Here is a 71,637-nt window from a genome sequence, read left to right as displayed (position 1 = left end):
TCCCTTCACTGGCCTCTGCCCCATCAACTGGCAGCACCTCGAACGACTTCATCGGTCTGGTGTGCGTATCCGCCTCGGCGTTCAGCGGGCGTCGGACATCGCACATCGCATCGTCGGGCGTCGGGCATCGAGGAAACTTTACTAGAAGCACAAGAATGGTCAGTACGCATTCACGCCGAGAATTGCCTTTATGCAGTGCGGGACTGGCTCCGCCTCACTCAATCAGCCACACCGGTCATGAATCACCTCAAAGTCTGCTTCAACATGAATATCGGAAAACTGTGCAAGTTCTACCTCAGTAAAAATTCCAAATGGCACCCCTCCTCTGATTCTGTTAAATCACTTTCACCGCCCTTGAGAGATTCCTTCCCTACTACAGAAACCACCATAGCGGCACTCAAGGAAAAAAGCACGCGCCAGCGGTCGTCTGACGCCACAAGGCCATTCACTACATCTGCTACTGTCTCATCTATAACGACGGCTCGGTATTCCCAGGCTCGGCCTTTACCGCCTACTTCGTTCCTTCTATCAATCTGCACTGGTCCTCAAGACTTGGCTCCCACGCCACCTCCTCTACTTCTGCCGAAACTACGTGCCATCCTACACGCCTCCATCGCTTCTTCTCTTCATAAGCTCAGTCAGGTGGTCGTACTCACCGGTACCTCGGCTGCACTTCACAAGCTATCGGATGTTGGTAGCCAATCTGTACTGGCGAAGATCACCCGGCGTGCGTTAGAGCTTGCCCAGTAACAAGGAGTAACCACCACCCTACAACGAATCCCTCGCACGTTGGCCTCCCAGGAAATGAAAGCGCTGATAAAGTTGCCAAGGCAGCTCACTCTCTCCCCTCGAACGCTTCCCTATAGACCTGTTGCTCTGGGCCAGGTGGCGCAAGTGAGCAGCAACATCAGCGCCCCAAATTATGCAACAGTCCTTAGTTTAGCAGACGACGCGGCGCTTTCAAATACACGGTCCCTAGTTGTTCGCAGTTTTCAAGAAGCACCGCCTTTTCTGTGCATTTCCTACATGTTTTGTAGCTTTCCTTGGCACCATACCATTTGAAACACCATGCAAAACCCGCTGATGAAACTCCTTACTGTTTGGATCCGTGGCCGCTTGGGCCAGAAATGGCGCTGTGCAAACTTCAGTGCAACAGCCCTATCCCGCAAGACTGCCGCCAGCACACTGCCAGATCCCTCACGTAGCCATCTAGTCCAACCCCCATATGTGCAATATCCCACGCTCGGCCCCCCTCTATTGTCGCGTGCCTGCAGCAGAACCACTGCCACGGTCCTTCACCGGATCCGCCTTGACGTACAGCTGGCTTCAGCGTTTCAGACTTACACAGTCACCCCTATGCCGCCACTGCTGTACAGGGTGTTTCCTTTTATCTGCAACAAATTGTCGTAAAAAGGGGAGTTGCCTTAGAGCGGTTTTACTGTTGGCATTCGATTACTCGCCGGGGCTGCTACTAGGAATCCAATTTATTCCTCAGTTGGGAGACTAATTAACAGAGGTATTTTAATCAACTTTTTAATTACCACGGCAGGAAACAAAATGTAGCTATAGAACAATTTATTTCAGACTCTACGGATACCAAAACTGGCGTCCCCCAGGGTAGCACCCCTAGGGCCACTATTATTTAATGTGTATTTAAATAACATAGTCCATACTTGTAAATATGCTAAATTGGTTATTTATGCAGATGACACCACTCTGTTGTTCTCTGGCCAAAATGCTGACTCCCTTATAACTATGGCAAACGAGGATCTGTACAATCAATACCAATGGATGGCAAACAATTCACTTAAAATTAACGCAAGTAAAACCAAGGTAATTCTATTTAGGCCGAAAAATAAGCAGGTCTCCTTAAGTATGTCGCTCACAATAGGTGACGATAACATATAATTTGTTAATAGTCAAAAGTTACTCCGTGTTTATTTTCAGAGCAACATCTAAAATATCTAAATCTGTGGGAGTCCTCTGCAGAAATCGCTATATATTACCTACTAAGATAAAGTTAAAAAAAGGTCTATAATGCTTTATTTCATTCGTACTTAAATTATTGCACCCTAATTTGGGGGACGACGACATATGGTAATTTACACTCTCTATTAAGATTACAGAAAAAGAGCCTTAGGAGCGTAGCTAAACTATCGTTTCTACATGTAGACCATGTAGACAGTCTCTTCACCAAGTTTAATATCATACCTGCTCCGAAGTTATACGATTATCGACTACTTACAACGTATAAAAATGCTGTGAAAACTCATAACAGCACTTTTCTTAACTTATTAAAGCTTACAGCCCCCTCCTCCAGTGCTAACACACGCCACAAGGGCACCTAAAACTATCCTCTCAAGCGCCTGTAATTTTGAATAAATTCCATATCGATGCAAAAACTTCCAACAAACAAATTCGTCAAATGTTACTTGTTTAAGTGTGTCTATTATGTTAACTACTGTTCCATTTGCGTTAGTCATTAGCGTTGACAGAATGAATTTGATAAGTGACATAGTGAACATTGCCTTGTGTGTGTTTTCCCGGTGTATTTTTCATTGACAACTCTCACGGTCAGAGTGGGAACCCAGAGCCTTGTCGAGCTGCTTCTTGCAGTTTTTTGCAGTCGACCTCCCACATTGTACTTGCTGCAATGTGAACTAAAGTTTCAATTCATTCATTCAATTATTAACTTTAGGGAGCACATTGCAATTCTGATCCTGAAGCGTGGCGACAGAAGGAGAATAACACAGACAATGACGTCGCAACTTTCAACCATTTACTCACACTGAAGCTACGAACACAAAATTTTCCCGATACTCCCCCCACATGACATTAAGCAAAATATAAGACTTGATGCCAAACACTGATATCACCCGAACCAACTACCCTTCTTTATCACTTCTTCCTGCTTCTTTGTAAGCAAAGCGGTCGGGGCACTAACACAGTCTTGACCACGTTCTGCAATGAGTTGCGTTTCCACAATCTGCCTGACTTTTGACTTATAATTTATCTCGGTCGCTTCAAAATTCGGCTCACAACCGCAGCCCATTACATGCTCCGCCAAACGCGAGGAGCTGCCTTCTCCGTTCAATACCTTGTTGGCATGCTCCCGTAAGCGCTCATTTATGCATCGTCCCGCCTCACCTATGTAGCACTTCCCACATCCCAGTGGAATGGAATAGACCACCCCCACTAAGCACGGAACCCGTTTATTCCTATGCCGTACTGTACATACGCCTTCCCTCATTCCACCATTCACAAGAGCGGGGAGGGATCCCAATTTCCTCTTAACAGACACTGCCACTTATATGCCATTCTTTGCTGCGACTTTCTTTAATCTCTGATTGGCCGTATGGATGTAGGGCAAAGTAACCGTCGGCTGACTCACATTGATAACTTCACCTTCTTCTTGGGCACTCTTACTCCTCAGCAACCTCCTGACTACACCCCGGACGAAATCCAGGGGATAACCCGCTCTCGTTAACCTTTGTGACTGATCTTCAATGCTCATCTCAACCTGGTGCGCACAACACTTCGCCACCGCATTGCTTAACGGGGTCGACACTACCCCCAATTTTACAGTCTTGTAATGATCGGACCTGAACGGAAGAACTGCCTTCTGCATCTTCTGCCCGTAACACCAACATAGCTGGGTCCCCCTTTCCCTGAGGGTAATAGATAACTTTAAGCCAAGATAGTGGAGCATTCCTTCGCACGGTCTTTCCACAGTGAGCTTCAACTTGAAAGGATTGCTCTCAAACACTTTCGCTAACTCCTCCCACCTTGCACCTTCGTTCCCCACAATCAAGAAATCATCCACAAATCTGTAAATGCGTAACACCTGAGACTCCTGCCCCATCAACTGACATTCTAACCATTTGTCTACTACCTCCATATACACACTACTTAAGTGTAAGGCAACTGACGAACCTATACAAACTCCCTTCCCCTGCCTAAAGGATTTGCCCTGAAATTCAACAGAGGTAGACATTATATAGGTGGCAAGCAACCTTACAAATAGTTCTGGAGGGCACCTAGTTATCAAGAAAAAACTTCACCTAGCTCACCCTTCCTATAGGCTTATCGACTATGTTCAGCAAAAGATCAATAACCAAGTTAAAATAGAAATCTTCAACGTCCAAAGATAAGAAGTCCACTTGAATGGAAGTCACTGAAAAGGTTAGCCAGCTGTAGGACTCAAATCCACATCTTCTGGATCGGTAATCCAGAAGATGTGGGTTCGAGTCTTACAGCCTGGCTAACCTTTTCAGTGACTTCCATCTTTCATCGTTAATTCCTTAGGCAATTTGAGGCCTTGTATGTATTTGTCCTTTCTCTGTTGTTCCCGCCTCAGAACACCAGTTCTCTCATGTTCAACAGTTGCCGCTTGCGTCGATCCCATCGTATGATAGTGTATATGAGTGAGACAGATGTAAGAGTGAAATGGGGATGAGTGAGAGAGAGTGGTTGATGTGTTCATGGGATGACGCGCCCTTAAGAGTCGCTGGGGAGGTGTGTTCGCTTAGCTCAACTGGTAGAGCCCTGGATCGGTAATCCAGAAGATGTGGGTTCGAGTCCTACAGCTGGCTAACCTTTTCAGTGACTTCCATCTTTCATCGTTAAGTCCACTTTGTCACACTCCAGGCCCTTCAGATCGTCCACCACCTGATCCGACTGGATAACCACACAAGGGTCTTCAATCTTCAATTCACTCAAGCCCCGACGTAGAAAAGCCGCCGCCAACTCTTGCCACGCATTCCTCTCTGAAACGATGGGGCGGAGGGGCTTATCCACCTTGTGGGTTTTCATGGCAAACAAAAGGTGACGATGTTTATTCGTCACCCTCTTGACCCTATTCGCCACCGTCTGAGCTCCAGCCTTTTCTAACAGACTAGCCATCAGCCCTTTTCAACTTCATCGTAACCAGAGGTTTTTAGGAGCTTTCTGGTAACTAGAGAGTTTTTGCTAAGCGTCTGCCTATGGTCAGAATCCCAAATCTACCGGTTATCTTTTCGCACTTTCCTCCTACGAAGCCAAAGAAGAAGAAGAAAAAAAAAAAAAAGAACAGTGTCCCGCTTTTGGTGACGCGCCCCACATAAGCAATTACTTCTCGAGTCTTCGGGTCGTGGTTTGCTTTGGTATGCAATGCAGAGGTTGCAACAGCTAAAGCTGAGCTGGAGAACCAAACGCTCTGAACCTACAGGACGCGCCTTTGTTCCAAAGGCGATATCTCCACGAGATAGGATACGTAAGCCTGCGTACGGCCGAAGTCAAAACAATACGCTTCAATTATTCTTCACGCTAAGCTGTTTTGCGAGGAGAAGGGAAAAAAAGAAGCAGTCAAAGCTACCCAGTCTCCAGATACAATATGTTGCTCCGTTTTTCTTTTTTTCTCTATCCTGCCGCAAGCACAATGAAACTTGCCAACAATGCCACGAAAAGAAGCTGAAAGTTTTAGGCCCCCTCATCGTGAACGCTTGGCTGGCTTTTCGTGTTCTTCTTTATCACTAGGCATTACAGAGCGGCGCGAATATCCCGGACTTTCCAGGAGTAATGAGATTGCGGCGCTCTGGGAGGTCGCTGGGAGCTTCACTCATGTGCTCTGCTCAACGCCTGTACACGCGAGGGCAATCTTAAGGGTGGAAATCGCTTCAGGTGCTGGCACCATATTTGAGCTGTTTGTGAACAGTAATAATCCTCTACAGGCAAAAAAAGAAGAAGAAGAAGCATAGGAGAACACTGGTTCTCTTGGGGTAAGTATAATGAATCACTGTCTCTGAGTTCTTTCATAGAAACGCTCGTATCGACAAAGCGCATTTCCCTCGTGGAGGGAGGATTTGAGGGACACGTTCTCGTATCGGCATCCGCCTGAAATTTAGGAATCGATGATTGCATCACCCGGTTGCTGTCACCACATGTTTCGTTGCGCCATTCCCGTGGTCGTGCCTAGTTCAGTCGTCGTCATTACTGTGCCCAATACGGTTGGCACTGCGTAGTCAACCGAATCGTAAGCACGCAGTAGATGTAATCAATAGGAGACGTGTTGAACGGAGCGGACTGCGTCATAATCCTTACGCAGTACAGAAATGGGGCAAACTAAATGTAAAGCCTGCGTAGCCATAGTATAATGTTTGGCTTACATAGTCATACATGTAGGCTTCAAACGAGTTGGATTTATCTGTCTTGCATTACACACACATATATGAGTAGATTAACCTAGAGTATGCGTAGAGCGTTGCTGCTCGCGATCATGTTCTGTCCGTAGCTCCTGGGGAAGTATTCTCTCCCTCTCCCTGTAACATGGTTGCCAACCTATAAGCGTGAAACCGAAACTAAGACTTGTATTTTGCCTATATTCGGCCATCCTTTTCTTTCTATCGACCCGATCGAACAAATAAAGCTTAAGTTTTCATCTTCTGGGCCAGTCTCGCAGAGCGTCTTGGTTCCTGCTCGTCATCATCGGATGACTCTGTCGAACTTGCGAAGTCGTCTTGTGAAATGTCGAACCTTTTCATTTTGTCTACCGGGGCAGTGCCCTTGTAGCTTCGACCTTTGTGGCCAGTCTCGGGCAAGGATTGAATTCGGTATCGATCATGCGGCAGTTTCTCAATGACCTCATACGGTCCTCTATATTTGTCGCAGAGTTTCCTGGATGGGTTCTCCGGTAGCGGGAGGTTCTCTTTCAATCAATACCAGGTCTCCCACTTTGTACTCGGGCGCTGTGCTGCGCTTCTTGTTGTAGAGGCCTTGCTGATACCTTTGGTCGTTCTCGATGTTTTCGGCCGCTTGTGCTCGTCTTTCTAACATCTCCTTATCTAGCTCTTCCTTGAGCGTCTCTCGTACAGGATCGCCCGTCAGGTTTCGCGGCACATAGTTGAACAGTAAGCTGAACGGGGACGTTCGAGTTGACCTGTTGTGTGTAGCGTTTATTCCCCATTGCACTTGAGGTAGGGTCTCATCCCAGTCCTTGCCGTCGGGATCCTTGTTAAGGCTAGAAATGGACGGAGTGATCAAGCGATTGTATCTCTCCACTTCGCCGTTTGCCCTGGGAGTCGCCGTGGCATTTCTGATGTGAATGCTCTTGATGTCATGGCAGTACTTCTCGAAAAGTGCACTCGTGTATGATGTTCCGCGGTCCGTTATGATCCTAGCCGGAGCACCAAACATGCCAAGAATGTCTTGGAGGAATCTCGTAGCGAGGACGGCACTTGTGTTACGCACGGCACGAATCATCACAAATTTAGTGAAAGCGTCCACCAGGACGATCACGTAGGCATTTCCACGCTTGCTTCGCACGAAGGGGCCCAGGTGATCGATATGTATCGTATGAAATGGTTCTGCCACCTTCTCGATGCTGTGTAGCTCTCCTGGCCGTTTCCCCGATGGTTTCTTGTTGTACAAGCATTCTAAGCATGTTGAGATGTAGCTCTTCACGTAACATCTCATGCGAGGAAACCAGTAGCTACGCTGTAGGAGTTCCACTGTTTTATCAAGGCCGAAGTGTCCTGCTTGTTGTCCTGCTATTTGCGTACTATTTGCCAGCGTGCTCGTGCTGAAACCACCCATAGCAGCGTGTCTTTTGTTCCGTCTTGTAGCCTTCGGAACACTCTTCCGTTTTTGAGTACAAGGTCCTGCTTTACTCTCTTCGCTTCCTTTGTTCGGTCTGCGCTAGCCAAGCTGTCCTTTATCTTCTGGATGTACGGATCTGAACGTTGCGCCACTGCCAACCAGTCCTCAGTTGTGACAGCTGTCGCTAGCATTTGTACAGTGTCCACTACGTCTATTTCTTCGGGTTCTCCCACGGGAGCCCTGCTTAGCGCGTCTACGTGGCCCATCCTTTCGCCTGGCCTGTGCTCGATCTCGAAGCGCTATTCCTGAAGCCGAAGATACCACCTACCAATCCGGGGAACGATGTGTTTCTTCGAGACAGCCGTTCGAAGAGAATTACAGTCAGTGACCACCGTGAAGTCCAACCCAAGCAGGTAAGGGCGTAGCTTTTCCACAGTCCATACGACAGCCAATGCCTCCAGTTCGTACGAGTGATACTTTTCCTCGTCACGTGTCGTTCGGCGGCTGACATACATAACCGGGTGGAGGAGATCGTCTGATTGTTCCTGCAGAAGCACACCTGCAAGGCCGTGGCTTGAAGCATCCGTGTGGAGCTCGGTCCTGGCCATAGGTGAATATAAGGCCAGTGTTGGCTTCTCCATCAGCCTTCGTTTAAGTTCAAGGAACGCGCTTTCTTGGTCGGACGACCAACACCACGTCTGATCTTTGCAAAGCAGTTGGCTGGGTGGCTTTGCAATGAGTGCGAATCGTGCTATGAATCTGCGGAAGTAGCTGCACAGTCCGAGGAATCGTCTTAGCTCGTGCTGATTACGTGGGACTGGAAATTCCGCGACGCTACGAAGCTTGTTCGGGTCTGGGTTGATTCCTGATTCAGAGATTTCATAGCCCAGGTATAACGTCTGCTCTTGGAAGAACGAACACTTTTTCAGTCGTAGTGTCAAATTTGCGTCCCTAAGGACACTCAACACCTGTCGGAGACAAGTCAGTCCTTCCTCTATAGTTCGTGTAGGGATCAGTAGGTCGTCCATGTAAGCCATAACTATCGTGTGTCTCAGTGGACCAAGTACGGCATTGATCATCCTTTGAAAGACAGCTGGTGCGTTGACGAGACCGAAGGGCATTCTGGTTAATTCGTAATGCCCGTCTGGAGTTACAAATGCTGTCTTCGACCGACTCGACTCCGTTATCGGCACTTGATAATAGCCCGATGCCGGGTCTAACGTGGTGAAATACTTTTTGTCGTACAATCTGTCCAGCTGGACGTCAATCAGTGGAAGAGGGTAGCTTTCTTTCTTCGTGATACGGTTGAGCGCACGAAAATCTACACACAATCGTTTTTCGCCGGTTTTCTTCGTCACCAGCAGAATAGGGCTTGCGAATTCAGAGTTCGACTCTTTTACGATGCCGGCTTGCTCCAGTTCTCGTACGATACCTCGAACCACTTCCCTTTCCGAGTGAGCGAGACGGTAAGGACGGCACTTGACGACGCTGTCTTCGATGAGGTCGATCCGCATTTCTGTGAGCGCCGTACAACCAATTTCAGACATTGACTGTGCAAAACAGTCCCTGTAGTCGTTTAGGAGTTTAGCGAGTTCTTGTGCTTGGGCAGGCGTTACAGATGTGCCCACGTTTATTTCGGAAGCCTTGATTTCGCTACTATGGCCCTCGTTGGACAGCACTTCAATCACCGTTGGCGTATCCTCTGGCTTACACCACTGTGCTCTTACCACTCTGTCGTCCTCTTGAACGGAAAGTTCGTGCTCGGATACATTCGCGACCGGCAGAAAGTACTCCTGTTGTCCATCCTCGCGAAGCACGCAACTAAGGATGGAGTGCTCGTAACCTCGACCAGCTCGATACTGAGCATCGACGTAGACGTCACCCATGTTCTCTTCTTTCGTGTACAGTGTGACAAGTCCGACGTAGTTTGGAGGAATAATTGTTTTCTTCTTCGCCCAAAGGCTGACATGTCGTGGCGCAAGAGCGGGTATTTTAATATCCTGCAGGGTGCCACCTTCGTCCAGGTGCGCATGTTCTTCGAAGATCCGCAGCATGTTACCCCTGCGTATGACTGTGACGTGTGCTTGCTCTGTGAAGGGTTGTCCGATCAGCAATGGAACTACTTGGGCATTGTCTGGGACGACGTGGACGTCCACCGTTGCTGTGGCTTCGTCGGCTTTCAGTTCCAGTCGCCCTTTGCCGATGGGAATTATTTTGCCAGAGCCGTAGCCGTGGATCTCAAATGGAGCTGAGAGATCGCTGTACTGAACCGATAATTCGTCTGCGTTAGCCTTGCGAAGCGTGACGCACTGGCTGCCCATGTCAACAAATGCCTCGCCTTCTTTACCGTCCAGGAGAGCCGTCATGAAATACTTCGCGTTCGCTGGCCCTTCCGCTGTGACCACGTTTTGTGCGAGCACAGCTGCTGACTTTGGCGTTGCCGAACCCTTGCCTTTGTCTTGACGACAGTCTTTATTCTCATGCCCTGTTCGTTTGTATTTGTCGCAGCGTGGCTTCCTCTGTGGCTGTGGACATGCGGCTGAAAGATGTCCGTATTCGGAGCAATTGAAGTAGAGGGGTTCTTCTTTGTCGTTGTACTTTGGCTTTCCTTTTCCTTTGGATGATGCGGTTTGACCGGTGCTCTGTTTCGCACTCTTACTGGAGTCTTGGCCACCCGCGGAACGCGAGTGCTTGACGATGTCCAGTCGTTCGTCCAATAGTTTCAGGCAACGAAGGAGTTCCTGGGGATTTGCAAATTCACGCACACTTAGCGAGCGAACTGCGTTTTCGTCGTTGAGGCCAGTGATAATATACTCGATGCAAGCGGGATCGTCCAGTCCGCATCTTCTGGCCTTGGCGAGTTTGTCGTAGAAGTAGAGCTCGATGGTTTCGTCCCGTTTTCTTTTTCGGGCCTCCATTTCCCGCAGTAGCTGTTGAAAACTTGCACTTGATGGAAACGCTTCTCGAAGCTTGCTTTTCCACTCTACCCATCTACGTTGCGTTGTTGTGAGTCCATCATACGAGCTTCTCGCAACTCCTTCCAACTTCGAAAGCTCAAAGCAAGAAGTTTGTTTATCATTCCAGCCGTAAGCCGCCGCGAGTCCGTCTACCTTGTTGATCCACGCTTCCACCGTCGGCTGAGTGTTCTAGCAGGATCATATGTCGGTATAAGGTTCGTGCTCGCTGAAGCGAGGTACCCGACCGGTGATGACCCATTGCTGGCAACAGTACGTTGTGGTGGCCGGGGTGATTCGTAGAGTTGTCGTGCCCCGTCCATAGCTTCTTTAACCGCTGCTTGCACTGCGGCTTGCATAAGTGACTGAATATCAAAAACGTCCGCGTTGTTGCCGTTGTTAGGTGCTCTTGTCCCAGCATCAACGTTGCTGTGGTGTCCGATGCGAGTCGTGCCGTGAAGCCCACTTGACGGTGTTGCCTCGCTGTCCGCGCCCTGTTCTCCATTCGTGTGGCTGCTAACTACTTGTACGTTGTCGTCGGCTACGTTCGCCAGGTTTTGGTCAACAGTAGTGCTGGATCCTGTCGGCGTCCCGTCCATCGTTCGCGGAGCGTCCACGTTACGTCATGCACGGCGCGTGAGCATGCTTTGCAATCCAACTCAATCAAGGCCCACCTTGTTCTGATGATGAAAATGGAGAGTCGATCCCACTTCTGATTTCTGTAGGCTTCAAACGAGTTGGATTTATTTGTCTTGCATTACACACACATATATGAGTAGATTAACCTAGAGTATGCGTAGAGCGTTGCTGCGCGCGATCATGTTCTGTCCGTAGCTCCTGGGGAAGTCCTCTCTCCCTCTCCCTGTAACATGGTTGCCAACCTATAAGCGTGAAACCGAAACTAAGTCTTGTATTTTGCCTATATACATAGCCATAGTATTCACTCAAATCCTGCCATTTTGACAACACGCAGAGGATGGTACACCTACCGGTGGCAACACGACGAAGGCACAAACGACCAGTAATTCAACAACGCACAACCAAACGTATACTCACCCTCTTGGCACCGACATCATCTTCTGCAGACAACGACGCATTCAGCACATGACATATACTATAGTTGCTATAAAATTCACGGTCACTATCCCCAGCTTCTACGGTGAAATTAAACAGGTGCTGTAATCCAAAATACGGTTCAAGTAGCGTGATTCATGTTGGCATAGTGACGTATACTGTCATTCGGACTATTATCACAGTGAATACAATCATGTTATGATCATAACTGTGATTACAGTCGTATGGCGCTAATTTTTACACAGACTTTGAACTGCCGTAGCTTCTGTGTTGGCCTTCCAGTACCTGTTAATAGGAAAACAGCCATTCCTGTAGAAAAATGTTAACTGATATTCATGAATTTGCGTCAACTCGATATTCAAGCAGAAGCAGAAGTCATAACGTTGCATTCACTGAACTGCATTAAGGCACACTGCACGACTGATCCTCTATTGAATGCGCATCTATACTGGAGTAAAACTTCGTTGGTGTGAGAGAAGTTGTTGGTTCGATGTTTTCTTCTGATCCCAGTGCTTGCCGTAGCCAGTTGTTGCGTTTGATGATGAAATCGGGCAACGTCTCAGTCACTCCACGACGGGTTTATTAACACGATGATATTTACAAGGCACAGTCAAGACGTTCGTCCTGAGACGTCCGTTCGCCTCGGAGTCCCGTTCGCCAAGTCCCCCTCTTTCTTTCAACCCTGCCGCTCATGGCATTGTTTTCCAGTCCCCAATGCTGCCCTTCCCTTTGCACGACTTAAGTTACACGCTTGACGAAAATAATACAAAAACAATACACCTCGTCCAAACGTTAACTCGCCTATCCAAACCACCCCCGAACCCTGAGATTTATAGTTTCCTGTTTGCTACACCGAACCATTGGAAGGACCCCTCACGGTAACCCGATCCCCCGTGTTTTCACTCCAGACCCTAAGAGTACTATCAAGATACCGTACATGCTAGGGACGAGGGTGGCATCTTCAAAGTGTCCGGCCGTGTTCTCCGAAAGCGTGGGGACACATAGAGGTAAAAATATAAAAGAAAAGAGCCATCTCAGTCGCACAGCAGGTTGCAACTTTACAGCTCCCGCCATAAGAATGTGACAGGGCATTTTGCACTGACACAGTCAAAACAACCCGCAGTGCGACGGACCTTAGAGTAGCAAAATATAAAACATATAAAATGAACGATACACACTACACTCGTTAGGAGACCGTTGGCATAATTCCATAGTCCAAATATCCATAGTTCAAAATCACCATCTTACACTAACCTTGACAGAGCATCTGCGTTCAGATGTTTGTCTCCTTTCCTGTGCGTCACCGTAACGTTGTAACGTTGAAGAGCCAGTGCCCAACGGGTGAGCTTCGCACCGTGAGGCGTCGCAGTTGTCAGGTAGGACAATGGGTTGTAGTCTGACACCACATGCACCCGAGCGCCGAAAAGCCAGTGATCGAACTTCCCCAGCGCCCAAATGACTGCGAACGCTTCGCGTTCTATAGTTGCCCACCTCGACTGAGTTTCAGTGAAACGGTGGCTAGCGAAAGCGACAGGCCGTTCCTCATCATCGTCCCCCATTTGCGACAGGCACGCCCCAGCCGCTATGGCCGACGCGTCCGTGAACAACCAGTCTGGTTTGCTGGGAGAAGGCGTTGTCAAACCGACTGCGTTACAAAGCCGCTGCTTTAGAATTTGAAAAGCTCTTTCGGCTTCCTCCGACCACGGAATACCAGTTGGCACCTTTTTCCCTGTAAGTTTCGTGAGAGGCTCAGTGAACTCGGCACGTACGCCCGGTAGTAGCCACAAAGTCCCAGCACGCTGCGGAGCTGGCGCTTCGTTTCAGGGCGTCTCAGCAGTCGGATTGCCGCTATTTTTTCTGGGTCTGGTGCGTGCCTTCCAGACCCGACTATATGCCCCAGGTACTTTATGCTTCCTCGCGCAATCTGACATTTTTCCAGATTAGCTGTGAGGCCCGCCGTTTCCAGGACACCCAGTACAATTTTGAGCTGTCGTAGGTGCTCGCTCCAAGTCGTCGAGTATATGGCGATGTCGTCTAAATACGCACACGCGTATTCTTGATGTGGCGTTAAGAGCGTATTCATAACCCTTTGAAACGTCGCAGCGGCGTTCTTAAGTCCAAAGGGCATGACTCGCCACGCGAATTCGCCCAAATGGGTTACAAAGGACGTTAGTTCCTGGCTGTCCCGCGCCATCGGGATCTGCCAGTACCCTCGCTTAAGATCTATTAGCGTTATAAATCTAGCTCTCCCGACCCGGAATATAAGCTCCTGTTGTTGAGCCATAGGGAAGCCGTCATCGACGGTTCCCGCGTTTAAGTGGCGGTAGTCAACGCATAGTCGAATTGCGCCATCTTTCTTTGCGACGCATACGACCGGGTGAGCGAAAGGGCTGTTTGCGGGATATATTGGTTCCTGTTCGAATAGACCCTGTACTTGTTTTTCTACTTATGCTCGCAACATCTCCGGCACGCGATAGGGGTATGATTTCGTCGGCGCGTGCCCGTCCCTCAGAACAAGCTTATGCTCCCCGACCCTCGCGACGCCGGGCGTCACACTGAACAAACAAGGAAACCCCGCGAAAACATCGGTGATTTCTTTCGCCTGACCCGGGCTCATATGCTCAGTCGCGGTTTCGGGCAAGCTGTCACTCGCGCCATCACTCTTCACTGGTGCGTGTTCAATTTCTCCAAACCCGTCATCGCTTTGGAACACCACCCCGACATGCCCAATTCGTGCATGGTATTCCCTCAGGTGGTTCGCATGCACCGTCCTTCGCCTGCCGTCGCTCCCTAGAACAGTGTACGAATTTTGGCGGTGCCTGGATACCACGGTGTAGGGTCCACACCATTTGGGAAATAATTTCCCCGGCCGATCCGAGTCAAAAATTAGAACTTGATCCCCTGGATCAAAACTTTTGGCCTTCGCACGCCTGTTGTATTGACCCGTGTAAGAATCTTGATTCCTCGAGGCGGTAAGCCCTACGACATCAGCAGCGACAAATTTCGCGCGGACCCCTGCGAGTGGGGACGAGCCGAACAGTGGGAGCCTAGAGTGTAGTGCTAACTGTGCTACTACGAGGGGGGTGGCCCAGGTATCGGCTTTACGAATTGTAGACTTGCGTAGCGGCGACAAAAGCGTACAGGCTATTGTAGACACGGGAGCTGAGGTAACCGTAATGCGGTCCAGTTTATTCCCAAAAGAGTGTGCTGAAGCCACGGGGAGCGTCACTTTAGTGTCTCCCTTCGGGCAAAAAGTAAAGGCGAAACTGGGAACGTTGACCCTCAGCGTGTCAGAAAAGGGTGGCACTCAGAATGGTGCTGAAAGGTCAGCTTATGTACTTTGCGCGTTTACGGAAGAACTCGCGGCGGGTACCGACTGCCTTCTCGCAGGGGAGGCATGGGAGCTTCTCACCTCATGTGCTTCGATTAACGCTGGGGAGAAACATTCGATAGACGCAGATACGTCTAATTCCCAAGAGAGCAGCACATGCTTCGAAGTAGACGTTGGGCCCGTAAACCCAGACAAAGCTGCTGACACTGTGGCGGAAGCAACTGAAGCGCAGACGCGCACAGACGACAACACGCAGTTCAGAACGGCGTAACGTAGTGACCCTACGCTTACAGACGCGTGGAGTCGTGCAAAAAATAAGACACACGGTCTACAAGTGATAGACGGTACGTTATATCACGAGGAGAAAATACGGGGGCGCATGATTCGGCAACTCGTTCTGCCACAGCTCAGGCGCAATGAAGTTCTGCGCCTAGCACACGATTCTCCTTGGGGAGGACACCTAGGGATGCGGAAAACGCTAGCGCGAATAAAGGCGAATTTTTATTGGCCAGGTATGGACGTGGAGGTAAAGGAATACTGCCGGTCTTGCCATAGCTGTCAACATATTTCGGACAGGAGGGTCTGTGACAGGGTCCCGATAACACCTTTGACGCGTCCTGCTAACCCCTTTCAGGCGGTGAACGTCGATATAATTGGCCCGATAGAGCCGAAGTCGGCGCGCGGACACAGATACGCGTTGTGCATGACCGACCTCCATACTAGGTGGCCGGAGGTGGTTTGTATGAGCACCTTCACCGCCCGAAAGACGTGTGACGCGCTCTTGCGCATTTTCGCTCAGACGGGAGTGCCAGAGGTCATATGTAGCGACAATGGGAGTAACTTCAGCGCGGCGCTCACGAAGGAGTTCCTACAGCGGATCGGCTGCGCTCCGCGTTTCTCCACCGTGGAGCACCCAGAAAGTAATGGTTCCGTAGAACGATGGAATCGCGTTTTGGATGCGTTTTTGGAATCGCGAAAAGGATGCTGTTCCATGTAGTACAACGAGACTCAGGCAGTTGGGACCAGTATGTGCCATTCCTCCTTTTGGCATACCGCGAGGTACCGCATGACACCACAGGGGTGTCTCCATTCGAGCTTCTTTACGGGCACAAGCCGGTGGGTCCAATGGCGATCTTAAAAAAACACTTGGTCGGGTGAAGTAGAAATCCCTAGTACGCTAAGGGAAGCACCAGCGAAATACATGCAACAATTAAGGGATCAGTTACAGCTGGCTGCCCGACTGCGCCAGTAAAACTTCGTTGGTGTGAGAGAAGTTGTTGGTTCGATTTTGTTGGTTCGTTTTCTTCTGATCCCACTGCTTGCCGTAGCCAGTTGTTGCGTTTGATGATGAAATCGGGCAACGTCTCAGTCACTCCACGACGGGTTTATTAACACGATGATATTTACAAGGCACAGTCAAGACGTTCGTCCTGAGACGTCCGTTCGCCTCGGAGTCCCGTTCGCCAAGTCCCCCTCTTTCTTTCAACCCTGCCGCTCATGGCGTTGTTTTCCAGTCCCCAATGCTGCCCTTCCCTTTGCACGACTTAAGTTACACGCTTGACGAAAATAATACAAAAACAGTACACCTCGTCCAAACGTTAACTCGCCTATTCAAACCACCCCCGAACCCTGAGATTTATAGTTTCCTGTTTGCTACACCGAACCATTGGAAGGACCCCTCACGGTAACCTGATCCCCCGTGTTTTCACTCCAGACCCTAAGAGTACTATCAAGATACCGTACATGCTAGGGACGAGGGTGGCATCTTCAAAGTGTCCGGCCGTGTTCTCCGAAAGCGTGGGGACACATAGAGGTAAAAATATAAAAGAAAAGAGCCATCTCAGTCGCACAGCAGGTTGCAACTTTACAACTGGGTTGCAGTTGTGGAACATATCATATTAAGGTGCGGTAACATAGTCCGGCTCACAATATACGGGTTTTTCTTTTTTCTGTTTTTTATCCTTTACAGAATTTTTAAAAGCTATGAGAGCAGCATAGATATCGTTTTTCCAGTTGAGTTATACGATCATGCGGATATCCTCTAGAAGAGAGTAGTAACTACAACGTTAGTGATTACTTATAATTAATTAGTTCACTCTTTAATTATGGAATTACGGGCAAAAGCGAAATTGCATAATGGGAGACAATCCTTGTTGAAATCTATTCTATCTTTTAAAAATCCTGAAACGAGCGTGTATATGGAATATCCATCGCAGAATTCCGCCATACAGATGAACCAAAACCAAAACAGCGAGCTACACTCTAAGAAAAAAGGAGTAATTTTACTCCGTTTGGGGACTAAATCCATTGCCACAAAAAAAGTGCCTTTCGCGGGTAAATGCACGGGAGTAAATGAATATCACAGAGTGGAGACTACATTTCACGCTCTGTTCTAAGAGTCCCAGGTACATAATTCGTGTGCATGCATGAAATGATTCAAACCGTCAACCGTGATGTGTCGAGTGATATAAAATCTTCCAACATACATAGGGCACAATTTGCGTAGAAGGGAGAGCTAACTGTTTCTTACTGTTTGTGGGAGGACCCGGCCGAGGACGCCAGCAACTTGGTGGCAGGGTACAAGTTGCTAAGACACGCCGTCTTCCGCGAGGGACGTTGAATACGGGGTGCCGTGTGATGAGCTTTCATCGCACGTTAAAGAACCCTCAGGTGGGCAAAAGCAATCCACAGACCGACCGCTGTGGCGTCGCTCATGATCTCAGTTGTCTCGCGACGTAAACCCCCAATTATAGATAGTTTGTGGGTGGAATATTTCTAAGTTGCCATCAAATTCACGAATAGCACATATTTACGTAGTCCGAAAACCATTCACGAAGTTCAGTGACAATTTGTGGTGCTGGGGAGTAAACGTCGGGGTAAGGGGACATAAATGGGGAGTAATTGCAGTCTAGGGTACTAGAAGCTGCAATTGCTCCCTACTTAACGCTTTTTTTTTTTCTTAGAGTGTAGAAAGCGCATCATCTTCGCCGATGCAGGCTTATCTGGGCCGGAACGCGGCTGGTCTGGCCAGCAGATGAGCACTTACTCCAATCATCTCCATCGCTGAAAAGCACCTGACCCTCTGACGTGGAATGAGCGCTGCGCAAAAAGCTCTCCCAGTCGCCGCAGTTTCGGTTTCGGCTAATTTGCATATCAAAGTTCGGCAATGAATATTTCAACACACGTGCGCGTTTCGGGATAAGTTTCGTTCAATTTAGACGACACATCCCTTCTGACGCTCTTAGAGGTCTATAACACGTCATGGAGGGATGGGCAGGTCCCTGCTGCGTGGAAGGAGGCACGTGTAGTCCCCATCCTGAAACCGGGAAAACAACCCTCTGATCTGGCGTCTTTCCGACCCGTGAGCCTCACCAGCTGCTTAGGCAAGGTCCTTGAACGTATGGTACTGCACAGGCTCGAGTGGTGGCTAGAGCGAAGATCTGTTTTTCCTCAGGAAATGGCGGGTTTCCGCAGGCACCGTAACTCGATGGATTCGGTGCTCGATTCAGTCTCTTCGGTCGAAGAAGCGAAGGCGCCAAGACAATTAGCGATGGCTGTCTTCCTGGACATCAAACGGGCGTACGATTCCGTAAGCCATCCTTGTGTCATTCATTGGTTGTTGCAGGCCCAGGTGCCTCATAGGGCGCTGACGTGGCTCTCGGACTTCCTCCGTCAACAGAAGATTTTCGTCACTACAGGCGAGGGGGACACGGAAAAGATCACTGTGCCACAGGGAGTTCCTCAGAGAAGTGTCCTTAGCCCTCTGTTATGTAACATTGTCTTGATGGGCCTCAAGGGGTGCCTTCCTCGGAGGGTGCATCTGTCCATCTATGCTGATGATATCTGTGTCTGGACGGTTGGCAAGTCCCGCCCTGCAATTCGGCATCGGCTCCAGAGCTCACTTCATGCCATACATGCCTACTTCCTGAAAGCAGGGATGGTCATCTCCACTGAGAAAAGCGCTACCCTTCCGTTTACCCGGAAAGAGATGCGCCGGTTCCAATTACCCGGAAAGAGATGCGCCGGTTCCAATTACACATCGGAGGATCCCCCTTAAGGCAGGTCAGGCGCCACACGTTCCTCGGTGTTGTGTTGGACCGCAACCTGTCGTGGGCAAGACACATTGATTATCTCATTTCAAAGGCGCAACGTTGGGGAAATGTGATACGTCACTTTGCCGGCTTGCGCTGGGGATGTACTGAGCGGGACCTTCTTGCACTCCACAAAGCGTTTGTTCGTGGCTCAGTAGTCTACAGCCTTGCTTCGTTGCACCGACTATCACGGACGTCCGAACACAAGCTCCGTTATGTCTAGGCGCGCAGCTTGCGGACCTGTCTTGGCGTTCCGCGTTGCGCTGTGACAAGGATGGTGGTACCCGAAGCCAAGGAACTCCCAGTAGACCATTTCCATATTCGCGTCGCCCCTGGCGACGGAATGTCGAACGTCGTGTCTTTCCCCCCAATAATGGTGACGCGCTTTTCGGACTGGCACGTTGCGTGGGAAAGTAGCAAGAGAAAATTGGAAGAAGAATGCCGAAAGAGTGAAAGCGCATTGTACTCATTACCAGACCTCAAACGTCCGCGTAACCTTGAACTGATTATCTCCCCACAATGAACATGACAGTCTCCCACAGGTGGGTCCACAGCGATGTTTTCCACTCAAAGATGGCGGACTCAAGGGCTGGGCATGCGCATATGCGTTGTCAGAAATGGTCCATTGGCGTCCTCCGTCAGAAAGAAACTTTCCGCCACTATTTGCGATTGCGCGCTCACCATCGCCGTCACCCACTAGTACAGAAGCTTCGTAAGCGGAACCACGGCACAATCGCGCTGTGTGCGCAAGAACTAACGGGCCACATACGTGCCTTCACTGTTGCTCCAACCGCTTCTTCAGTTGCACCATGGACACTGCCGAAACCATCCATCTCGTCTCACATCGCGGGGGTCAAGGGGCCGAAGAGCCAAACCCCTGCTCCAGTCCTCAAGCAGGCTACTCTGGAGTTGACGGACGCTGCTTACGGAAACCAAACCGCCGTATATAGGGACGGCTCCTCCACTACTGGCGGCTCATCTGCTGCATTTGTAATTCCAGAGGAGTCAATTTCACGTGGGTTCCGCCTATCACACTGCATCTCGGCCACTTCTGCGGAGTTGTATGCCATCCTGTTATTCCCCAAGTCTATTTTGGATCACCACCCCCGCCTCTGGGTGGTTTACACAGATTGGCGGGCAGCGCTGCAGTGCACAGACAACATGGGCTTCCGTGGCTCCTTCGTAGAACTTCGTATGAATGCCTGATTTGAATTGAAGATGCGCATTTGTCTTTGTACATCTCACTAAGCCAGGGGCGCCGAACTCGGTGCCGAACTCCGTGTCCGCGGGACGCATTCAGCCATGAAGGACCTACGGGGGCCGCATACCACGGCTTTGGGTTAGCCTGTTTCAGAGATACCGATGACACAACACTCAGCTTAAAACGACATAAAACGTATATTTTTTGGTTTCTTAGCGTTGCTCAATCACAGGGTCAGCAATAATTTTTATTTGCTGTGTCATGACTTATGAGGAGACTCTGCACCTTTTGTTTTTAACTATTGCGTCAACATCGCGTGAAAGCGACTACGCCCAGTCAACATACATGGTTGACAGAATGTAAAATCCACGTTGAATATCGTTGAACAATGTGAAACGGGAATTGTGACCATGAATTTCGAGCAGATTTGACGTAAAATTTCAACATGCGAATTGTAATGCAGGAATTGAACGCTGATTCGACACTCATATACCAACAGTGGAATGGAGCACGTTATGACAGCGTTGATATTTACGCTGTCATTTTTGTCAATTTAACGTAACCGAAAACGTAGAACGAACAACGTTGTTTCTGCACAAGTTTTACTTCAGGATTTCACATGCAAAGTGTACACGCAGAAATCGTGTTGATTTATCACACGTAAAGCAACTGCATCATCCAATCCAATCCCATTCACGATCCAATTCAAGTTCGTTCCTTCCAAAGCGAATATCGGGGAAGCCGAACCAGATGCCATTCTCCTCAGGTTGTAACCGCCATTAACTCATGTTGGCGTTTCAAGTTTATTTCGCGTTTGCGGCTCCTTCTTTCTTGTTTCGTGGCTTGTTTAGGTTTCGAACCGGGTTGTGTTCTGTGATATCAGTAAGCACAGGTTTCGCTCACACTGCTGGGATGTACGAGTTGGTCATGACGGTTACGAGGGGCTCTACTACCAGGAAGCTCACTCAGAGATTATCACCGCTGCTGGCAAGTCCGGTGTGTGCGGTTTATGCGTGATTCGTGGAAAGCGCAGGTATGTGCACTTCGGATTTGAGTTCATAATTGTGTTTACATTTGTAGAGTGTGCAAATAGGGCACTATTACATGGTGGGCTCTCGAATTGTTTTTCAGCGTTGTTGGCCGTTTCAAATTTGTTAGTGTGGTAATTATTGTCAGTTGTATTTCAGGACAGAGGGCGATGTGTGAATGAAATGCAGATGTTGAGCAAAGGTGAGCCTGTACACAGATGTAACGTAAGTTTTCTGTTAACAGTTCGAATTGATCTTTTGCTTTGTTTGTGTTCACTTTTATGCAGGCGTAGTCGCAAAGAAAGAAGACAGCCTGGATGCCGAAACGGCGTGGCTTCTCGCGAGGTTCTACTGCCTTTCAACAATTGAACCTCTGTATGCAATAAGGGGATAAGTCGACTTATCCTCTTTTTACTAATTTTGTTGGAATGACATCTACATACCAGTATGCACCTGGCAATGAAAACTTAGGACCTTATTGCGATTTGTTGGCTCGCTACAGCATGGTAAAAAACGGGAAATGCATGTGTGTCAATGGGACGGACAATCATATCAGGCCCCTTTTCTCATTTTGGTATTTTTCGACTTATCCCCTTATTGCATACAGAGGTTCAATTAGAATGGTCAGTTAACGGTCCTTATTGTTCACGACAGAGAGTATGGAAAACGTATCAGTGCTAATAAAATGTAAGGCGAATAAAACTTTACGGCATATTTTGTGTCATTATTTAAGACTATTATGAGGACATTATGCTGATTTGTGAAATAAAAGCATCGAGAACTAACATGTACTGGATACTAATTAAAAATGTAGTTGGGTTTAATTTGCATTTTCATCGCACGTTAATTATACGTTATCAGTTTGCTACTAATTATTCCACTTTTTCAACATTAGTATACGTTGAATTAACGCGTAAACTACGTTTCAGTGACGTGGAATATGTGTTCTGGTCGCTGTTAACGTAACCCGTTCCTGGCTGTGACATTAGCCAGGTCGAATCAACGTTAGTCGTCAACGTTGATCCTGCATTCACATGGTTGATTTTCAACGCGCTTTCAGCGTTGAATTAGCAATGTTGTGTTGACCGGGGCAATTGCAACGTTGTGGTATTCGTTTGTTATAGTTATGAGCGTGACTTTGACTTATTCAGGTTAATCACAGAAAACACCTGCTCGCGACGTAAAGCCACGAATTATTATTACTATTATTAGACGTATGTAGATGTAGACGTATGTAGAGCATGCATAGGTTTGTCAGCGACAACATAGGTATCTTGAGATACTTTCGTCCAACGTAAGAATAAAACGAAGCCGCACCAAGTTCAGCGAAATTGTTCTTATCGATGCGTCGCATAGCCGGTGAATCAGTTCCATTTGTTGGTCATCAGGAACGTTGTCCACAACCGCGAAAAACGGCGAGCCAAAAAACTCCGTTTCAATTCCTCCGCACTCGAAGAATCTTTGCTGGAATTCACTTGGGCGGTCACCGAGCCTGCGACTGAACCAGTCCGTCTCTGGTGGCATTGAACGCACCAATATTACAAGTCGCCCATGTGGAGTTTGCTAAAAAATGGTAGGAATGTACTAGTAATATAGGAATGTAGTGTACACTACATTCCTACATTACTAGTACATGATTTTTACTTAGGAAAGGAGTTGCCTCAGGACAGAAGCCGCCGATATTTCGAACAGAGACTGTTCTTCTTCTGGGAGAAGAACAGAAGAAGAACAGTCTCTGTTCGAAATATCGGCGGCTTCTGTCCTGAGGCAACTCCCTTCCTACATCTCTACCGGTTCATTGGATTTCTACCCCTCTATGATTTTTACTTGATTGATACTGTAGCGTCTTCGTCGCCTAAAGACGATGAGCGCGCAGCTCGCTGGAGCGAGCGACGACGAGCGCTCAGCAGACCCGAGCGCGAGCGCCTGGAATAAATCACTTTCAGTTCTGACACTGAACTAGCTGGTTGTCGGCTCTTTCTTCCGTGGCACCTTTGCCACGTTTCTGGTGACCCGCGTTTGGACCTACGCGCTTCTGAGCTAATGGATCCACCCACTGGGGCAGTCCCGTCTCCCATGACTGACCCATCGGCTGGGGACCGTGCCTTGCGCGCAGACGATCCTGCGATCTCGACGGCTGCTACGCCCCTCCGCCTACCTCTCTTTTGGCGACAAAACCCTCGTTCCTGGTTCCGGCAAGTGGAGGCCCAATTTCATCTGCGGCACATCCAATCGCAGCAGTCAAAATATTTCCACATCCTTGCTGGCCTCCCTCCGGAAATCGCGGCGGAGTTGGATGACGTGCTTGCTACGGTTCCTGTTGAACGCGCCTATACGTTCTGAAGGCCGCCATCTTGAAGCGAATGGAGGTGTCTGAACGCGCGCGACTCCAACGGCTGCTTAACGAGGAAGACTTGGGCGACAGGAAGCCTTCGCAAATGTTGCACCGGATGAGACAACTTCTCGGGGACTCTTCAACTGAAGCGCAACAGCCCCTTTTGCGTGAGCTGTTTCTTCAGATGCTCCCCCAGGCAATGGGAATGGCAAGTAATCAATCAAGTAAAAATCAGGCGCAAGGACAGGTTTTGAGAGTCATCAGCCAAGACGACGAAAGGAACACAGGGACAGACGGGGCAAGTCGAACTTACAACCTTGTATTAAAGGTTGATTATGATTAAAGGTTGAAAATTCGACGTTCCCTGACTGTCTTTGTGTTGCTCTTGTCGTCTTCGCTGTCGTCATGTGCCAATCGACCCCGCTCGTCTCTTTAGTTAGAGTGCCGTCGGCGGTTACAGGCTAGTGGCAACAGTTTCCTATCAGTAATTAACGCAACATAATTACTCTATGACTACAGAGCCCAGTGATAACGCCACAACCGTTCACAGAGCTTGGCCCGAATATTTATTTTATTTTATTTTGTGCTATGGGCGGGCGGGTCGGATGCGGCCCGCGGGCCGCCACTTCGGCACCCCTGTCCTAAGCCTTTCCTGAAAACCGCCGGATACTTCTTCAATAGGCATTCATCAGCTTCATTAAGATTTGGAACTTGCTCAACTGCATAAACGAACATCCTGTTCAAGTCAATCTCAAGCGCAGCTATCCAAGTCCGACCCAATACGTTGACAGTGTTTGCTTCCGTAAAAATCGCTTCTAACGAGAAAGCACGGCCCTGCCACATGACGTCTAAGTCTCTCTCTCCCAGAACGCTGATGGACCTCTGGTTGAAACACTGGAGACGATAAGACACCGGACGATTATCGGGTGTTCCAAGCATTTCCCACGTTCCTCTGTTTAACAGTGTTGCCTGTGATCCCGTGTCGACTTGAAGACGAACATTATGACCATGAATCTGGTCGGTGACAAAATTTTCATCGCACTTAGAAACAGCAAGAACATTGGAAATGTGGACAGTCTGCACCTTCCTTGCTGTGCTGCTGAAGAGTCTCTGTTCTTCGGCTGGTGGAGTGCACGTCGTCGTTGAGTACACCTGCTGGCTATATGTCCCCGCTTTCCACATTCGTGGGATGAATCACTGCGGAAACGACAATTACTTTCGTCATGGTTGTGATAGCCGCAACGAACACACTTGTTTCCAGTTTTTGCCTCCTGCGAAATTTTCCTGACCACTGTCTGAGTCACGACATCCAGCTTCAGCAGCAAGGGAGCTTTCGACAAGCCGTAGAGCAATTTTTATTTTCAGATTTTTCTCTAGCACCAGCTTCGCTCGAATGCGTTCATGTCGAAGACCTACGATAAAAGCTGTAAGTAACGAGCAGGCACATATGTCAACTTCTGTCTCGTACTCGCAAGTCGCCACAATCCTACGCAGACGACTGAGGATATCTTGCACGGATTCGCTTTCTTCCTCCCGAGTGGAAAAAAGTTTGGCCCTTTCGAATTATTTGAATCTCTTCGGGGCAAAATGGTCATCTGGCGCAGTAATCAAGTCTTCAAATGAAACCTCCGTAATGACTCTTGGTTGTACCAAGTGGTACAATCGCTTAAAAAACAGCAGCATCCAAAGTAACAATGAGTAAGCTGCGCTTGTCGTTATCGGAGGTGACCCGTGCAGCTTACAGGAGGAGTCAAAGAACAAACGTCTTTATTCGGCTGAAGCCGATCGTAGACTAACAAACTATCGTCAGCCGAACAGCTGATCCACGCAGCGCGCGCGTCTTATCTTCATCAGTCTACTAGACTTGTCATTTAAGTGCTCCAGTTAGCAGGCACAATTACATATAAATTTATGACTGTGTAGCGGCACTGCTACCGTCATCATCTCATCGTCACCTGCCCAGATCATCTCGTGCCGCGATCGTTCCGCTGGCCAAACAATAGGAAGTTTTAGCAGACCATCTTCTTCCGTACGGTGTGCTACCGTCGGGGGAGACGCGAAACTGCGCATGCGCCTCCTGCGTCTTCCCGACCGTACCGCTTCGTAGCTCCGGACGGAAGACGCCATTACCGTGTCCGCGACGGTTTAAGTTTGGGAATGTCTGCTGCAAATTCAGCTGCACGTATAGCGTTTCACAATTGTGGACGACTTGCACCTTCTTCAAGAGGTTCTGGCCGAGAATCCCTACGAGTCCGCCGCGAGATGGGCAGCTGTTGCCGAGGCCGTGAATCTTGCTGCCGGCAAATCATTTACGGCAAGAGGGGCGAAAGAGCGAACGGAGCTTCTGCTGTCGCAGTTTAGGAAACAAGACTGGCTGAATCTGAGAAAGTAAGTGCACTAGAGTAACTTATAGTACACGACTAGAAGCATTTCGCATGACGGAGTCCAGACGTCTTTGCGTATTGCTTGCTGTTAGAGCTTGCTTGCTGCTAAGAGTGCTATCAACGTGCTTTCTCTGGTCCAAGGCACCGAATACGCACGATACTTCCCCAGTTAACACAAGACGTATCACAGAGGTGTAGTTGTATTGCTGCTAAAGTTATATTGCAAAAAAGAAGAAAAATGTTGCTGCAACGTCTGTCTCTGGATGCTGTGTTGAGAGGGCATTGTAACGCAACACGGTTGACGATGCAGTGTTGATAGCTAGTGCTTATGGCCATGTTAACAGACATTTTACCAGTGTTGCAGTAAAATTACTATAACATTGTGGCGATGTAAGATAAGCAACATAAAACAGGCAGTCACTAGCAATATTACAGCAGCAGCCTGTTGAGCATTACAACATATATTGTAACAGCATCTGTTGACTGAGATCACTTGAGCAGGCTGTTCAAATGTAATCTGACTTCTGCCTGCCAAGTATTATTGGCAACGTTCACAAATGTCATATTGAAAATAGACCAGAAACCAGGAGTCATGGCATATTTTTTTAGAGGTCTGGAACCGAAGAAGAGTACAAGCAGAAAGAGATGCTCCTGAATGATGTTTCTGCATTAGAAAAGGATTTCGCCCAAAGAAGAGGAAGAGCAGTGCCCGAAGGGAAGAAAGCACAGGCAGCAAGAGCAAGAGATGCCGCTCTTGCTCGTCTTTCTGCAGGTGGTATGACCTTTGTGCAGCTTATAGTAGTGTGGGGAAGTGGTCGAAAGATACTGAAAACTGTATAGCAAAAACTGATTGCATGTAGCAACTGTTAACATAAAGTTCAGCAGTAACTGTCTTCAGATCCTACTAGAAATGTTAAAGCAGTGCTTACAAGTGGCAAAATTAGTAACACCTGCTTTGCAATGTAACCAAAATTGTGATCTCTTTCCACAGCGAACAATGGAGGTGAGCAAGAGCCCACTGCTGCTGCACTTTTGCTGCAACTATGTGAAAGGGAGGTAGTGCCTGAAGAGGAAACGTCCCAGCAGGATTTTGCCCAGGAGACACAGGACCTTTCTGATGTCTTATCATGTGCTGGCACCTCCACCATGGGACCCACTACAGCAAGGACTTCTCGTATTGCACCAGAGCCTCAGGAGACTGTGAGCAGTGCTACTGGGACAAGTGGGCAGAGACGTTTTCGCAGAGGTAACACTAGTTTTAAGAATTGCAACAATAAGTTAAGCCAATTTTTTTTAGCTGAAAGTGATAATATTAGGGGGTTGGGAAAAAGAAAAGAGTTTGTGTACCACCAGTTCGTACAGCTTTGTTCTTTGTGTGCACTTGTGTACGATGACATGATTATTCGTTGACACCAGCATGATGTCAGTAAGATACCCAGTTTCCCATACTTCACATTGCAGTGGTAGAGGGGGTTACATCCTCTTGGTTTTCATCAAGGAGCTTAAATTTTTTAGTAAGCTGCTAACTGGTGAAGTTACCACCATTTTAGCTCCCTTTTTCTGACAGTGGATTATGACACATTTTTGTTTCATGTGTATATACCTCGTAACCTTGTAATTTTAATTATGTTGCCGTTTACGCAGTTTAGTAGTAATGTGTCCTCATTTTTTACTTACTGTGTATACTGTGCCAAGAACTTAAAAAGATTCTGTGCAGAAAGGAGGAGGAGACCTGCGGAGGGTATTCACTTCCTGGAGCGGCAAAATGAAATGTCGAATGCCATCCGTGAGAAGGAACTGCATTTGAAGGAGACAAGGCTGCGTCTTGAACAAGACAGACTGGCCCTTGACAGGGAGAAGTTTGAGCACCAACGTGACATGGACATAAGGAGGCTGGAGATGGAAGAGAGGGATAGAAGTGCAAGGCGAGAAGCAGAGGCTACACAGTCAGTTCTCATAAGATCCCTTGTAAACGAACTCCTACGAAAAGCAGCACAGTAACCTTTATTTTTTTCTTTATATATTTATATATCTTTAGCAGAAATGTAGTTCGCCACAGTATTTTATACAGGGTGTCTTTTTTATATATACAGGTTGTTGATTAAAAATCACAAAGAAAAATAAAAGGGCACTACACATATTGGAGATTGGTGTTCTGAGGCTGGAACACAGATAAACGGGCAAACACACACTAGCCATGTCTACCGGTGCTCACCTCTGGCATATACAGGGTGTTTCACAAAAAACGAGCCAAACTAAGAAAGAAAAAAAAAATAAGTTGGTACGCTCCGCATAGACCAGACTTAGTGTGTAACATTAGCAAGGGTGCAGAGGTACCCAGTCTGTTTTTTGCTTAATTTATTAATGTATTAGCTGTCTCATCGTCCTCCCCCCCACGCTGTCTTTACCAATACATATTGAATGAACAAGGAGATCACCAGCTCCTGTGGCATAGTGGTGAGAGTGATCGCTATCTGAGGCTTTCCTTGGGTTTACCGAACACTTTCCAGACGAATGTCGGCACAGTTCTCCCTGAAGTCGGCACAGGATGCATACTAACCCTTGTGTTCCCGACTCCTTCCTGCTGTCCTCTCTCCATCTGTCCACATCTGTACGCCACTCATAGCCACAGTTTCTTCGCAGCGCTAACACGGAACGAAAAAAAAACAAAAACTAGGAGATCACATCTCTCTGCAAGCATCTGTGCTGCGTGCTGTCAGGCGGTACAACTTGAGGCACATTTTTTGGGTGGTAAAAGCAATGGGTAGGGATAAAACAATCACTGGTAAGAGAATTCAGGACCCTTCGTCCCCCTGTACAACACCCTCGTTGACTGTTTTGCTCCAGCCCCCACAGTTAAAATATCGTTGATTAATTTCAGTTAATGAATTGAGTAATGATGAAACACGAAATACACTGAGTATATCAGAATTGTTACTAACATTACACACTAAATGTGCTCTAAGTGCAGCGTACCAATTTTTTTTTCAAGTTTGGCTCGTTTTTCGTGAAGCGCCCTGTCTGGTGGAAGCTTTTTATGTGTATCACTGTTCGATGACCAATTAATTAGAATTTGCTGGTGAGACAATGTTTTTAAAGAAACAACTGTATTGGAAAAAAAAGACACCCTGTGCCTATAAGTATGTAAAACAACCATTTGAAATAAAGTGAGATTAAAGCTAATCGTATGATTGACTGCTTTACTTTGTTTCAGCATTAGTGCATAAGTACATGCTACATGCAATTTCTATACAGGGCATTAAAAATAGAACTTCAACAATATTTAAAACAATTGATAATTAGTAGATGTGGTCTCCATTTTGCATACAGGTCAAGTAATCATCATTGTCATCATCACTTTTTGTCTGCCATGCAGTATAACCACCATGCAAAAAGTGCTTTTTTGTGCTCCTTACCCCTTCTTGAAAACAAATTGTAAGAGCCTCATTTTGTACACCCTGTATTATTTGTGAGGGCCTCCATGAGGTAATATTGTAGCAATTTATGAACAAAGACTGCAGTCGGTTTGAAGCCTATTTATTTGGTTGCTAGGCACGTAACGTTTGTGTAAAAGGAATTTTACATTTTAGGACAAAAGTTCACGGAACATAGTACTCGCGCATTCCTTTATCACAGCGTCTCCATGGTAGCGACCAGGAGTGAACCAAATTAAAAGCAGGTTTGTCAGTTGCGGTCCCCTGTTTGTAATTTCATGTGCGCTACCAGGGGGACACTGACAAAGAAATATGCGACTGCTGTGTTCTGCAAACCTTTGCCCCACGCTGTGTAAGAAAATAGTCAATAATGAAACAAAATGTAACAAAACAAACGTATTGTAGTTATTGTGGTGTGTCATTTGAGTGTGTCAAATAGCGTTCCAGGACTGGTGCCTCGACATGGAAAAATTGCGATACCTGGCTCCCATAAAGGCATGTATGGCAGTTTGTAAGCAGCACCCCTGCCTTGTACATTGCACCTACATCCTGCAGTAGCAGTTTCTGTTTTTTTTTTTTTTTTGTAGTCTAGGAAAGCAAACAGAGATATGACTTTTCCAAACCCCCACTCTACTGCCTGACGTACGGTGCTCATGCTTCCATTGAACTGTTGCTGCTGCTCAGTCAGACGGGCTCCACAGTGTGGGCGCATGAGCCGCAGGGGGTAAGCTGGGTCTCCGTATATGGCAAAGTTCCGCGTCCCCATGAATTCCTCCAGCTGGTCATAGAGCCCACTCTCTCTCAGGATACCTGTTTTGGCATATGCACGATTCAGTTATATGTGGAATCTGTCCTTGTGGCTGTAGTAAATTACATTCAACGAATGACATACCTGCATCATGTCTGTGCCCTTCATGAGGGCCGTGAAGATGGCAGATGATGCCGTTTGGACACATTATTGCCTGATATTTCAGACAGTGATGTCGTTTGTGTCCGGAAAAGTATGTTCCTTGCTCTTCTGATGGGCGACAGATTGGACGAGCAGTGCCGTCGATAAAACCCCAGCAATTCTGGATTGGTGCCCCCTTCCTTTCAACCGCCTGTGAAATGAAAGCCCCTATTTTCAATTCTAAGTAGCAATCATACAAGGCGATGAACAACAATAACTGTTGAACTATCAGCGAATGGAATGTGCTTAGAGTACACCGCATGTCCTCAAGTCTGAAGCTCGAACACCACCACAGAATAAAGCCACATTAGACTTCACGTCGCCAGATTCAAACACAAAATTAAAATTCCTATGCTGACACTGTTGTTACTGTACAGGGTGTGTCATTAGAAAATGACCACAATTTTAAAATATATATACACTAATTTTTCTCAATTAAAATAAATGGTGATGTAATGTAAGATGAGGGGGCCATCCTTGGGTTGAACAAGTGGCCACTTGGGACGTCATCTTAATTTTCGATAATTACCTTATTAATTGTAAAACGCAGAGCGTCACTTTAATGGCAACACTGGTAGCTTTTCGTGCTCTGATGCCGTTGCCGTTAAAAAAAAAAGATAAAGAAATCGGCCCTGGAAGGGTCTAGAAGGAACATCCCAAAGATCGTTTTTTTCTCTTTATTTTGCTGGTTAGCGGACATGTCACGCTTTCTGCCGCACGTTTTACCCTCATTCTTAAACGCGAGAGAAGGAACAGAAGACGAAACAGCTCCCCAAGCAGCACAATGTACTGAAAGTCGAGTGCAATAGGGGTGGACGCTATGTGTCCTATCAATGTTCTTTAGTTTCAGGCGTGTGTTCAAGGCCTTCCACCTACCCATCCACCCATATTGCACTCGACTTTCAGTACATTGTGCCGCTTGGGTCGCGGCGGCTAGAAGATCAGATAAATTCTTTAATGACGCACCCTGTAAATCGTTCTCTGTGTAAACCTCGAAACATTGTTACTTACCGCAGCGAATTCGTGAAGGTATTCAGTCGTGAGCCAGTTGTGAGAGGCTAGATTCAAAAGAAAGTGATCAAAATTGTTCGCTATGGTGCGGATAACCTCTGTGGCGACCAGAGAAAGTGTCGACGAGTGCCGTCCAAACAGCCTTTCCATGTCGCAAAGCCGCACTGGGTAAGCCAGTCGCCTCAGGGCAATGCACAGGGCTTCGTCGCCGCATATGTCTACGCGCTGCTTTGTCCTTAGTACATCAGGGATCCGAAGTGCTGACCTAAGACGTGAAATATCACTGCGGGCGAATCGGAATTGCTGAAGGATGTCGTCATCGTTCATTTGACTTAAATCGAGGCGGCCAAACGCCGCCCTGGGCCGTGGGTTGTCCCGCTGCGCAAAGTCTTCAAAAAGTATTAAGCTTTGCAGCTGGTTCCATGTCAGGAAAGATGCCGTTATAGGGTCTTCTAAAACACTCCAGCGTGCCATTACTGCGACGTACAAATATAAAAAACGCCGGTTACACGTTCTCAGGATGGAACGGGGTACACTGTCAGAAGAAAAGGTATACAAGAGGTATACCGAAGGTATAAACCAGGACTAAACTACCATATTTATACCTCATCACCAGCGTCTATACCCGGTTTAAACCATGTGGGAGGTATAAACCACCAAGTCTATACCTTCCACGCCAGTTGAGGGTATAATAGGGTACTTCTCTCTTGCGTTTATACCTTCGGTACTTTGTATACCTTTAGATATGAACCTATGGTACCACATTAATATATGGCGGAGACAGTATACCATCTTAGCTAAGCACTAACTTAATTAGAAAACACAGTCAGTAATACAGTTGCATCGTAATTAATAGGGGGAATGGCTTATAGCAGCGTGCTATTTCTCCCTGAAATTACCAAATCTACACGTCCTCACTCATATAGTTGCTTGCCATGCGAAGGTGCCCCACATTTTGCGAAGCCACGACGTATTATACCAGTTTCTGTTATTATACAAAATCCTCCAACGTTGCTTCTTGCGTGGCGAGTAATCTGCATCAGCTCTGCTCTACGTTTTACACCTGCACTTTGTGAATGAGTTTGTGGGTACGTTTGTGCCCGTGCTTGTCCAGGTATTTTCTTTCTCTCTTTCCTTCTCACGGTAGTGTTAGTATTAAAGCACTTGTCGCTCAATATTATTTTGTTCTAATTTTGTTACGAGCTGGATCAGGAAAGTGCAACCCTTATATAGCGCTGAAAAAAAAAATCAAATATTCAGATTTTTCAAGATTACACCCAGGGTTCGAAAATATACCTTCAAGGGGATATATGTTTATACCATGAGGTGCAAATAATATACCTCCAGGGAGGTATAAAGTTACTATACCTCGAAGGAGGTATATCGTTTATACCTCAAAAGGTATGCGCCCTGGGACAAGCCGTTTATACCCAAAAGGTATAAATTTTTCTAACAGTGTAGAGCAGACGACGAAGCAGACGCCACAGGAGAATCGGGTGAGCCGAAACAAAATTTGGGAAGCAGCGAGAGCTTCTGAAAGGCACTTTACTACCGGAGTATTTTCTTTTTTTTTTTTTTTGTTGTTCACAACATAAGCCATTCAGCTGCCATTAACTATACATTCATTTCTCCTTTTTGCGTTTCATACGGTTTGCGTGCCGGATGAAAACGAAACTGAGTGACGCGGTCCATTTCCGAGCGTATGGCAGCCACACATGGCTGTCTTTCCTTTCCTGTGCAAGGAAGATGTGTACCTTTCCTGCTCCACACCGATATGTGATGATAATCATCGTGCCCTGTCCGTTTTTTTACTCCAGTGTCGAAAAACGATATCAAACCAAAACTCATAGTGCCTGGCTTTCTTACTGACATTCCCACTGCCATCGACAACGTGTGATACCTGCTTCACATACGGTGGATTCCGGTCTGCTAAAACGCTTTTCTGCGTACCCTTGCCGGATACAATCGGTTCTTCCCGACCGTAATCAATTGGCGATCGGAATTTACCGGAGCCCGTCTGCTAAAACTCCCTAATAAAGCAGTCCAGACGTAGCCTCTGGCCGGAACGGACCTAGCTTGCTGTCTCTCATATTGGTGACCCGTGGGCAGTGGTTTCTTTTCATGTCTGCTATTCGAGTGTTCGAGGACGTTAATTTAAAAATTAGATTCTAATATCTGTAAGTGTGTCACACTTCCTTCATTCACTTTGTCATAAGAATCGGAGTCGGGCTCGTATTAAATAACAAAAGTAAACTTTAATGAAACAAAAAATACGTCCGTACAGTCTGCAGACCAGCGAGCGAATGTCGAATATCCCGCGATTCGTCCACCGCGGCTCGTGCCCTTATATAGTCGCCCTCATCCTCCTCGCTAACACAGTCCCGGTCTAAGAAATTGCATCCTCGCAACTGTCGAAATTGTCGTCGGTCATGTAATCCAGTAGCCATCTAGGCTGTCCGCACGTTCGCTTGTGACTGTGACGACAAACGCCTCACAATGGAGTTGCACAGGATGTGTTGCACAGGAGCAAGCTTGGTTGCTCCGGTGAAGGCTGATTCTGGTCATCCTCTTGAAACAGCTCACTGAGGTCAAAGTCATGTTCCAAATGAGGGGGTTCGCGATGGGGTTTGATCTGCATAGCCGTCGCTACCTTCCTTTCGGTAGTCCCATTTGGTAGTGGTCGTTCTATGTCGTAAGCGTTGTGGGCATTGTTCTTGGTGGTATAAGGTCCGTCAAAAAGTGCTCCTAATTTCCCATCTCTGATTTGAAAGGATGGCTTTCGAATCTGGTCTTCATACCCTCCAAATACTTCGTAAGATAGGCGTGGGCGAAGTTGCGTGCGTGCTGAATGTCTATGTCGAAAGCATCACAGTCGCTGGTCAGTTCGTTGTCGATATGTCGCCGAGGGCAGTAATTGAAAAATAACTGAAATGGAGATGTTCCTAATGCGGCACGGTCGGTGATGTTCACCAGGAAAGTGAAACATTTCAGGTACGCACTCCAGTGGTCAATGTCTCCGCTAATGTTTTTGCGAAGCACTGGTAAAAGTCTACCGTTGGCCCCTTTCGACGATTCCGTTAGTCTCCGGAGCGTAGGGTGCTATAGTCCGTCCTGCGATGTGGCGGTCGGCGAAAGACTTTGTTGCTGCTATAGATATGATATGCTATGTACTCTTGGCACTCAGTCCAACTTTTCACATAGGCATACACATCTTGCGACATCGCATCCCAACAGTACCTTCTGCGAATTTTAGACAATGTCCGGCTAGCACCGCTGTGACCATCCTTGTCGTGATAGCTTTTGAGAACAGCACGCTTGAGAGCTCGTGGTATCACAGTACGTATTATATTGGTCTGGCCTTGCGTTGATGTTGACATAAGGGTGCCGTTTACGAGCCGATACTGCGTATTCGAACTCACGGGACGAGTAGGATATTCGATGTCGTCTATAATAGGCTTCGATTCGGGACCGCTTCTTTGGTTAAGACGAGTGTCGTCTTCGCGAAGTACCAGCAGAGAGTGCACCCCTTCGGGTAACCTGGATAAGGTGTCAGCGATTGTGTTTTGCTTGCTGGGTGTGTGACGAACGGTGAAATTGTATTCCATAAGACCAAGCACAAGTCGGGCGAGACATCGGTGTGGTATCTTCTTTGGCATGATGTGCATGACTGCCCCGTTGTCGATATAAACGTCGAAATGTGCGAGTGCTTGGAGAGAGCAAAGAAACTTCTCAGTTATAGGTCGATGCAAGACGATTGCTTCAAGCCCCGTCGATTGCTTGTTCTCATCGGACACAGGAACTTTCTTGCTCGCGTATTCGAGAATACGAATATTGTCGCCATTTCGCTGGACTAAAGCTGCTCCAAAAGCTTTTTGTGAGGCGTCTACATAGACTTCGGTTGCGAGTACCGGTGCCTGTGTTATACACTCTTTAAGCCTGCTCAGCGCAGTGTCGCAATGCAATTGAAGGGCTAGCAAAAATACACTTGGTAATGTTGATTCGTAGTCAAAGTTCACGCAGTGTCCGTAGCGTTTCGTCGAGAAGTTCGTTGTGGAGGTCCATGTCGTTTGTGAAGATGCAGATGTCGCCGATGTATAGACTTCGACGTGTCCCGTGTCGGTGAGGTGCCGTAACCCGTCGTTCAAAACGCTTTGCTTGGTCGCTGGAGCATAATTACCTATAGGCCGAAAAGCATATGGTTGGGCTCGTAATGTCCATTTTCAGTGAGAAATGCGGCTTTAGGTTTATCGGATTCCTTGAGCCGAATATTAAGGAAAGCCTTCTTGATGTCGAGCTTGGTGAAGTAGCGAGACCCAGCTATTTTCCGGAGTATAGTGTCGGTGCGTGGTATCGGGTACGCATGCTTTACGGTCTTCGCGTTGAGGTATCTGTAATCGACACAGAGCCTTTTCGGAGTGGATGTGCGATGCTGTTGGTCAACAACCAAGACAGGTGAGCCACATGGCGATACTGACGGTCTTATGATACCTTTGCGAAGCCAATCCGCAGTTTCGACCTTGATAAATTTTCTGTTCACTTCGGAAGCCGAGTATGGCTGCATGCGTATTAGTTTATCGTCGCTGAGATCAATGGCGTGCTCAACGTGCGGACAGAGGCCAAGTTCTTTGCCAGGTTGAGTAAAGACATCCGTATTTGCCAGTAATACATTTTTGAGGCGTATAGGACCGCTTTGTCCGTTGCGTGTGAGCAGTTCTGGAGACATCGTATCTTCATTGTGATATCTTCCTTCGACGGAAGCGTTCGAAGTGGTATGTGATTTGTCGAAGCGCTGTCATCAGATTGAACCAATTTCTGGGGTCCACCAAGGTTGACTGTGGCAGCGTGTCGATCCGCATCGGAAGCGTTATATCCCGTTGTACTGGTCGTAGTGGACGGCGATACAGTCGGCCAAGGGGACTCCGAATCCGCGGCGAGAGCACCAGGCGGCGCAAGTGTAGTTTTCGTTGTAGGAGCATGCAGGGCCGTCTCGAGGCGAGTTTGCGCCCGGGGCAGGGCAAATCTGAGGCGCCCCCCCCCCCCCCATCTCCCGTCGCCGCTACAAGCTCTGTAAACAAAGAAAAGAAAACACTTATTTGCGCTGCCGAAATGTTAATTCAAATTCTCCTCATTCCCGCTTTATACTGGCCAACTAACCTGCCAGATCCTGCCGTTCGGCGCCCATTTGACGAAACAATTTGACGCGGTTGACCCATTGACGAAACAAAAATCAAATGTCGAATTCCTTCCGTAGGGTGGTGATCTAGTTGTTCAATTATTTGAGATTGACTCCTCCGGTTTTGTGCCGGTCCAGCGCTCGTTCTTGAAGCCTGGATATAGCAGAGTTCAATAATTTAATAATAATTGGGTGTTTACGTCGCGAGACAACTGAGATCATGAGCGACGCCACAGCGGTCGGTCTGTGGATTGCTTTTGCCCACCTGAGGGTTCTTTAACGTGCGATGAAAGCTCATCACACGGCACCCCGTATTTAACGTCCCTCGCGGAAGACGGCGTGTCTAAGCAACTTGTACCCTGCCACCAAGTTGCTGGCGTCCTCGGCCGGGTTCGAACCCGCGATCTGGGGATCAGAAGGCGAACACTCTACCGACTGAGCCACCGAGGCCGGTCAGCAGAGTTCAAGGTGGCGGTGTCGTTCCAACCCGATCTGTCCATTAAAGACTCCACAGCAGTACGCTAGTCCTTGAAATAATCGCTGTCATTTCCATAGTACAGCGGGAGAGTAGAGGTCACATCCGGAATCGCAGTTACTTAAAGTGTCGTCGCCTGTTGTTGCTCTAGAAGTATTGCGATTGAGTTCAGTGCGGTTGCAAGCATGTTGACGACCGTTGAATCATTAGCGGTGGCCCCCTGTGGTTCCAAATTCGGCGGTTTCCTGTTGTATTCCGGTTCAGAGACAGGTTCGGAGGCAAGTAGCGGCAGCGATAATACCGGGGAGATTCGTTGTCCTATACGAGAAGCCGCGTTGTGACGTTGGCGAGTGCGTTAATCGTCGTCGCCATGTCAGAAAACTCGGAGTCGGGACCGTATTACATAACAAAAGTAAACTCTAATGAAATAAGAAAATACGTCCGTAGAGTCTGAAGACCAGCGAGCGAATGTCGAATATCCCGCGATTCCTGCACTGCGGCCCGTGCCCTTAGTCGTTCTCACCCTCCTCGCTAGCAACTTCCAACCATTTGGTTACTTATGGTTGAATTGCTCCAGTTAGCTGGCGCATTTACATATAAATTTACGACTGTGTTTCCTGGGACATTGGCGTATTTTGATGCATGTTGTTCGAGTGTTCACGGCCGTTAATTCAGAAATTGGTCTCTGATGTCAATAAGTGTGTGAAACTTTCCTCACCCGCTTCCTGTCCTTTGGTTACATGTCGCTGAATTGCTATACAGTTAGCTGGCGCATTTACATATACATTTGTGGCTGTGCTTCTCGTGGGCAATTGTTTCTTTTCAAACCTGTTGTTCCAGTGTTTCGGGCCGTTAATTCACATATTAGTCTCCGACATCAGTAAGTGTGTCACAGTTCCTTCATTCACTTCCAAGGTTACCCGAGGGCTGGGCTGGACTGAACGTCCGTAAGGATCAGAGGCTGCGAGGCAGAATGTTACGCTCGCGCTGGCTGGCGCTGCTGTCTCGTCGGCTTCTTCGTCCGGCGGCGGGAAGCGCCGCCACAATGCCTTATCTTATGTGTACTTATCATTGAATTGCTAGAGTTAGCCGTCGCATTTACGTATGAATTAGTTCATGTGTTTCTTTTGGGCATTGATTCATTTTCATGCTAGCTGCTCGAGTGTTCAGGACCGTTAATTCACAAATTAGCCACTCATGTGAATAAGTGTGTGACACCTCCTTCATCCACTTCCAATCATTTCTTTTTTCTTTTTTTCATTCCGTGTTAGCGCCGCGAAACAATTTTTGCTTTAACTTGCGGAAACAAAACAAAGCAAATGTATCGGATAACGCTATCATAACTGCCCTTATCTTGGGTTCATTTTCTGTTTCCATTGAACCTTTTCCCAGCACGCAAGAGGCGATATTGGGCTCCTTCACCGTCTCACATTGGGGGTGTCCTTTCGCCGTCTCACTCGAACCAACACTACCCTGATTATGATGCTTTGGCGCTAGTAAGAATATCATTAATACGAGGGGTGTTCAAGTCAAACCGGGCCTTTCTGTCTCCTGAGTGTACAAATGGCTCGCGCTACTTCTTTTTCGTCATTTTCACACGCGACAGGCCTCCGCGTTCACCACGTGGTGGTCCAAAGTTTGTGCAAAGCAGAAGACACGTCCTGGACAAGATGGCAGACAACGAGGTGAGCGCGCACATCGAACAGCGAATTGTCATGAAGTTTCTCGTGAATGAAGGCGTAAAGTCATCTGAAATTCACAGAAGACTTCAAGCTCAGTATGGCCGCGATACACTTAGCCGCAGCAAAGCGTTCGAGTGGTGCAAACGGTTCCGAGACGGCCGTACATAAGTGCAGGACGATCCCGGCCGGCGCCGCTCACAGCCCAGTGTCAGAGTTCCTACGAACATCGAACTTGTGGAGCGCCTGGCCCTCAAGGACCGACGGATAACATGTCTCGAACTGGCTTGAAAGACTGACATTTCTGTGGGAACGTTGAACACTATCATTCATGAACACCTCCAGTTTCAGAAAGTTAGTGCACGTTGGATCCCGAGGCAGCTCTCCGTGTTTGACAGGCAGAGAAGACTGAAAATCTCGCAAGAGCTAATGTACCGTTTCGACACTGAAGGACAGCCGTTCTTTGATCGGATCATCACGTGCGATGAAACGTGGGTGCACCATTTCACTCCTGAGTCTAAACGCACATCAAAACAGTGGAAGCATCCGGGCTCCACAGCTCCCAAGAAGTTCCGAAGCACCCCGTCTGCGGGTAAGGTCATGGCCACGGTTTTCTGGGACAAGGCTGGTGTTGTTCATGTTGATTTTCTGCCCAGTGGTACCACCATCAATAGTGCATATTACTGCAAGGTTCTCAGGGATGTGCATAAGGCGCTGAAGCAAAAGCGGCCGGGCCTCATCACAAAAGCAGTCCTCCTCCTATAGCACGCCCGCACACCGCGCATCTCACGACACGCACCTTACAGGAACTTGGCTGGGAGTTGCTGCCACATGCCCCTTACAGACCAGACCTCGCCCCAGCGATTTCCATCTCTTTGGGTCACTGAAGGTGTTCCTTGGGGGCCGCCACTTCAGCTGCGACGACGAGGTCAAGAATGCGGTCCGATCATGGCTGCTACGCACCGGTAAGGATTTCTACGCTGGTGGCATCCAAGCCCTCATGAAACGCTGGGACAAATGCATTAGTGCCAGCTGGAGATTACCTTGAAAAATAAAACTAATTTCTCGCCTGTAAGTTCATTTAACTTTTGCGAAAAATGAAAAGTCCCGGTTTGACTTGAACACCCCTCGTATAAGAGACGCTAGAGATTGTTACCGCAGAGACAATCGGCTTTTATTGTTGCTCTTCCAACAATTTCTCCCGCAGTTTAAAAGCGGAGTATTATTAGCGTCGACTTACCTCGGCTTCGTCTTCAGTTGTCAGAGATATGTTCTACATAAGCTACCTCTGGAGCAAGAATGGTTAAATACAGGTGAAGGTGCAGTAGCAGAATGTAGGTAGTCAACTACCCCGGAATTGCACCGCCTAACATCTCCAGAGACCCCAAGACACGTACACCCAAAAGTACCTGCTAGAAAGCCAAAATAGTCCAAAAAGTGAGCACATACTGGTGTCACCCCCTACGCGATTCCAACACATTCCTGAAGTAAAAATCCTGCGCAAATCCATGTAGCTGCTTTGAAGAGCCATTTACTGCCAGAGCGCTTTCGTCCCAGAATATTATGACATAGATCTCAGCTTAACAAAAGAAAATACAGTCGGGTAAACATGAGACTCGTGCGAATAGTAGTTTGAAAACCGAAGAGAAAGCGAATAGTTGCAAAATTAAACGGTTTGCAAACATAGACGGAGTGGAAAGAAAGTGCACTGCAAACGTACAGAAAACGTAAGCAGAGAACAGATATATTTCAATTTCCAGCGGTATACAAGCGCCAGATTTCTGTCAGTACGGGTTCAGAAGGCGGTGTTGCCGTGCAGGAACACTAGCTGCTCTACGTGATTTGACTCTATAAGACGTTTCCTTCTGGATGTCACGGTAGAGCCACAGACAGAGAATAGTCGAATAGTCGTTTGCACGCTACATGGGCGGCTCGAATAAAAGGATATTTCCGTGCCCCGTTGGCAAGCTCGTTGTACAACTGGCACCTGGTTAGTGCGCTATGTACTCAAGACAGCAAAAAAACAACGCTTGACAAGACCACGACCTACTAGATTACAACGACCACGTCACAGACACCCCTTCCAAGCGCCGCATTTAGAAGCTAGCGGTAGCGCTACTCATCGGCCCGGTTACTGCTTATTCAATTTCTGCAATACTTTGTACTTCAGCTTACCGTAGTATTTTTGCACAAGCGATGGATGTCTCAAGGAAGATGCTTCTTTCTAAAGTTGATTATCATCATCATTCTACGCGTTTTCATAGGAGTTTTTGCTCTCTCTTTGCATCTCCATCATCATGATGTAGATGTCGTGGGCCGGTGAGTAGCGCCCCTAGCGGATCGTGCGAACGGGCTCCTTATAGGGGTTGCCGATTATGACATTGCCGTTATAATCTAGTAGGTCGTGGACATGGAGCGGACCAAGAGAAAACGGCCAGAGTGCTGCGCCACCTCGTTTTTATTTAAAGGGGCACCACACTTATATAAGAGCAAATAGGTAGGGTGGATCAAATATAAACGACACTTTCGTTTTATCTTTTTTTTATATTAGTACTAATAAATAAACCAAATGTTCATTAATTTTCTGCATAATCTCCCGATGTAGAGATGCATTTTTCCAGCGGGTCAGTAGCTTTTTGATTCCCTCTACATAAAAAGAAGTGGGTTGTGCCAGCAGCCAGTTGCGCACAAACACCTCAACTGCGTCGTCGTCGTCGTCGTCGAATCGTTGGCCCAAACAGGTGAAAATCACAAGGCTATAAGCCAGGGCTATAGGGAGGATGTTCCAGTGGCGTCCAGCCCAGTTCCCCTTAATTTTGCGCATGTGACGGCTGCAGTGTGAGGTCTGGCGTTGTCATGGAGGAGAATCACCTTACCTGTTGGTTGGTCACGCCTTTTGCTGCTATAAGCCATGGTCACTTGATCACTCACTTCCCAGATCACAAGGCAGTACTCGTCACTCTAAAGTAGTTGCCCCCGCACATGTCAGCAATAAAAGTGTCAAAATCCACACACAACAGCTACCGCTGAAATTACACGTCTTACACAATCGTAACCGTCCTGTAATGTTCTTTTTTTTTTAAAGAGCCATTAGGCTACACGCATGAGGAATGTCCTTCCACAACGTATTATTTGTACATCATTCCCGGTTCCCTTCACTAAGCGAAATTATGTTACTTTATAAGCCGCACTTATTCTCTCCGCATCCGCGGAGCAGCAACAATGCCACGGCAGGTTCGGCAGGTTGCGACAGTAGCACTACGTTCCCGGGATCTCCCCCGCGGCTGACTTTGTGAGTGGCAGGGATTGGTTGACGACGCAAAACGTCATTCGGGGATGAGTCTGCCCTGTTTGCTGTACCCGAGTGACGTTCGCTGACGCATTAGACGAGGGGGAGAGTTGCGCTGATTTCGTTCTTTCATCTGCATTTTAAATAGTGAAAGCGCTTGGATTACACAAAGTCTTCCGCATATTTAAGTAGAGTGAAACCACTTATTTCACTCTGTGCAGTTTTTTTAGACAAAGTACGACAATCAGTCTGGTGGCCCTGGAATTGCATTATGGAATTATTGGAATGGAAGTTGGAATTGCCTGGTGGAAGTGCATTAAAAGGGCGCACTAAAATGCAACAACAACTTGCTCTCAAATGAAAGTCCGTGTTTCAATCAGTTGAAACAAAATTAGTTCGCACAACGCTACCATTTCGAAGAAAATCGCAATGAAACCAGAACCGTCTTTGCGGCAACGAATGGGATCCCCAGGAGGCAAAGATTGGCGGCATCCAATGAGACAGCAGGACAAGCGCGCGCATACCTATCGTCGTTTACTCATGGCTATCGTACGTGTGTGAATTTCGAATGGGTCCGATCGTAGCGTTCCGTATATGATCGGCATGATGCACATTGCTACATTTTTCAACACCGATTCACTGAATTGTAGCCAACAACAGTTCTCGGGAATGTTCCACTGACACCATTTACCTTCACGTTCTTCGGACAGCGACGCCAGTCCGCTTTGCAACGCTCACTATGTTTTTAACCGGGACTGCTCCATGGCGCGACACGCACGTGCACGCGCATCTTCGACTAAAAAACATCGACGCACGAGCTGAAGCGTCGTTCACTGCTTAGCGCCGAAGCAAGAAAGAGTCCGGTATAATTCTGATTGTAGCTTGGAAACGGAATCAAAGTTCTGAATTATCATAACAAGTACGAAATTAACATAGCGTGTAACGTAATTTGAAGTGAACTTGCTTTTGCATTTTAGTGCCCCTTTAAACGGTGTCTCTAGCGTTTCGCTGCAGATTAATCGTGCGTCCTTTTCCTTTTTTTCCTTCTTTCCTGGGAATAGCAAGCCGCCATAGCGCAGGCTAACCTTTCCCTCCTACTTTTTATATAATAGACATACCCCCCCCCCCCCTTGCGTAGCTTTTTGCAAATCATCTGTCATTGCGTGGCAAGTATTTCGAATGTATTCAGTATGGAAGAAGCATTCGATTCGATTCGCAATTTGAACACCGAAATTCATATTCGGTTCGGAATTCGAATCGAACATACTATAAGTATTCCCTTCGATATTCGCAACGGCACTAGTAAATATGTACACACTTCCGTGTAACTCGATCAAAAACAGTCGATAAAGCCACACGACAGATTCAAACATGGAGATTTCCAGCCCCTCTAACGGTTCTACGTCCCTCTACAAAACTGACTAGATAGCAACGACACCGCTGTCTGGTTGTTCATTTGTGGCACGAAATACTCCTGTTGGTCGATGACAGTAATGGCGACATCAAAAACGACCCAACAAAAGCGTGCGGCTGTATCATGCTACTGGGGTAGGCGATATGGCAAGTTTTGTCATCATGCCATGTCTAATGAAAACGAAATGCTACGAGGGTAAATGCTGTAGTTATTTGGTGTTTCCAAAATGTCAGGAAATATTTCGGGGGAATACCGAGCGGCAGCGCTCTGTGCGAAAGAGAAAAGAAAGGGAAGTAAATGAATGCAATAAATTAGGGGTGACAATTTGAGCTTGTTTGTACCTTCAGTAACCTGTCTGCTATGCATGGGTTTCACATCCCAAAGCTATACCACCGCAGGCGCTGGAGCAAGCGCGCGTGTATGCTTACGATTTGTAGGATCACTTTTGTATCGAACTTCATAAAGATAGGTTGTTGCTGGTTGGACTCCTGCTGAACCCATGGTCACTTCAATTGGATACGGATTGGACGGATACGGAGTTACTACCACAATCGACGATGTCCACCGATGCCGCCGGAGATTCCATGTCGCAAGGCGGTCGAGCTACAGCCGTGTACTCGGGACACATCGAGCCGTTCGTTCCGAACACGCACGACGCCTGGGACTACTACTACCTGGGACTACTACTACTGAACGCATGAATCTCTACAACGAAGCAAATGGAATCACGGAGGAAAATCGTAGGAGGTCAGTTCCTTCAACCCTGTGTGGACCTGAGACCTACGCCCTGGCTCCATCTCTGCTGCTTCCACGGAAATTGTCGGAACGCTCATGCAGCGAGATGCACAAGGTACTGACACAACATTTCACCCCGCAACCCTCGGAAATTCTTGGACGATTTCATTTGCACAAGAGAGATCAGCGCGAAGGAGAGAGCATAACGAAATGCGTGGTCAAATTCGGAAGGCTCAGTGAGTTCTGCATTTTCATCGATTTAGATAGCATTCTTCGAGATCGTCTGCATCAGGGATCAAGCAATCCAGAAACGATTATGCGCGGACCCTCGTTTGACACTCAAGCCTGCTTTTGAACTAGCCCTAGCTGCCGAGACGGCTAACAAGAATGTTTCCGAGATCAATGAATCTACGAGAGACATCAACTATATTTTGAGTCATCTGAAAGACAGATCAAGTAAGCAACAAAAGTCTAGGTTGCAATATCCGGACAGGATAGGGAACACCTGCATTGGCTGTCGACAGTGCCACGGAGGCCAGAGATGTCGTTTCAGAAACGTGACCTGCACACTTCTGGAAAGAGAAAGGCCACTTGGAGCAAGTATGTTTCAAGAAACGCAAGGCTGCTATGAGAACTTCACCACAAGAACCGCTGCACCATCGGCAGGACGAGATGAGTGAGATGGATACCACTTAGATCCGCTACGGCTAGTCTACCAGAAACTGTGAGCCGATTAAGGTCGATGTTGAAATAGGCGGAGCTCAGTAACCATGAAGGTGAATTCGGGAGCTGGGCCTTCGATTCTCAGCGAGTTCGCGTACAGAAGACTGTGGAGTCAACCTCCATAGCTACAACCATGATCGACGATTCTGCGGACATGGGCTCATCAGCAGATACCTATGTTGGGGTCACATGACGTCGACGTACAATTCAAGAATGTGAAGACTCGACAGTCGATTCTAGTAGCACCTGGTGACGGACCTTGTTGGCTTGGACATTCATGGTTCAAGGGTTTAGGCATTCAGGCCCAGGGAGTTCACGCCGTATCGACAAAACGCGGACATGGTTGATGGCCTTATATGTTTGATGAAGTACTGGGGAAGTTTACAGGACCACCAGTTTCTATTGACGCCGAAAAGAAGGCAACGCCAGTTTTCAAAAATCTTGGTCACGCTGACAAAGGCCTGGTAACACAGAATGTGTTTAGCGTAGCGTACTGGTACGCCATGATCAAGTTTGCTTTGATGGTAATCCTGGTGCGGGCGAGGCGGTTTGCGCGGCCAAGTGCCGGCTGCGTGTGCTCAGAAAGGTGTGCTGCACACGCTCCATCACTCATGATTGTGGTGCGACATGTGACCCCTGCCGGTTTACAACCACCGCCGATAGCGTCACCAGACTGCTGTGATAAAACCCGTTTCGTGAAGCTCTTGTCGCCGCCAGAGTTCTTTTGGGTCGCCTCAAGGCCGTGAAGAATGTTTACCTTCCGGTACACCACTGGAAATAAGTATGATTCATCGTGCTTAGCATGATATGTCCTCTCAATACCTTTGCGGCAGTGGCGGAGTGGTAACGCATCCGGCTCGTACCCTTAAGGGCGTGGGATCTTAGCCAGTGACCAGTTTATTTCTGAGGCTTTCTTTTTTTCTAAGAGATTCCCGATGTCCTTGCGAGACAGCCAGTATTGAGGAACCCTATTCAAGTGTGACGGTCAAGCGTCACGAATACCGGCGTGTAAACATTCTGTGTTAAGAATGGCGTCCAAGTACGTTCGCAATGGGGGACACAGTGGCCACTTCCATACAGAATGTCTCTGAAGGAGTACTGCAGCCTATAGCATTTTGGAGGTGAGCCATACCGATAGTTTTTGTGCACAAGTGTGATGGTACTTTGCGGATATGTGGAGTCTACAGGTGTACGGTGAACAACGTCAGTCAACCAGACAAGTACCGTTACCAACGGCGATGGAAATGTTTGCCGAAAAGGGGGTGTTTTCAGCAAGCTCTACCTCGCACAGGCGTACCTGCTGTTGCCAGTTGATGAAGAGTCGTTGAAGATCGGGGCGCTGAACACACCATTGGACCTTTTCAAAGTAAAATGTTTACCATTCGGCGTGTCGGCAGCGCCTGTATAATTTTTCAACGTTTTATTGAGACGTTACTGCGAGACATACCAGGTGTTGCGCACCCTAGGAAAAAGGGTGTGAAAAGGTGGTAACTTCTATAGTTACCACCTAGATCTACATATAAACTGATTAAGGCTGTAAGCGGGTGGTAAAAGCAATTATCATACATCAAAATTGCTAGAAAAAGGCGTAAGTACCCCTCGCTCACTGAATCAGAAGTGGTAACCCTATCATTCGTGGCAGAGAGTGAGGTAGCAGGTAGAACTTTGCAACCTTTTAGGCACAACATATGCAACAAATATTACCTTCTAAAATATATAACTTCTCCACCCTGAGGAGAGAAGACCCTGAAGAACCTAATCCTCTCGAAGTCTTCCTTCTTCAAGAAGTGCCACAAGCAGATAATCACGCAAGGAATATTGCTACAGAGACAAAGATGGACTCGTTGCTGTCTCGGATACAACAATGGACTCTACATTGTTTGCCAAAGTCAGCACCCGGAGAGAGGGAGGCCAAGCCATACTGGATACATCGCCGAGAAAAATCCATACAGAGCGGATGACTGCTTTGAGGGACGAGAGTGATGTCACTTCGCTTTCCAAGCATTGCGAACAGAGACGAAATGAAACAGTCGTACACAAGGGCATACTGCCAAAGAATAAAACGAAAACGATTGACAACGATCTGTGCTTCTGCCTCGTTTAAGGAATAGCGATACAGAATTTCGTTTAAGGAATCAGCGGTGCTCGAACGGCGACTGACAAAAGAAGATTGATTCCTGCGCGTTGCGATTCTTTTTATTGTGGTGGGAGTGGTTATTCATCGATCATTTTGCCTACCGGTAAAATGGCATGGTGATCGTGGAAGGGATCGCGCATGCTTCGCCGACTCCATAGGAAACTGTGCTAACATTGACTTGTGAATGACAACGTAGTTCATCGATGGGGTGTTTGCACAGAGTGGAGCGTATACACGTCTCATCAGGTGTATATTTCGTGCGCAAGGATCTCCGTCTTCCCATGAGAATTCAGAGCGCACGTTTGATAGTGTGAGTCACACATATTGATACCCTGATGACGCTCGATGATTGTGACGCGCTTCCAGCAGAGCGAATACAGCCGATCTAGGTGTTGCTGTGTGTTTCAATAGGTTCATATTTGCCATCCAAGAAGCACAGTATCTGGTCTGTGTCCATTGCTGATGGGTGTGTCTGCCCATTGGCAAAATGTAGAGGCAAGAAGAAGAATGTAGAGGTTGGTGAACTTTTCTCGTCTACGTGTTCAAACTTTGCCAGAACGTCGACGAAGCCACGCGCACCAGAGCAACGTCACGTGGAGTAACGTCGCGTGTAAAAGGATGGTTTTCTCAGTTCAAGTTTGGCTGCCTGAATCTGGAAGACAGGCCTCACACTCGAAGCATGGTTGACTGTGAGGTTGTTCTTAAGTTGCCTGTGAGGAGGACAGCAATGCAGTACCCGGGCATTGTCGGGAGTAATCGATGCTCCGTGAACAAGCGCTGTTTGCCAAGCTCGCGGCCCCGGAAGCCGACCGCATCTAACTGCATGATGACCCGCGTTATCAGGCGAGACGAATCACCGTGCCATCCGTAAATGGAAATAGCGAGTCCTTGGCGGGTACACCAGCAAGGAAGGAATACATGTACGTATCTCAGAAACCCGTCTCAACAATCGGCACATCATGTATCTGCGAGTCGAAGAACTTCCCCGAAAGGCTGCGGCAAATAAGAATGATGCACGGAAGTCGGACCTCGAACGAAGCCTACTCACTGAAGACTGTCAAGTACGAAACCGTCCTATCGACTTTGAAAACGCCTGCATAGTCGACCTTCAAGTTAATCCGATCAAAAGAATGTTTGTAGAATCCTGGCATATTCAGTACCCCGTGGCAACTTTAACCGATCTGTTGAAGCGTTACCCAGCTTATTAGTCAGCGGCCTCCATCATCCATCATGTGACTGAAAGACAATACCGCGAATCACGAACTCTGAACCACGACCAGAGCGCTGCTGACAACGGCCACTACAGTCACCCCAACCGGCTCCGAAGCGTCGGGTAACCCCTTTCTGTACCTTGCTTGGTGATTCTCTTCACAAGGACCGGAAGGTATCAAAGTAATGTCTCACCTAGCATACAGACCAGACCTCGCGCTCTGTGTTACCATCCTTCCCGGCGTATGCCTCAATTCGTTTGTGGTTCCGTAATTAAAGTATAGTAGCTGCTGGAGTCCTGATGTTCTCTGCCGCTCAACCCAAGTTGTAGTATTGCCCTGGGATCCAAAGCTTGGCTCAATGTTGGCTACACACTGATGGACATAATACTTGAAGTAGTTATCTGTGCTTAAAGTATTTTGTCCGTCAGTTTGCCAGTTCTATTTCCGTCAAAAGACATTAAAAATAAAAAAAGAGTGCGCTCTTCGGCGCAATGCCAAACGAGTAACGAAATGCGATAGCATGGCAGCAGACTAAGGGCGGTCCGCGCGCTGTGACCGAAATTATTTGCGTGCAGCCCAACGGCAAACGCGTTCACTTCTTCCTAAAGTCACTGTACTCTTTGGTGGGCATTTCTGAACGTCTCGACGAGTAGCGGCACGCTTTCTGTACCTGGCGCTATCTGCGCTACCACGCTACCTTGCGTTATCGACCGCACGCCGCTCACGTTCCTCATTTTCGGCCATCGCGTCTGCATCTCCCGCGACAACGGCGGCGAATATCTGCGAATCTATCGAATACTTGGACAACCTGAGAACTCTATACCTGTACGAATGATCAGCAGCACACCGTCTACGCTGTAACTCCGCGGCGTCCGTGTTGCAAGACAACGTAAAGGACATCACGCGAGATGCACACACTGTTTTTTTTAAACCTATGTCAGTCTAAGAGAGGTGTATTTTGCCATATACACCCTACAAACAAAGCTAGTACGCTCATTAAACAGAAATCCTACCAGAGGTGAGTGTAAATTGGGTGTAGGCAGGTAATACATGCGGTTAGGGTGTGCTAGAGGTGTAAAGTGTGCAACCTTTATGAATCACCATGTTGGTAGTGTGAGAATCTATGTCCATGTCCTCTTGAAAATGCCCTGACTTGATTTGGCACAATATGTTCAATACACGATACAGTTACAGTCTAGCCTAACCGACAAACAAAAAAGAAAATGACTTAAAACATGACAAACAACAAGGCACAGTCATATGTATTGGGGCCTTGTCCTTGTCGTTCCTGTCATGTGTTCCATGTGTCATTCCTGTTGTTTTGTCGTCTGGCGTACTTTGTTGTGTTGTATGGATCATGTTGTGTCATACACATCCAGCATCTGCTGGTGGAGGAATGTTGTTTCCTCAGTAACAGGTTTGAAATATGTATAATTGCATGCAAATGTGCAAGATGAGGAAAAACCTGTGCATGAAGTAGTGTACATCTATTTATTATTTCTTCACCTATATAAACTCATACACTGTTCACTGTTGCGGGATGTGTGGGACCTCATGTAGCCTGTATGAAAGAAAAGAAAAAAGACCAGTATGATAATATGACACCATTTATTATGACAATACAAGTGTCCCCCATATTCGTATATCTTTCATACATCATTCTGTGTGTGCAAGTAGGGAAAAACGCTAGGCCCTGACAATCGACAAGAAATTAATGATAATGTGAGGACATTTGCATATCTTACCGTTTGAACATCTCAAATGCGAGTAAGTTTGAGTGAGACTGTTGTTTGTGACGTTGTGGTGCTGCTTTTCAATGCATCCCCTTTCTTGTATGAACCACTAACAGGCTGCTGAAAGACAAACAAGACACATCAGTGGCCTGTGAGGTGTGAAGTCCATTAAACCATTTTATTGCTACTAGCTATGCAAGCAAGAACCATAAGATATACGGGGTGGTATACAGACATCCCCAGGTGAATAATTAAAAAAAAAATGGATGCCATTATGGAAGAATTTTCGTTTTGCTTAGCATCCCTGCGTGGTGTGCCACGATGTGATCACCGTGTTGCTCATTTGCATAGGTTTACTGGTTCAATAAAATACGGAACTTGTGAATTATGCTCCACCTGATTTAGCACATATGCTATAGCAAAGGAGACGCTATTGTGTTGTGTGAAAGGGAAAAATAAATATATCTAACATGTCTAAAAAAATTACAAGTGGTCCACAAGTTTCGACCTGCAATAATATGATCAGTTTTCTTGATTGTCCAGTCGGAGAATACTCAGAAAACATCCTGAACTTACGTAAACAGGACCAGGACATATAGACAGACACATGATAAGTGCTGACTTGTAACTGAGGTTTATTTAACACTGATCAGCAGCCCATACAAAAAGAGGTCAAACATAAGCAGGAAACATGTCTTTTGATATCTTTCTGCAGCGTGCTGGAGTGAGCGAGCAGTGTTGAACAAACCTCAGATGACAGGCTGCACTTGTTCTGTGTGTTTGTACGTGGCTGTGAATCTTCACTTCTGTGTTTAAACCAGGCGTTAATACAGCTGCTTTGAGTTCAAAAGATGTTAATTAGAGCCACATATATCAGGCATATTCCCTGATCGCACAGATTATATGCCACAAAATTTGCCTGCAACACCATGCATTAAGGCAATGTAACCGAAATGTCCAGAGTACCAGAAGGAAGTAGGATAACATGCAACAATTATGCGTGCACAAAGTACAGCTATCAAGCTTTCTTAACACCACAAAATTTGTGATTCCCAGGATGAGGAACAAGGGGGGATATATTTATTAGACGAAAAGGAAAAAAAAAAGAAAAAAAGGGAGGAAAGGTGAGCCAAACGTCAGCTTCCTATTTCAGAAATAAATAAAATTAAGAAATAAGAAATAAATAAAAAGAAAAGAATTAAAGAAAGAAAAAATAGGAAGGAATAAGATATCAATAAAGAAATTTAAGAAATAAGAAATAAATAAAAAGAAAATGAATTAGGAAATAAAGGATAAAGGATGAGGTATATTAAAGACAAAGATGACAAAAAAAAGATGACTAACAAACGGTGAAAGAGTGATGAGATGGATCACAGATGATGACTTTAAAAGGAAAGCATGAGGTTAATGCGTTGAGGGTGAGAGTTTGGCACAGAATAATGAGATTGCACGACTGAGTTCGCAGGCTGTTCATAAGACCTGAATCTCTCAAGAAAGTCAGGACTGCTTTGGTCACAGACCGCTGTGTGTGATCTCGTACTGGGCCGAGCAGAGTGGCCAGAGAAAAGTCCGTGCATCGCAGCTCGAGTAGGCGTCGTCTCAGCGTGGCTGGAGGGGTGTCAAATCTGTGACAGTCGAGGAGAAGGTGTGGAACATCAGCTTCAACAGCGCAAGTGGGGCATTTGTGCGACTGGAGAAGACCCATTTTACAATTTTACAGATAAGTAGAGCTGTCCTAGCGGCATTAAGGCGTAGTCGGTGTAGAATGGACGCTTGTTGACGCGAGCAGTGGTGTGTGGGAACGAAATCCATCGACGGGTCGGTAGACCGGAGATGGTCATTCAGTCGGACAGCGTCCTCTTGAAATTGCCGAGTGCCGTTACGACGGAGTCGCTGTGTCTGCAACCGACACGATGAGGCTGAAAGTGGTAGGAGACAGTTATTGGAGGTGCTGACCCCATGTGCCCGACGTGCTAAGGCGTCTGCGCTTGTGTTACCGTGCACGCCGGTGTGACTGGGTACCCATTGGAAACACAGGCTATGATTTGGTGATATGATGCAACAGATGTGTATAGTGAAAGAATAAGCAGCTAAGGAGCAACCGTGTCCGCGGTTTTTGACTGCAGGTCACCTCCCACTTGGGAATATGAACACAAGATGGTAGAGAGACGTGTCAAAACAGCTACTTATATGTGAGTCATGCATACTATGGAGTTTGCTTATAGGGCATGCGGCAGAACAACTTACTGCATGTCAGAAGCACTGCGGTGTTTGTCAGAGTTGCTGGAGAAACTGGGAATGCAGAGGTGCTCGAACAGGTCTTAGCGGAACCTGTCAGAGTGGTTTCTAGTTCATAGAAAGCATAACCGGTCTTCCAATTACAGTACATGCTTCTTTTGATATGACCCTCACGAAGAACGGTCATATATCCCGCCGAACTACTTGTAAAGTATCATCTTTTTTAATGATTTCATATTTCTGAAACTACGCGTACAGAGAGTCGTCATAGGAAGCCACACAGTGAGGAAATATATTCATTACGTATAGTGTTATTAATATGGGTGTAAGAAGTAAAAAGAACCTGTAGACTAAACTCATAAGAAATAAATTCCTGCAAGCCTTCCTAGCACATTAGTAATCAAATTTTTGCAAATTTCATAGGACCATTGAGCTATTTTCGGCAACACCACCTCGCAAGTTTTCCTTTGTTTCGTCATACTTAAAGTATTTCTTGATTGACTGTCTTATAGCATGGCAACAGCAGCGCGCAGGAAATCCGATTCCGAGCGTGTATCGGCGAAGCTGTTTTCGATGTTGGTACTTGCTCCCTTTGTCTTTTTTTTTTTCTTTTTTGGGCTGTCATCAAGCATAGACATAATGAACAGGAAATGTCATTTTTGTGAGAGAGGCTGCTGTGACTATGTGCCTGTGCCCTCAAACAATTGTCGGCAACTCAGCTTTTACCGGCAGCTAGAGCAGGACACCAGCAAACAAATGCGCTAGATGCGACACGACGAAGCTACCAATAATAATAGCAATTATTACAGGAACATCAATAATAATATGATAACAGCAATAATAATAGCACAGCTGTCACATCGTGTTGGTATTTCTTTTCTTGTTTTTAATTAGATGTGACTTTCCCATGCTGTTTGTTGTACAAGTACCTGTCGCCACAGCGAAATTATCTGTAGTGACTGGAAATGTGTCTCTCGTGCGACAAAAGTTAAGGCATGACGGCAAATAACTGTAGTAACGACAGAAGTGCATGTCGTACAAGCACAATTCCTGTTGTCATGACAGAAATTTCTAGTGTTTTTTTGATCAGGCAAGGTAAAAATAAATACATAAAAGAGCCTTCAACTCAATGTTTTGCATCACTCTTGCCGGATACGTGACCATTATTGTTCAACACGTTTCATGTAGCTGAAGATAGCTGGCAATAACTTTCAATTGCTTGCACTTATGTAAAGCAAAATAAGTGGTGGAGAAAGTGATAAAAGTGGGGTAAGCAGGAGTCATAAGCTAGAACTACATGCCAGGGGGAGGGGGGTTTGGCAGTCCTCCCAAAAATTCTACCTGAGAAGGAAGCCTTGGATAATGCCCCGGTTTCACCAACTCTAAATTAACATTTAAAGCGAGATCAACGGTCCCTTAATTTGAATTTCACGCTTAACATTACGTCCAAGAAAATTTGCTGCAACTCCATGCATTAGGACAATTTAACGGAAAAGTCTAGGGCACCACAAGGAAGCGGGATAAGATGTAGAAATCATAGGCACACAGAGCTCAGCTATCAGGTCTTCTTAACATCTCCTACTTTGTGGTTCCCACCTGACGAAAAACAGAGCGGTATGTTGCAACAGATGTGTAGGGAAGCAGTAAGCAGCTCAGCTAAAGAGCAACCATGTTTGCAGTTCTTGACTGCAGATCATGATTAGATGGCAGATTATTAACACAATATGGCATGGCGACCCCTCAAGACAGCAACTTACACATGAGCTATGTATACTATGCAGTTTGCTTAGGGCATGCGGTAAAAATATTTTGCGTGTCAGAAGCATTGTAGTTTTCGTTACAGCTGCCGGAAGGGCTGGAGTGCAGAGGTGCTCAAACATGTTGTATCAGAACCTGTCAACGTATTTTCAAGTTAGCAGTTAGTGTACATGATGTTTTAGCCTATTTTGACGCAGCTCTTGCTATACTTCTAAGAAACATCTTTCCTGCCGATTTCATATTTCTGAAACGCTGAACATCTGTGTTTTGTATTATTATTGTTCAATTATTATAAATGACTCACAAGCATCTACTAGTTAAAAAAGAAACTTCAGTGTGATATGCAGCATACTGTACAAGTTATTTTTACTAGTGCAAGTTTGTAACCATGTTATTCTTACCTCTGATAATTTATTATGAGAAGTTGCGACATGTTCCCATTTTCAAATTATTCCCTATCAAATTGAGAAGCAAAGACACTGCAATACACTATCCCAAACGTGCCAGCAGCTTTCTCACTCGAAGTAGCCGTCAGTATTTCTAGCTAGTAAAATGGAGAAAGCAACAAAAAAAAATAAATAAATAAAATGACACCAACGCAGCCATATGTGATCAACAGCACCCAAGGAAGCGGAGTAAGGTTTTCATGTGGTGCATGCATTTGAAAGCACCGGAATCCGAGCTTGAATATTCAAAAACATCAGACGACAAAGAACATCGGGGGATTGCAAATACAGGTGCACATCAGAATAGATCAGGAAATATTTTCGGATCTCCAACCCCACCCTCACCGGCATGACCGGACTTCCGTGCTGGCCCCTAGATGCAAAGAGACCCACCAGGGATGCCACTACAATCCATCCATCCACCCAGACACGGGCACTCCCTAACCAAAGCGCCATTTTCCACACGGCTAAAACGCTGCCAATAATACTAGCAATTACAACATCAATAATAATAATAATACTATACTGGTAATAATAGCAACAATGGCAGCACAACAGCCGCCATGTCACGCTGCTTTTTTATTATTTATTCATTTGCAGCGATATCCCCATGCTGTTCATCGTGCGACAAGCACCTGCCGCCATAACGAGACTGTCTGTTGTGACGGGAAATGTGTCTGTCGTACGACAAAACTACTTGTTATTACAGCATCCATTTCAGTCGTCACTACAGACTCTTTTGTAGTTACAACAAGACCGCCTGTCGTAGCAACAGAGTCTGTCTGTCATGACGACAAACGTGTACGTCACACAACAGAAGCGCCTGTCGTTATGACACAGCATGAGACATGCGGTCAAGGGATTTTTTCTGTCAATAACTTTTGCCACATATTGGTAACATTTTTATTTTATTTCAGTTGACGGAAAGTTAATTTCTTGAATTGAACTCTGAAATTTCCAAACTCAACCTAACGTTTTCTTTGCGGAAATGGGTTCCCCGTGGTCATTTTACTCAGTATAGCTCATAATCCCACTCGTAATGCAATGGCAATTGCCGAAATAAATTCGCCGAAAATCCGTGGAAATGAGCCCTTGGCTCCGCCTCTTTTTTGACGGCTCGTAGTTTGAGCGCAAAGCTGCGAAGAAAGGAGGTTACATTGACGCGCCACTCGGGGGGGGGGGGGAAAGGGTTACAAGCCGTCGGGTGACCTCATTTTTGATAAGAGGTACGTTCGATTAGGCCTGCACTGCCTGAACCAGTTCCGGTGGTGCTGCACTCGCCCGTTCGTTTCGCCAGTGCAGCCCCGCCGAGCGCCCCCTGCACTGCCTTATTCGTTTCAGAAAAGTGTAGGCGTGGTGCAGGGTCCGTGCTGCAAAAGGTCCGTTCGATTAGGGCTGCACTGCTTGAACCAGTTCTCGGCAGTGTAGGGGGAGTTCTGAGCCCGTGCAACCGAGTGCAGGCTCAGTGTAACACCAGCGTCGCCGGAAAACGAATGTCGAACTGTCATTCTCGTGCAGGCCTGCGTGCGGGTGGTTCCTGTTTGTTGACCGAGGCGAGACGCCATGAACACCTCGGCAATCGTTCAAGCCGCTATGGAGGTAGTAGGCTCCGACAGCGAAGAGTACGACGAACAGTGACGATGATGGCGGTAGGCCTCGTAAGAAAGGACAGGAATCGGATACCGAAATACTATGAGACTGTCGTGGGTTGCTACTTCGGCTTTGAATTCAAGCGACTTTTTCGACTCTCCAGAGATACGTTTCAATCGCTTGTCGCTCACTTTTGTGCGTCGTCTTATTTTCCCAATGCACCTGGAGGACGACCGCAGATCAGCGCCGAGAAAACCTGCCTCATTCTTCTAAGTTACATCGGCAGCCAGTGCAGCATGTATTCTGTTGCCGACCGTTTTGACGTTTCGGAATCATCAGTGCACATGTGCGTGTACAGAGTGCTCAACTTTTTGCAAAGCATCAGCGCAGGTGTCATCTGTTGGCCCGACCAACAAGAACAAGAACGGATTAAGGCTGGCTTTCTGGCGAACAGTATGGGCAAAGGGCCACGGAAGACTCTAGGATGGGTAGACGGATGTCACATTGAAATTAACAAGCCGGCAGAGTCCTCACAGTCCTACTGCAATCGTAAGAAATGGCCCTCACTCCTTCTACAAGGTGTGTGCGACGACAGGAAGCAATTTATTGATCTTTTCATTGGGTTCCCGGGCTCGGCACATGACGCCAGAGTGCTCCGTGAAAGCCCACTCTTTGAAAATGCTCCAGCAAAATGCAACAATGGCTACCTCTTAGGTGACTCAGCATACCCTCTTCAGCCATGGCTGCTGACACCGTATCGTGACAATGAAGGTAGCTTCCCCATCTGGAAGAAGCGGTTTAACAAGTGCCATTCACAGCAGCGAGTGGCCATAGAGAACACGTATGGCCTGTTGGAGCAACGCTTCAGGAGGTTGTATCTTGTTGACGCTGCCAGCATAAAGCAGTGCTGTTTGATCATCATGGGTGCATGTGTTTTGCACAATATGTGTAATCAGGAACGAGACTTCTTTGACTAGAAGTGTCCCAACACGAAGAAGTTGGAAATGACGAGGAAACAAACTTCCAGGTTGATGGTGCTGTTTCAAAGTATTGTGAGAGCCTGCGCAAGTCAATAGCACAGAACCAGTGCTAGAACATACAGGAGACCCAAATCCTAACTCTGACATTTCAGTCAATGTTTCTGTTCTACAGGGTGTCAGTTAAATCAACGGGCTCGAAATACAAAGAGAGCACCAAATGAAAAAACGAGCGGTACCTTTTGCTACTTTAGTAAGAAGCAGGTAGTACGTCACAAATTGGCACTCATTTTTTTCTTTTGTCGCTTTCTTTGCATTTCAAGCCAGGGGATTTCACCGAGACGCCCTGTATACAGGGTGTCCCAGCAAAAGTGGACCAGCGCGCTTCACAAACACACCGACAAAAGAAAACTGGAGCCTGTATTTACGATACTTGAGTAAGAAACAAGTTCTACTAATTATGTAGCACCGGTTATTTACTCAGTACCCTCCAGTTTTCTTTCGTCGCTCACTTTGTCAAGTGTGCTGGTCTGCTTTCGCAGGGGCACTATGTCCTGTGCCTTTCGGCTTTTGTAACATACAATTGCTTTTTGCACTGTTAATCCTCATGTGATTAACTCTGTGTCGATATGTATGGAACCTACATGAATAAGCACTAAGGCAATTGTGAATCCTCCACTGTTTTCATTCTCCTTCATTTTTCTTTTCGACGGCTGAGACAAGGGGTACCAGTAGCAACATTTTCCTGTCAAAGCGTTCTGCTCGGTCCCTCTGAGCCTTTTCAAACGCCTGCAGAAGGGCGTCAAAAGGTGTTCTGTCTCTTCGTCGCCTCCTCTTGCAACTTCCTCCGTCGTTTCCTTCTAGAGGAGCCTGACGTGGTGTCTCTGGTTCCCGTGGCGGGGTGCCGGAGCTTTCTTCGTTGTCTGTGGGAGTGCTGGAATTGGAGTAGACGATGAGCTTAGGAACCTCAAGACAGCATCAAAACTGTGTTTGGGTTAAACACGATTTTTCCCTGAATTTGCACCCCAAATTGAGGCTCACCTGCTTGGGGTTAAACCAAATTTCTACTCATAAAACTGCACCTAAGCTAGGCCCCTCAAGGCAGTGACATTTTAATTTTTCACAAAATACATGGTTGACCTCTACTGCTGACACGGTGGACAAACAGTAAAACGAATGTTTGTTCTACAATAAATCCTGATTTCTCACTGAATTCACTCTGATGGTAATAATTCAGCTGAAATTTGCATGAATTTTTGACATTAAGTTATTGACCCATTTTTTACCTCCAATTTGAAAAAAAGCAAAAAAAAACACACGATAGCTTCAGGCTTTAAGCATCAACTAACACTGCCTGGAGTTTTCCTTTTCTATAACAATCCCAGGTGCGAGAAGTGTTGTCGGGCTTATATGGTGCTCCCTTTGAAGCACCTCGCTGAGCTCCCTGTAGAAAGTAAATTACGTGAGCATTTCGCAATGCACAATGCAGGTTGATATGTGCGTGCTTACTCTTCGTGGTCGCAGGACACTCGAGAGTGACCCGACGAACCATTCTTCGTCTTTGCCTTCTTGTAAGCCCTCTCCAGACATTTCCATTTGTTTTCCACCTGGAGAGGGCTCACATCTGTTGCAAACGTCGCTCGGATCCTCTCGGCAAGCATTTGCCACAGTGCTCTTTTCGTCCTATTTAAACACAAATGACACCAGAAAATATCAATTTCGTGGTCAGACGATCTTTGTTCATGCGTGACTGCATAACACATGCTGCACAAACTGTACTGCCTGTTCGAATATGTGACGGATAGTACCAATTTGCCCCAAATGAGATAGTGTGATACTTACCGGAATCCACCCTTTTTTCCAACTAGCTCTTTGAGTTCCTTGTAGTTTCCTATCAGAAACCGGGTCTTTGGTGCTGTCCACAGCTCTGATTCTGTTGCTCCATAGGAAGGCCCTGGCTCTTCACTACTTGGAGGTGCAGCTGCGGCCTGCAGAGGTACCGTCGGAGTGCACATGTGCGCAGCCTGCTTTATGCCCGTGAAAAGGACATCGAGGACGGTCCCATCTACAGTTAGGAATAGAGAAAACGCAGTGGCTATAGGGTCACAACCAGGGTTGCGGATTTAAATCTGGATTTAGCTCCATCCAACAGCGTGTGGATTTGATCTGGGATCTCTTAAAAAAAAAAAAAAAAGAGGATTTGAATTTTGATTGAATCACGTTTTGACAGGAGATTTACATCACGTTTTCGACGGAGTTGGCTGTGAATTCCTTCAACTTCCTCCATAGAAAGGCTTCAATTTTGAAGCCAGCGAAATTCCAAATTGGAAAGTTAGCAGTCAGTGAGGTCTGAAGCTGATATTAACTACGTTCTTACGCGGGCACACACGTTTAGATGAACGAAACGTTTGGAGATATTGCATTTGGAGAGAATGACTGAACTGTACACCATACAGTCTTTAACTTGTATGTAACTCTAAATATCTGTTCGCGTTACAGTTATTGTAACTGTGGTTACCGTTGTTAGGAAAATACTAAACATGCAACTGACACTGGCAGCCAAGTGTGTGACATACATGGCCAAACAGCACAATGCACAGCAAGCCACGTATCCAATGAATTGCGGTCTTCCGTCTACGGCAAAACAAAAAGCTTTTCACAGACGCGTATTTGTCAATATACGCGTACTAACTGTGCATTGTGCTGCATTGCGATGTCTTTCCCTTCAACGTACCTAATGCTTTGTAGGCATAGTTGTTCCCGTTGCGTACAAAGGAGCCGTCGCTGTTAATAACTGGCGTGAGCGAAGTTTCTACGCCGTTCAGGTTAACGACAATACTTTGCGAACAGCTGTCCGCCGTCATTTTCCAAGCGCTGCACCTGCTGCACAACCTCTCGAAAAAGTGCAACAGTTCGCTGCACCAGACGTGAACTAGGCCTGCACTTTTTCGAAACGAACGCGACAGTGCAGGGAGCGCCTGGGTGCATTGGCGAAACGAACGAGCGAGTGCAGCACCACCATGAACTGGTTCAGGCAGTGCAAGTGAATCGAACGGACCTAAAATCTTGCACTTGCTGCCGAGTTAGTGCAGAGCGAGTTCAGCCGTTCAGCGATGGCGGCAGACAACTTGAGCTTGACAGTGAATGGTGTCGAGACGTCGCTAACGCCGGTTCTGTCACAAGACGGTTTCCGTTTTCACAACGGGAACACTTACGCATATAAGACGCCAGGTATGTACACGTGTTAGGCATACTATGAGCTCGATCTCGGGCATAGTTCGGCCTCAACAAGACTAGAACCGCCGCAGTTTTTGTACTATAATAGGACCGCCACGTGAGTCATTTATGACTTCCATGCTCATAAGGTGTTTATGGTCTGTGGCCTATGTGCTGCCACACGGTGTATCTGCCAGAAGTCACCAAACGCTGACGGGACTGTCATAACATGATGCTGCTTTTTGTTAATCGGCGTGGCCTATACCCTTCGCGTGTTTTCCGCTTGTGTTCTTCCGCTTGTGTACCATAGCTATCGCTTACTTGTGTCCTCATCTGAAGCAGTGTCGGAGACGAGTCAAATAAGATTTAAATCATAACCGTGTTTTCCCGATAACTGCAGATCAAATTCAGATCAAGTCCAGGCATAAACTTGAAGCGGGAAATCAGATCAGTTTAAATCCGGATTTGTTTTGTCGGTGCTAATTCAAATGCTACTTTAAATCCGGATTCATCAAGCCACTCACAAAATGCAGGAGCTAAAATTCCTGAACCAGTTCAATATCAAATTGTCCCACAGAGTGACATGATTCTGTGTGAAAGAAATCACAGGATTTTTTTTAACAGAACGGCAGCTAGGGTGGAACGTAAAAAGTTAACCAGGAACCGAGATTATCGGGTGCAAAACATGTGAAAAAACGTTTCCTGCTACCTGCGTTAAGAAACTGCATGGTTTTATGCAGAAATACCTGATACACTCAGGTCCTCAGTCACTGTGCATAAATAGCCCTGTGAAGTACGAGTCAGCTAAATTATGTTTTTGTGCAAAAGCATAATTAAAATCGACATCCAAATCTATTAGCAAAAGCGTGACTCAATTCAAATTGCCAGGCTAAAGCATGACTTCCTTGGCGGTTCTAGTTTTAAGGCGAATTTGAGGCCTCACTTGATATCGGGCTGTGTAACGGACTGGACCACTTGTAAAGCATTCAGGTAGGTTGTCAAGGAACCCAGAGAGCTGCTTTACGAAGGGTTTTGCTTGTTGTCAAGTGTTGTGCTGCTTGAGAAACACCAGTATTTGGCCAGATGGTGCCACGGTGGGTGTCGTCTTTGCTGGGCCAGTCCAGACCAGTCAAGAGCAGTCTACTCAACTTAGCAACAGCCATACTGTCCAGGCTGTTAATCAGCAGTCTGGAGCATCTGATGGAAGTCAGGCTGCCCAGTCAGACAGCCTGGAAGGGCAGGAACTATGGACTGGGCCAAAGACTCGGTTCTTGATTGCAAGATATAAAGAACAGAAAGAGATGGTGGGGAAGAAGGGTGGATTTCGGTCAGTACCACATTTTTATGGCACAACAATTATTATAGGTATGTATACTTGATTTTGTTCAAATTTCTTACAGCACGAAACGTGCGTTATGGCAAGCGCTTGCCGACGCTATCTCAAAGGAGTTTGATAGCAGTGTGACCACCATCCAAGTCGAGAACAAATGGAAGTCTCTCGAGAGGGCCTACAAACGGACGAAGACAAAGAATGGGTCCTCAGGCCATTCTAGGGTTTCCTGTGAGCATGAAGAGTAAGAATACTGTGGGATCCTGCAGTAAGTTTCCAGTTGTTAGCTTGCTTTTCTCACAGGGAGTTGGGCGATGTGCTTGAGAAAGAGCACCACATCAGCCCGACCACTCTTCTTGCTCCAGGGTTAACCATTGAAAAGGACAGCTCCAGGTATTTCCTCTCTACCCTGTTACAAAGGCATGCAGTGTACAAACTCGCTTTCTTTCAAGCACTCCAACCGACACTGAAGAGAGCCAGCAGCCCGGCGGACGAGACACAGGCAACTCCCGAACCCCGCACTCCGCAGGGTGGTGAAGCCCACACTTTGCCGGGTGGTAAGAAGCGACGGACGAAAGAGAGGACTCCTATCCAAGCCCTTCTTCACACACTGGAGGAATCCAGAAAAGAACGTGCTGAAAGCTTCGAGAAAAAATGTCTTTATTAGAGCGCCTTGTGGTGGCATTTGAAGAATCTAATAAAGAATAGACTTGCTGCACTGGCGACGTGTGTCTGTCTTGCTTACCGCAAATCTGGTTTTTGCAGCAACACTTTACATAGTCTCATACATTTCAGGAGTTTGCCAGTTACATTGTAAGTAGACGTCAACACTGCTGCTGTGCGATGGTCTTTCGTAGGTTCGCGCAACATTCCACTGAGTTGCTATCAGTTCTCACCCAGCCTTCTTCATTGCCAACATCTTCGTGATGATAGCCTCACAGCTCATCAAACAATTCTCGTTCTTCGTTACACAGACTGTGCAACACACACGCGCCCATAATGATTAAGCAGCATTGCTTGATGCTGGCAGCATCGACCAGGTACAACTTTCTGAACCGTTGTTTCAGGAGGCCGTATGTGTTTTCGATAGCAACCCTTTGCTGGGAATGGAGCCGATTGAACTTCTTTTTCCACATGGGGAAGCTGCTTTCAGTGTCCCGGTACGGTGTAAGAAGCCACGGTAGAAGGGGGTAAGCGGAGTCACCGAGCAAGTAACCCCCACTACACTTTGCTGTGGCATCATTGAACAGTGGACTCTCACGGAGAACCCTAGCATCGTGTGCTGATCCTGGGAAGCCGATGAACACGTCTATGAACTTCTTTCGGTCGTTACAGACACCTTGCAGCAGTAGTGAAGGAAACTTCTTGCAGTTATAGTATGACGGTGTTGACTCTGCTGGTCAGTTAATCTCAAGATGACATCCATCCACACAACCTATTGTGTCCCGTGACTCCTTCTCGTCAGTCTTTAGAAGAAATCCGGCCTTAATGCGTTCTTGCTCCTGTTCACAAGGCAAGCTTATCACTTCTTCGCTGATACTGTGCAGGAAGTTAAGGACCCTTTAGATGCAAAGGTGCACCGACGACTCAGACACGTCGAAACGGTCAGCGAGCAGGTACATGCTGCACTGGCTGCCAATATAGCGCAGCAATATTAAGCATGTCTTTGCAGCACTGATTTGTGGGCGGCCGCCAGGCATGTCGGGGAAAAACGACGACGTATGAAAATGGGCGACCAAGTTTTCGAACGTGTCCCGCGAGAGCCGAAACAGCCGCTTAAACTCAAAGTCGAAGTAGCGGTTCACTACAGTCTCAGTGTACAGGTACGCGATTTCTGTCAGTTCATAGGACACTCAATGCCACTGCAGTAACCAGGTCGTCGAACTCCTCGTCCTCACTGTCGGAATGTTCCATGACAGCTTGCACAATCGCAACGCGGGCCATTGTGGTCGAACTTACTTGTTATTCAATCACACACTTCACGATCACATTGAAGCTATAGAATATTAAGAGGAGAGTATTGATTTCTATGATTCAAACCGCGAAACCCGACGTATCACAACAAGGAGACGCAGAACATGCTGAAGACCCGAAGATCTGCATAAGCGCTGCACTTCGGCATTCGATTCGCAGCGGCGCTAGTGTACATGGTGCACTTGCACTGCTGAACTAGTGCTGCCACAGTTAAGAACTCGCCCTGCACCGCCCTGAACTGGTTCAGGAAGTGCAAGCCTAATCGAACGGACCTAAGATAGCTCTGATTCCCGCACTCACGGCGCGTGTTTGTTCCGTGTGTAAGGCTTGTAACCCTTTTCCCCCCTCGTGTGGTGTGTCAATGTAACCTCCTTTCTTCGCAGCTTTGCGTTCAAACTACGAGCCGTAAAAAAGAGGCGGAGCCAAGGGCTCATTTCCACGGATTTTCGGGGAATTTATTTCGGCAATTGCATTACGAGTGGGATTATGTGCTATACTGAGTAAAATGACCACGGGGAACCCATTTCCGCAAAGAAAACGTTAGGTTGCGTTGGGAAATTTCGGAGTTCAATTCAAGAAATTAACCTTCCGTCAATTGAAATGAAATCAAAATGTTACCAATATGTGGCAACGTTTTTTACTATGAATTTCTATCATGGTTGGTGGACCACCCTGTATGAAGGATACTGAATTAGGTAGTGCATCTTGGGTGGTGTAGCAACAGATGGGAAAAGACTGTGAAAGTCCATCAAGAAGAAATAAATGAGACGCTGCAAGTACGGTACACAGGACACAGAGATCCTTCTGCACATTATCAGGTCAACTACCTGTCTCAGTAGTGTACAGGGTGTCCCAGAAAACGTGTCATTGGATTATACTAAAAAAATTACACCACCTAGGGTCGCATATGCGGTCAATGGCATTTGTTCTTGCTGGGTTTTTGCCACCTCCTCATGTGAATGTCTTGTAACGTGAGTTTAATTATGTAAATTTTTGCGAACTTAAGTCGGAAATTTGCCTAGTAAAGGTCACTTTTTTACTACACCAATGTGAAGAGCGTGTCTAATTTAGTCAAATTAATGATAATTGACGGGGATATTCAGGAGCTATCTAATCGGAAAAAATAGCCGAACATAATGCTCTACGGAGGTCGCACAGAATAGCGCACGATGAATTTTTCAGCGCAATCTTTGTCAGTCCGACGAAAGGAGGTTGGAAACCCAGCCCTCCCCGACATCGCAGAAAGAGATAAAACAGGCACGGCTTATCACGTCCGACTTTCGCTGGGATAATGCTTTCCCTCTCCCAATTTTAGGACCTGTTATTCTTTCTACTATCACTCTGTGGCTGGCTTCCGAACCTCCTTTCGTCGCAATGAGAGCGATTGCGCTCAAAAAGTCATCGCGCGTTATGGTCCGGTGCCCCGAAAAGCATGATATTCGGCTAGTTTTTCCGACGGGATAGCTCGTGAATATCACTGTCAATTATCATGAATTTGTGTGATTTCGTCACGCTCTTCATATTGGTGGGGTAGAAAAGTGACCTTTACTTGGCAAATTTCCGAGTTCAGTTCGCAAATATTTACATAATTAAGCTTGGAGTATATGACATTCACGTTAGGAGGTGGCAAAACCCTAATAAGAACAAATGCTGTTGACAGCATGATTCTAGGTGGCGTAGCTTTTTATTATAATTCAATGACACGTTTTCTGGGACACCCTGTATATACTTTCCATGCAGGACAATCAGACGGTACACGATCTCCCACATAGAGAGACAAATGCCGGAAAAACCAAAAAAATTACTAGCCTTTCCCTTCATGCTTCCGGTCCCATGATCGAATTCTCTTGACACAGGCTGTGGCTTGTTTCTGTTGTCGTATGTGGAGTACCCAAAATGAATTATTTCCTTGTTGAGGTCATCAATGGAGAAAAAGTTTAAAGAAATGAGGTTTGAAAGTACGTGTTTCATAGCAAATGGCAAGACTCCTTCGTGAATGTCATGCATGACGTCGGGTGGCAAGTGTTGCGTAGGGTGAAATCCGGAGAACGTCACTTCGCATGCCTCTCTTACACCGTAAAGCGACACTGTGGGTGCATCAGCATTTGCATTGTTAAATGATGTTGATGACCACTAGGTGTACGGACTACAAACTCCTGTTCAATATGCCTGATATTGATTTCATGGCGAAGAGCCAGACATAATCTGCAGATCCTTCCATGGGAGAAACTGCACTTAAATCCACCAAGTCTATGTTGTGATAAATTGTCCCCGGTAACTACAAATACTGTTCCTTTTATCGGATGACCTTCAACCTCAATGCCTTCAGTCCCAAGACGGACAACATCTTCCATAAGTGGGCGAAGTATGCTGTTCAGCCCGTACGTACTGACATGATTGGCCTTCACAAGCAGAGCAAGGTGGATGCTCGAAAGTGATGATCTAGATTTCTGTGGCAAGTTTAGAATGGAGAAATACACTGCCATCAGTTTGTGCAGTCCTCTTTTACTTCCTAGAGGGTCACATACTTCGAACCCGTCGCTATATAGCTGTATGCACAGTTTCGATTTGTCCCCACGGAAGTATGCATGATCATGGAATGCTGTTCCATCAAACACCGATGTGAGATAACCATTGTGTGATTATGATGGGCGTAGTTGTTCAGCCATACCTGGGGACTGCAGCAGATGTTTCAATACCTTACATATTGGGACATAATGGCACACATGGGGCGCACCATTTTCAGTTTGCCCGAGGACAATCGTGCGTGGCGCCACAAATGGCAAGAACAACTTCCAATAGGACTCCCGGCCATTTTTGGTGCTCAACAGGCTCCATACTCTGCTCCACAACTGATGTCGAGCTTTCTTGAATGTCAACCGCACAACTTTGTTCAAGCAGTCCTTGAATGTACAGGATGATATCATTCACAATTTCATTGACAGTGGAACCTGGTATACGCCTCCCTTCTTTCTATTTGAGAATTAGCAGAGCAAACTCCTTCACACTGTCTCGTGTTAGAACCCCGCAGTCTGTCTCAGGGTCTTGTTCATGATCCACCTGGTCACTGGGTCTATGGCTGCTGGTCTCTGGCGCACCATGAAGACTTGCTTGTGGTTCATGGGAAGTTTCCTCTGCGTCCTCCTCAAGCAGACCTTTTATGCTGGCGTGTAACATGTCGTCGGTATGCTGAGTACCGTTGGAAGGTTCTCATGCACTGATTTAACCCACACACCCAGTTGCCCTCGTGTCCATGGCACGTGCGAAAGTGTCGGAAAAGACATTTTAGGGTTACAGTCTTCTTCCAGTTCCATCTTGGGCAGGAAAAGTGGCGCACACCAGGCATGACAAAGTGCACGTGCAGTCTTCCACGGGTCACATGCGTCAGTGGTCTTCACCCTGCAGTTGTGTTGCCATGGTTTATTAACACAACAGTTACCACAAATGAAGAATGAGTTGAACTGCAAGGATCGTATGCCAGAAAATTACTGCTGTTTACTGGGCAGTTTCACCAACATCGTTGATGACTTAAACAACGATGAGTAGTTCCTTAAGAGAGAATTACTGCGTATAACTCTTCTTAAAAATGTTGTTTAATGCTACTAGAGTTCACGTGGCATCTCTGTAACTATTGTTTAAAACAAGCCCTTGAGGGTTAACTACACGCTTGATCTCGGCTCACTTGACATTAGGGGAAAGAGGCGACAGCAGCAGTTGATTTGAAACGGAATATTGATGTATTACTGAGACCGGTGATATAGTCACTTTTTGCCAGGGAAAGAAGTGCGCAGCACCCTCTTTTCTACCTGCACCTGTCTGTTTCACCTGCTTGAAAGCACTGTGTACAACGGTGGTTTATCCAGAATCCCAAGCACGAAGGGATGTTAGAAAGAATTGGGGGGGGGGGGGCATTATTATACTTACGTCATTACTACTTAACATATCAGTAGTAGCAGGGCTGGCCGTAGGAGACCGGGGATCACTACGTTCCTAGCAACGGCCCCCCAGGCCCCTAGCAACGGCCAGGCGTGTCTGGGCCACCGTCGCGTATTTTTTTCCGGGCCCGGCGGGCGGCGCTCGGGTGGAGGGTTGTCCGCGCGCTATCGGCGGAGGGAGGGCTGCGCGCTCGCTTACCCTCTCACATTTTTCAGCCTGGGCAGACTTCTTTCATAATTTTTCCATCTGTGCCGACTTGAATCGCGAATGTTTTCCCGCTACAACATATGTGCACTAGGCGGTTTACATGCAAAGGATAGCCACACACAAAAGTACAAGTGAAACTATATTTATTAAAGTCATTAGTGTCGGGAATTATGTTATGACTCTGTGTGAACGAGAAAAACCAAGCCAAAAACCTGATGCAGAAGAAACACAATACGATACACGTAAGAAATGTTATACTTATTACAGGTATGATGCTATAGCATTGAAGGGGTATCACGCATCATACACAATATTTTTTTATTAATGGTAATCACACAAGTTTTCAATTAATCAGAACTAAAATGAGGTAGCACATTTAATCAAAGAAGACATTTTTAATCAATATGATTACAATCAAAATTACAAGTTTTATTATACAAAGTCCAACATTATTATATGTGAGCACCATAGAGTAGTTTTAATTAAAAAGTTTTGATACATGTATGTAACTTCAGGCACAGTAGCTAAGTTGAATGTTCCAATATGGCACAATTAATCAGATTCTGATGAAGTGATCGGTGGAGTTGGCGGAGGGCCTTCGTTCATCATTTTTCAACCTGGGCCGACTCCACTCGCGATTTTTTTCCCAGCGCGCAGTGGGTGGTGCGCAGGTGAGGGGCTGTCCGGTTGCTTACCAGAGGGCCGACGTTGCAAAAAAGTATAATTGCATAGTTAACAAACATATCACAGGGTTTCTTCGCAGCAAGTCTCTTCTGGAGCAGGCATGCTTTGTGACTTGCTTTCCAGTATCATGAAGCTTGGCTTTCAGGCGGTCTTTATATATTTGCAAGGTTTTTTGGCATGTCCAATGTGGATTTCCATACGTACACAACGCTTCCGGGAAAGCAGTTTCGGTGCTCTGCACCTCGAAGGAGCTGAAAATAATCGATCCAATGTGAATCCTACAATTCCTGTTTCTGCACGCACTAACAACCTTCGCAGAGATATGAGTGTCCTTACCAGTGCGCCTCTGCTTGGCGTATATCCGCGTATCCGGAACTGGTGTCTATCACATCTGCGCAAAACAAAATCGCATAACAGTTCACACACACACCCAGGCACATTCATCATAACTCATAATATTTCTACAGTTGCTTACTTTGAAAAATACAGGTTGGTACAAAGCGCACACTAACGCACCAGCTTCCACCTTCCACTGCTGCCACTCCAACGGTTGAAAGCTCGCGCCCAAAGTTTCGGATTGCTTGCTGGAGGTTGAAGGAATGTGACCACGTGACACACACATTTTAAATCGAAGGGAACGAGTTTACTCAAAGAAACGTAGGCTCGCACTTTGTTCAGTTGTTGTAGAAGAAGTACACCTATTAAGTCGGGATTTTGTTTTCGTAATGAAGAAGTCTTGCGAAGTGATGGCGCCCCAATCGATACTACCGTGGCGACACACTTCGCGCGGCCGCGAAACTCTCGTAGTGGCCCTCCTGTGCTTTAGGTGCTTCGACATCCAAGGGCCGTTCAAAAGCCAATGCTGAGCTATGTGCGTCGTTGTTGCCGATGGCTGCGGGATAACTAAAACAAAACAAAAAATATATTGATGATCCGTAACTCTGCACGAAAATCACCTCTATGATAGGCAATCTATCTTGATTTCGTATTTGAACACCAATGCATTTGTCACGAATGTTCGTAGATCACAGTGAATGAACGGTTGCGACGCGCATGAGGGGCAACTAGCATAACCATGCACACATAATTTGATTAACGGCATATCAGAAACGTACAAGTTACGGCAATGCACTGCACAATGAAACGCCGCTAACATTCCGCCACGTAAACGCCACGTACCGAGTGACTCGTAAATGTTGTACGTAATACACGTAACGTGATAAACCTGCATTACTTCCTTCAGTCACACAAAAAGTAATCAAACTTGTCTTACCGTCCACCTGCAGTACGTCGGAAAGAGTGCAGACTTCCTCTCTGACGATTTCTGCGTCCTTTGGAGGTGAAAGATGATCAGTTATCTCATGACATCAGTTATCTCAGAACATCAGTTATCTCATGTTCTTTGGAGGTGCAGGGATTCCATGTCATGTTCGTCTTCCCGCTGTTGTGATGATGAGGTGGATGTGCCATTCCGTTCTCACGTTAGCAGTTCGCCACAATCTAAATCTAAAGCCTTCAAAACCCTCAAACTACCCCGTAGCGTCTGCGTGCACAACGGTTGCAGTCCAAGAGAACACGCGTGGCCGGACAGACGCGATGTCTCCTCTGTCGTTGAGCGGTTCGCGCGTTCGGATGCTCGCTCCTCAGTCAAATGACTCTCGCCTAATCAGGGCGAAGGAAACTGACGCCAGTTTTTTAGACCAATGAGCATCCAAATATTTATACATATAATGCGCAGCCAATGAGAGATCTTCCGAGCTGGCACGCCGGTGGCGACAATGTTTTCGAGGCGGTGCGTTTCGCTTTAGACCTGGCGGCTGGCCCTACCAGAGAAGACGAGAGCTCTTGCAATCACATGATCACTCCGTCAGCCCTCCTTGGCGAAAGCCCCTCCCAGCTTCCGGCGGCGTCGCCACGATGAGCGTTTTTTTTTCTATCTCCGTAGACGGCGTGCAGATCGACCGCCGTGGCGCTATGCGGGAGACAACCGCAAACGTGCTGGGAGTCGTACGGTGCGGCTGCGTTGACAGACAGGTAAATCCACAAGGAGTGATCTAACTACCGCGTTCGTTCATCGCCCTGTTTTATGAACAAAAAAAAAAAAAAACGTGTAAATCAGCGGCGTTGGAGCACCCGACGCCTCCAAACTGCTCTTCCCTTGCAAGAAGAACTGTTACAATGAATGACAGCTGCGACGTATAATTACGATTTGAATTTGATTACTTCTCATGGGTTTTTCCAGGGTTTTCTTCAGACGCTTTCAGACATATGTCGGCACAGTTCCCTTAGAAGTCGTCCGAGGACGCAACATTCCCCAAGGGCGTCAGTCGTGACGTTGCCCACCTATGTGAGGCCGACAACGGCGAGCCCTTTCACCAACACCACCACCGCACTTCTCATTTTCTTTTGCTCTGTTTCTTGTGAAAGAACGAGAATTTGACATCGTGGTGGAAATTTCGGAACAACTGCTTTGAAAAGTGTGCACAACCAAAAGTGGTAAAATGCAAAGGATTTTGAGATTTTTGTCTGTTTGCAATTGACATATCTAATTTTGACCCGCGGAACCCAGTCCACATTGAGTAATTTACAATCAAAATCGTAAGATATACTACTGGACTAGCTACCCGACAAGAAATTCGTGAAACCTAGTACTTTGAGAGAGGTAGCCCACAGCAAAGCTAGCAATACGCAATGAGAAGGCTTGTGAAAAGCCACAATGAAATGTAAAGGTCGGCAGGCGTTCGTATGTGGTGCAGACTATTCTCAAGAGTTAAACCGCATCCTTTAGGTTTGACTGCAGTCTTCCTTTGTGACAGACCCAGTTAAGTTCGAGCGCAGCGCCACGAGTTGTGAAGTCGTTCGCTACCTGGGCCTACAAGTTTCGGAAACCCGAAAACTCCAACTGAAAAGGAAACAGTGATGCATCATGTAAAACCCTGAGACTAGGGAACACGAGAGGACAGACATAACACACACGTCCTGTCGTGTTCCCTAGTCTCGGGGTTTTACATTTTGCATCATCTTCACCAGGTCGCTTGCTTCCTAGCCACTTTTTCAAGGAAACAGTGTTGAGGGACATGATTTAAATAAAGTAAACATATTGTTTCCACTTTATCGGTATCACTGGGAGGCGAACTATATAAAGAGACTTTTTAGCTTTTGCAATAATCCCAAAAAAATCGCAAAAGCCGAAGGTTGTTGTAAAAACAAAACCATGCTGCATGGGTTTGTTTTGGCAAATTTGTTTGTTTGAGTTTGGGTTTGTTTGAATTTTGACAAATGGTGAAACATCGGGCGAGTTGCAACCCGCTGCATGTCAGGCTATTCAGGCGGTTTGCCTGAATGCCA

General features: G+C 46.9%; 3 protein-coding genes and 1 pseudogene across 3 annotated transcripts; 2 read left to right on the top strand and 2 right to left on the bottom strand.

The window, feature by feature from the left end:
- Positions 1-55,872: 55,872 nt before the first annotated feature.
- On the top strand, positions 55,873-56,942 carry LOC135383427 (uncharacterized). Its single transcript, XM_064612884.1, has one exon. The coding sequence runs from the start codon at positions 56,016-56,018 to the stop codon at positions 56,940-56,942; it is 927 nt and encodes a 308-aa protein (XP_064468954.1). The 5' UTR covers positions 55,873-56,015.
- Positions 56,943-57,612: 670 nt separating this feature from the next.
- On the bottom strand, positions 57,613-59,806 carry LOC135384602 (uncharacterized). The gene is made up of 4 exons (XM_064613800.1): positions 59,677-59,806; positions 58,785-59,007; positions 58,452-58,625; positions 57,613-57,876 (listed from the first exon to the last, which is right to left on the bottom strand). The coding sequence occupies exons 1-4, from the start codon at positions 59,804-59,806 to the stop codon at positions 57,627-57,629; spliced, it is 777 nt and encodes a 258-aa protein (XP_064469870.1). The 3' UTR covers positions 57,613-57,626.
- A 53-nt stretch (positions 59,807-59,859) lies between these two features.
- LOC135383426 (uncharacterized) lies at positions 59,860-62,067 on the top strand. The gene is made up of 5 exons (XM_064612883.1): positions 59,860-60,173; positions 61,242-61,485; positions 61,559-61,732; positions 61,792-61,881; positions 61,941-62,067. The coding sequence occupies exons 1-5, from the start codon at positions 60,056-60,058 to the stop codon at positions 62,023-62,025; spliced, it is 711 nt and encodes a 236-aa protein (XP_064468953.1). The 5' UTR covers positions 59,860-60,055; the 3' UTR covers positions 62,026-62,067.
- A 356-nt stretch (positions 62,068-62,423) lies between these two features.
- Positions 62,424-63,324, bottom strand: LOC135383425 (uncharacterized; annotated as a pseudogene).
- Between the last annotated feature and the right edge of the window lie 8,313 nt (positions 63,325-71,637).

This window comes from Ornithodoros turicata, chromosome 2, assembly GCF_037126465.1.
Source record: "Ornithodoros turicata isolate Travis chromosome 2, ASM3712646v1, whole genome shotgun sequence".
In the NCBI taxonomy this organism is placed as follows: Eukaryota; Metazoa; Arthropoda; class Arachnida; order Ixodida; family Argasidae; genus Ornithodoros; species Ornithodoros turicata.
Note: the sequence above shows the minus strand (reverse complement) of the source record. Positions and strands in the feature narration are given on the sequence as shown.

Bases quoted from the DNA above. Each gene is read 5' to 3' on its own strand.
- LOC135383427 (XM_064612884.1), top strand. From the start codon at position 56,016: ATGATGGCGGTAGGCCTCGTAAGAAAGGACAGGAATCGGATACCGAAA.
- LOC135384602 (XM_064613800.1), bottom strand. From the start codon at position 59,806: ATGACGGCGGACAGCTGTTCGCAAAGTATTGTCGTTAACCTGAACGGC. The intron at 58,626-58,784 runs GTAAGTATCACA...GTGTTTAAATAG, and splicing joins GGAAAAAAGGGTGGATTCCG to GACGAAAAGAGCACTGTGGC. The intron at 57,877-58,451 runs GTAAGCACGCAC...CTCCAATTCCAG, and splicing joins GTGTCCTGCGACCACGAAGA to CACTCCCACAGACAACGAAG.
- LOC135383426 (XM_064612883.1), top strand. From the start codon at position 60,056: ATGGCGGCAGACAACTTGAGCTTGACAGTGAATGGTGTCGAGACGTCG. The intron at 61,486-61,558 runs GTCAGTACCACA...AATTTCTTACAG, and splicing joins GGGAAGAAGGGTGGATTTCG to CACGAAACGTGCGTTATGGC. The intron at 61,733-61,791 runs GTAAGAATACTG...CTTTTCTCACAG, and splicing joins GTTTCCTGTGAGCATGAAGA to GGAGTTGGGCGATGTGCTTG.